At 24.6% G+C, this 67,913-nt stretch overlaps 5 protein-coding genes across 9 annotated transcripts; 2 read left to right on the top strand and 3 right to left on the bottom strand.

Moving 5' to 3' along the window:
• Positions 1-36,515: 36,515 nt before the first annotated feature.
• Positions 36,516-37,599, bottom strand: LOC411380 (60S ribosomal protein L30). The gene is made up of 4 exons (XM_394854.7): positions 37,503-37,599; positions 37,377-37,420; positions 36,979-37,124; positions 36,516-36,729 (listed from the first exon to the last, which is right to left on the bottom strand). The coding sequence occupies exons 2-4, from the start codon at positions 37,395-37,397 to the stop codon at positions 36,552-36,554; spliced, it is 345 nt and encodes a 114-aa protein (XP_394854.2). The 5' UTR covers positions 37,398-37,420; positions 37,503-37,599; the 3' UTR covers positions 36,516-36,551.
• A 777-nt stretch (positions 37,600-38,376) lies between these two features.
• LOC551447 (mannose-6-phosphate isomerase) lies at positions 38,377-40,729 on the top strand. 4 transcript variants are annotated; one of them, XM_006572356.3, is made up of 6 exons: positions 38,377-38,595; positions 38,962-39,295; positions 39,438-39,753; positions 39,864-40,031; positions 40,129-40,331; positions 40,425-40,631. In XM_006572356.3, exons 2-6 carry the CDS (start codon positions 38,978-38,980, stop codon positions 40,629-40,631), a joined length of 1,212 nt encoding a protein of 403 aa, XP_006572419.1. In that variant the 5' UTR covers positions 38,377-38,595; positions 38,962-38,977. The 4 variants fall into 4 exon arrangements, with proteins under 4 accessions (XP_006572419.1, XP_623842.1, XP_006572418.1 ...); XM_623839.6 differs by having other exon boundaries at positions 38,377-38,661; XM_006572355.3 differs by having other exon boundaries at positions 38,377-38,695.
• A 719-nt stretch (positions 40,730-41,448) lies between these two features.
• Positions 41,449-43,362, bottom strand: LOC551470 (general transcription factor IIF subunit 2). Its single transcript, XM_623865.6, has 7 exons — positions 42,941-43,362; positions 42,709-42,860; positions 42,550-42,639; positions 42,313-42,437; positions 42,094-42,237; positions 41,833-41,991; positions 41,449-41,736 (listed from the first exon to the last, which is right to left on the bottom strand). Exons 1-6 carry the CDS (start codon positions 43,087-43,089, stop codon positions 41,836-41,838), a joined length of 816 nt encoding a protein of 271 aa, XP_623868.1. The 5' UTR covers positions 43,090-43,362; the 3' UTR covers positions 41,449-41,736; positions 41,833-41,835.
• A 398-nt stretch (positions 43,363-43,760) lies between these two features.
• Positions 43,761-44,691, top strand: LOC724790 (39S ribosomal protein L41, mitochondrial). Its single transcript, XM_001120690.4, has 2 exons — positions 43,761-44,157; positions 44,263-44,691. Exons 1-2 carry the CDS (start codon positions 43,998-44,000, stop codon positions 44,604-44,606), a joined length of 504 nt encoding a protein of 167 aa, XP_001120690.1. The 5' UTR covers positions 43,761-43,997; the 3' UTR covers positions 44,607-44,691.
• Positions 44,692-46,375: 1,684 nt separating this feature from the next.
• LOC413736 (serine/threonine-protein kinase SIK2) lies at positions 46,376-52,187 on the bottom strand. Of its 2 annotated transcripts, none has more exons than XM_006572354.3 (10): positions 51,933-52,187; positions 51,136-51,343; positions 50,903-51,049; positions 50,500-50,820; positions 50,274-50,397; positions 49,963-50,174; positions 49,670-49,815; positions 48,448-48,992; positions 47,961-48,376; positions 46,376-47,109 (listed from the first exon to the last, which is right to left on the bottom strand). In XM_006572354.3, exons 2-10 carry the CDS (start codon positions 51,259-51,261, stop codon positions 46,975-46,977), a joined length of 2,172 nt encoding a protein of 723 aa, XP_006572417.1. In that variant the 5' UTR covers positions 51,262-51,343; positions 51,933-52,187; the 3' UTR covers positions 46,376-46,974. The 2 variants fall into 2 exon arrangements, with proteins under 2 accessions (XP_006572417.1, XP_397175.1); XM_397175.6 differs by having other exon boundaries at positions 46,376-47,094; positions 51,933-52,186.
• Between the last annotated feature and the right edge of the window lie 15,726 nt (positions 52,188-67,913).

Here is a 67,913-nt window from a genome sequence, read left to right as displayed (position 1 = left end):
ATTAAAGTTTATTAAAGTTAAATATAATTCCTTTTTTTTTACTATTCCAAAATTTAAATAACGAATGTATATTTTTAAGAAAAAAATTACAATATTTCACATTTATTTTTCAGATGCTTATCATCTTTATGAAGATTTTTCTTGGACTTTAATTTTAAAAAATATTTGTGACCACGCGCAATGTGGTTAATAGAATCAGTGTTTTTTCTTCGTAACAGTATTTTGAATATATTTTTAAAGCACAATAGCTTTAATTAAATTTAATTAATTAATTATAATAATTATACGCGAAATTAGAATCAGTGCTTGTTCGCCGATTACAGAATATATACGAACGCGTTATTAGTTTTTTATTTTGTTATTTTTTTATTTTAAATATTTCGTTTTCGGTATAGGGTAGAGTCAGTGCTTCTCTGAAGAGAATAAGGTGATCATCCATCACGCGAAGAGGTAATTATCCTTTTATTTATCTAAATTTTTAATTAGAATTTCAATATGTATCATTATTACATATTGCAAATTTAATAGTTTCGTATTTCAATTCGGTGTTTTAAATTATGATGTTTTGTCACAGATTTCTTCTTCATTTTCCTACGTGATGACAACCTTCTTCTCGATGACTTCTGGGCTACAGTAACGGTGAAGGCGTTCGTCGCATCATATGGTGAGTCGCATGCTTTTTGGTTCCTCCGGTCACTCAACCATGTCGTAGGATGAAAGATCCGAATCGACACGAGTGACTGGTTGTATACGTAGAATTTTGCACGAGCACAATGACCACGGGTATTTATTTATATAATAAATAATACCGTGAGTAGTAACATTATTTTTTGTGTTTTATTTCTTAGTTCAGGCTAGAGTCTTCTTACAGTTCGCGTTTTTGATTAATATAAAATGTTTATATTATGTTTATATTAGTAATTTTCTAATGTCAAAACATATAATAATTATCAGTATAATAATAATTAGTATATAACATAATAATAATAATATAACAATAATTAGTTTGAATTTCTCCAATTCAAAATCCTTCAGAGTAACATTTTATGATATTTGATCAATTTGATTATTGTGATTGTCACATAATAAATTCATATAATTCAATATATATGATTTACAACACTGGTGAATAATAAAGTTCAATTTTATTCGTACAAATGTGAATTAAATTTTCTGTAAGAAGACATTTCGCGACAGGCAGATTGTAGAATCAGAGCAATAAGTTTTGAATATTATTCTTGTGTCTTTAAAATATGCTCTGATGAAGGAATCGCCTGAGGATATTTTTATTAATATTTATTTAAATTAATTAAATTACAATGAATTCTAATTTCTTTTTTTAATTCAATATTGAACATTCAATATGCTAAAATTTAATAATTTATTCAATTAAAAAATAAAGTAGAGTTATTAAAGTTACAAATAATAGTTACAAATAATTTGAAATATAATATGAAGAATATAATGCAAAGTCAAAGAATATTAGCCCGTTAGATACAAAATGGATATATTAATATCTTTTTAGCTCAGGATTTTCAGATTTAACCCTTTCCGTGTTCATTGCCAGGAACTCATTCACGTGCCCAGGTGTTACTTGAATGAGAGAGAGGCAATGGGTATGATGACTTAGTCATAGCTAATACAAATTATTTAGCGACTGACGAAGCGTTAGGTATCGTGCACGACGTATTTCCACATTATGTGTGTATGTTAGGCTGTGGAATTGCGTCGTTTCAATTATTATTTAATCACAATTTACGATCATATTCGCAATTAAATATTGCGAATAATTCATAAATAATAAGATTAATTACTTTAATCTTAAATCTTAGATTAAAATCTTTATTTCTCAAAGTTACAATGATATTTTAATGGTAATTTTGGTTCACAATAATGGTATCATTCACTCTAGTTTTTTAGAAAACGAATTTACGTAATTATTCTAAAAAAAAAAAAAAATTAAAAGTTGCTAATAAATTTTAATAATAATAGAAATATGAAATTCTAATATAAATATAAAAGATTAAAATATAAAAAATGAGAATCTAATGATTCTTCTTACCTCTTCGCGTGGTGGATGATCGCCGTATTCTCTTGAGAGAAGCACTGATTCTACCCTATACCGAAAACGAATATTTATAAAAGAAAAAAAAAAAAAATAAAAATAAGAAACTAATAACGCGTCCGTAATATAAATTATAATCGGCGAACAAACACTGCTTCTACCTTCGCGTTTGATTGTTCTAATTAAATTTAATCAGAGCTATTATGCTCTAAAAAATATTAAAAATACTACTGGACGAAGCAAACACTGACTCTATTAACCGCATTGCGCGCGGTCACAAATATTTTCTGAAATTAACATTAAATTAGTAGAGGGGTAGGGAGAAATATAAGAAGAAGCAATATCTTTTTGATATTTTTCTTCTTCTTTCTATCGAGCATTTGTTCTGAAAATACTGCCTACTTTTATTTTAATTCGTTATGAATTATGTAATAAAAATGTTACCAATTATTTATTAATATCTGAAATTTAATAAAATGTTGGTTATCAGATTTTAAAATTTAATTTCTAATGATAAATCATTAAAATTTCTCAAAAGTTAGTTGAAAAAAAATTTTTCAACTAAAATGTAATTTTATTATATGAATTGCTTAACAACAATCACTAATAAACCAATAAAATGGAATAAAAATTTATACATACGAAATGTAAAATTTTACCACGAAAGAAAGACATGGCGTCCATATTGGAATTTTTCCCGCCTTTTTCCCGAGAGCTACTATGACGTTACCAATTAAATCTGCGCAGAAGAAAAGCATAATTTCTAAATAAAGGAATAAAATGTATGTAAAATTATGATTATATTAAAATATCACGACAATCAAATCAAATAAAAACTCATATAAGCCATCTTGTAATTCGATACTCGATTAATATTATAAATCCAAGAATTATTTAGTTGTCAAAAAATTATCAATTCTAATAATACTGAATAAAACATTGAATAAAAATATATTAATTAAATAAAAACGCACAAATGATAATAAAAATAGTTACAAAAAAATAATTAAAATGCACATCTCGAAAAAATTTCAAACGTTTAATCGTCACGACGAATCAAGTCGAACGATGTCACTTTGCGCTTCTACTTCGCGCATCGAATAACAAGATGGAGAAGGGGGGGATACGCTCGACAATTCGACAAGCCGAAACATGTTTGAACACGAATGTAATTTCTTGGAAATACAATATCTCATAAGGAATGTTTCTAGCCTCGAGCAAAATATAAACGATAGACTAAAAAAAGTAAACAATAAACACACACCCGAGACGTTATACACAATATATATGGAAAAAATGTACCTTGCTTGAATATTTCGATCTCACGGAATGAATATGTAACAATCGTGAAAAATTTCTATGCTTTAACACGAATAAAATTAGAAAAATAAAATAAAAATAAAAAAACGTAATATAATTAAAATTATATTAAAGAAAAAACCAATAAACGATTTCAAATTCTGTCTCGAAATATTTCGATACGAGATTCTAATGACACAGTAGATGTAAAATGAACAATCGAAGGAAAAGACACAAAGAAACGCAGAAAACCGATGAATTTCGTTTTCACTACACTGAAGGATATTTAGAAAATAAAATTAACAATAATTTAAATAAATTTGACAATAATAAGAATAAAATAACTTACTGCGTAATCCGAATTCGCGACGATACGTCCCACTTCACACAATTTTCAACTGTAGACTGACGCCATGCGCAGTATGATGCGCAGTATGATGCGCAGTGTGATGCGCACTAATTCGATTCGCGTCTCGAATTAAGCGACGTTTCTGATTGGCTGACTCATAATGCTTATTTTTTTCATTTAAAAATCGCGCGAAAAAATGAAATATAAAATATATTAATTGTTGTAAGATTGGAATCATATATTTATTGGAAAAGTTAAAAATTTATTATTAATAAAATTATTAATTTAATGGAAATAGTAAAATAATTATAATACAAGGAAAGAACATTCAACAATAAAAATATTAAAAGATTAATTAAATTTAAATAAAAGTAAAACAAGAAAACGAAATTTAACAAACGAAAATTGAAAAAATAAAAAAAAAAAATAATATAAAAGTAATTAAATTTAAGATAATTGAAACACAAGAGTTAAATTTAACTTAAAAATAAATAATTTTAAGAGATTAAATTAAGACATAAAAGTAAGATACCAATACCAACATAAAAATCAATAAAAGAAATACAAAAGAAAAAACAAAAAAGAATATTTAACATAACAATTGATTAAATCTGAAAAAAAACTTATTTAACATAAGATTCAACAAGATATTAAGAAAGATTGAAAAAAAAATTGAAATAAATAAGATATTTTATATTGAGACAAACAGAATTAAAAGAGAAAAACATTAAATTAAAATAAATTTAAAAAATTTAAAGAATATAAATTTGATAGATATATGGATTAATTGGAATTGGAAACAGAAATATATAAAAAAAATAAATTAACATTATAGTACATAAATAATGAAAACATAAAAAGAGAATATAACACAAAACTACTATAAAATAACTAAATTTCTAACTAACTACTACAAAATAAAAAAAAAAATGAAAGAAAATAAGAAAATAATTTAAAACATCAAAAAAGAATTTAATCTAAGTGTTAATTAACATAAATGAATTGGAAAAAACATACATAAGAAAGAAAATTTTGCTTAATTTCCTGTTTAAATTCTTGTTTTTTTGATTTAGATAATCATATAATAATTAAATCCTACTTTTATATTCTAATTCTTTTAGATTCATTTCTAACTTTGATATTAAATTCTTCTCCAATGTTTCAATTTTTCTTCATTTTAGAATAGTTTGCCTTTATATTATATTATCATTTCATGTTTTATTAATCATTTATATATTACAATGTAAAATTCCTTTCTTATATATGCTGCAGCATAGTGAGATTTAATTGATTGTTTTGTTGCAACAGATAAAAGAATTTAATGTTACATTATATAAATAATGAATAAATATAAAAACATAAAAAAAGAATATAACACAAAAGCTAACTACTATAAAATAAAAAAAGATATGAAAGTGAATAGGAGAATTTAATATAAGTTAATAAAAGAATTTAATATCAAATCTAAAAATTTAAAATATCAAAAAAGAATTTAACCTAAATGTTAATTAATATAAATGAATTGGAAAAAACATACACAGGGAAGAAAATTTTGCTTAATTTCCTGTTTAAATTCTTGTTTTCTTGATTTAAATAATTATATAATAATTAAATCCTACTTTTATATTCTAATTCTTTTAGATTCATTTCTAACTTTGATATTAAATTCTACTCCAATGTTTCAATTTTTCTTCACTTTATAATAGTTTGCCTTTATATCATATTCTCATTGCATGTTTCATTAATCATTTATATATTACAATGTAAAATTCCTTTCTTATATATGCTGCAGCATTGTTTTGTTGCAACATATAAAAGAATTTAACATTACATTATATAAATAATGAATAAATATAAAAACATGAAAAAAGAATATTACACAAAAGCTCACTATTATAAAATAAAAGAATAAATGAAAGAGAATAGGAGAAGAATTTAATCTCAAATCTAAAAATCTAAAACATCAAAAAAAAATTTAACCTAAATGTTAATTAACATAAATAAGTTGGAAAAAACATACATAAGAAAGAAAATTTTGTTTAATTTCCTGTTTAAATTCTTGTTTTCTTGATTTAGATAATTATATAATAATCAAATCCTACTTTTATGTTCTAATTTTTTTTTTATTCACTTTGATATTAAATTTTTCTCCAATATTTCAATTTTTCTTCACTTTAGAATAGTCTGCCTTTATATTATATTATCATTTCATGTTTTATTAATCATTTATATATTACAATGTAAAATTCCTTTCTTATATATGCTGCAGCATTGTTTTGTTGCAACATATAAAAGAATTTAACATTATATTATATAAATAATGAATAAATATAAAAACATGAAAAAAGAATATTACACAAAAGCTCACTATTAGAAAATAAAAGAATAAATGAAAAAGAATAGGGGAAGAATTTAATCTCAAATCTAAAAATCTAAAACATCAAAAAAAAATTTAATCTAAATGTTAATTAACATAAATAAATTGGAAAAAACATACATAAGAAAGAAAATTTTGTTTAATTTCCTGTTTAAATTCTTGTTTTCTTGATTTAGATAATTATATAATAATCAAATCCTATTTTTATGTTCTAATTTTTTTTTATTCACTTTGATATTAAATTCTTCTCCAATGTTTCAATTTTTCTTCACTTTAGAATAGTTTGCCTTTATATTATATTATTATTTCATGTTTTATTAATCATTTATATATTACAATGTAAAAATTCCTTTCTTATATATGCTGCAGCATAGTGAGATTTAATTGATTGTTTTGTTGCAACAGATAAAAGAATTTAATGTTACATTATATAAATAATGAATAAATATAAAAACAAAAAAAAAAGAATATAACACAAAAGCTAACTACTATAAATTAAAAAAAAATATGAAAGTGAATAGAAAAAGAATTTAATATCAAATCTAAAAATCTAAGACATCAAAAAAGAATTTAATCTAAATGTTAATTGACATAAATGAATTGGAAAAAACATACATAAGAAAGAAAATTTTGTTTAATTTCCTATTTAAATTCTTGTTTTCTTGATTTAGATAATCATATAATAATCAAATCCTACTTTTATGTTCTAATTTTTTATCATTCATTTTGATATTAAATTCTTCTCCAATGTTTCAATTTTTCTTCACTTTAGAATAATTTGCCTTTATATTATATTATCATTTCATATTTTATTAATCATTTATATATTACAATGTAAAATTGTTTTCTTATATGAGTTACACAATAATGAGATTTAATTGATTGTTTTGTTGCAACAGATAAAAGAATTTAATGTTACATTATATAAATAAATATAAAAACATAAAAAAAAATATAACACAAAAGCTAACTACTATAAAATAAAAAAAGATATGAAAGTGAATAGGAAAAGAATTTAATATCAAATCTAAAAATCTAAGACATCAAAAAGAATTTAACCTAAATGTTAATTAACATAAATGAATTGGAAAAAACATACATAAGAAAGAAAATTTTGCTTAATTTCCTGTTTAAATTCTTGTTTTCTTGATTTAGATTATTATATAATAATTAAATCCTACTTTTATATTCTAATTCTTTTAGATTCATTTCTAACTTTGATATTAAATTCTTCTCCAATTCAGTTTCAATTTTTCTTCACTTTATAATAGTTTGCCTTTATATCATATTCTCATTTTATGTTTCATTAATTATTTATGTATTATAATGTAAAATTCTTTTCTTATATGTGTTGCACAATAATGAGATTTAATTGATTGTTATATTGCAATGGATAAAAGAATTTAATGTTACATTATGCAAATAATGAATAAATATAAAAACATAAAAAGGGAATATAACACAAAAGCTAACTACTATAAAGTAAAAAAAGGAATGAAAAAAAATAAGAAAAGAATTTAATCTCAAATCTAAAAGTCTAAAAAACAAAAAAAATTGGAAAAGAATGTAACATAAGATAATTGAATTAGGGGGGGAAAACAGAAAAGAAATTTAATATAACAAAGAAAAGAAGGATTGAAAACATAGAAAAGAAAAATTAAATATCATGATAAACAAACAAAATTGCCAATAAAAAAAAATTGCCGTATAAAATTAATTCAAAAATTAAAGAAATTTAAAGAAAAACATAAAAAAAAGATTTAGCATAAATATCAATTGAATTAGGAGAGACATACATAAAAAAATAATATAACAATTAACTAAATTTAACTGAAGAGAATATAAAAATTTTACATTGTAATAAATAAGTAATAAATAAGTATAAAAACATAAAATGAGAATAAAACGCAACAATATAATAAAAAGATAACAATTATAAACTCAAAGTAATTGAATAAAAAATTTTTCTCCCAAGAGGATAAAGTAGAGTAAGAATTAAGTATTATTGCCATCTCTTAGTGCTTTCAGAAAAATATATCTTGGAAGAGGATTTACAAGAGATGGTGCTTGTGTTCAATTTTTATCTTATCTCTATTCCACCTATATACTTTCTTCTATTCACCTATTTCTTATTATCTAACTATCTTATCTTATCTATCTCCTACGTATGCCGTTTATATAACGTACGTTTCATTTACGAAAGTAAAATATAAGTATATGAACGAAGTACCGACAAGAAATGAATTAACGCGACATCTTACGGAATTTTCTACAATATATTCTGAATTATCAACCATAGAAAGATCAGATCTGTGCCGTCTATCATAGTATGTATATACTCTAATTACGTATACAATATTATCACTCAAAGATAAAGAAAAACACACAAAAAAGGAAAAATTTTATATTTTATAATTTTCACAAATTATTTTATTCACAAATAAATTCTCCTTTCGGTGTACGTTTGCGAAACGTTCAAATTCAAAACGTTTCGATCGTCGTGTGATACGGACAACAAAAGGAGTAAGAAAAGAAAAACCGACGCGGAAGACTAAGACTGAAAATAAAATTTAAATTAAGAGACTCTCTATCAACATTTTACACTTCCAACGTTGTGAAAATGAAAAATGATCGATAGTGAAAAGCGTAAAAAAAAAAGAAAAAAAATAAGCCAAATAAGCTTTCCAAAAAGCACTACATCGTTTTATTATAAACAAACTGCTACAACATCTACTTTTCTACGATACATTACTTTATTTAATACCTTTGATTGTGCATGCACTTAATTCTAAATATATTTTCTTTGATCAATATCATACAATCAATCATACAATCTCTTGTTTATGTAAAAAATCATGAGATGACATAATATTTTACTTATTCCAAATGCTCTTTTCCCTACCTATATAAAAATTAAACATTTTTTTTTTTTTTTTGTAATTTTGCCTATTGAAAATCTAACAAATTCTCTTCAAATCATACAGTCATCTATATTCACACTATTAACGACATACAATTTTCAAAAAATTTGATAGGACATAAACCACATGTGGTGAGAGGAATATGCAAATCAGGAAAAATCAATGATGACTAGTGAACAAAGTCACGTGACTACCAAGTATCACGTATTTGTTTATAACGAGGAAGTTAAGGATGGCAGGATGATCATATTGCCTTGAAAAATAGGAAATATTGGTTTGGAAAACGAAACAGAATGGGAAAGACGAGATTGGCCTTTTTAAGACTAAGAAGAACAAAACATCATTTATAAATCCTATCTGTCAGAAAGCTAAATATTTCTTCTAACAATCATATATCCTACTTAATACAAAATTAGAGTATTTGTCCAATGATGAGATGTAATCCATTTGTTGAAAGGTGAAAATGATTCCTGAAACAGACTATACAACAGAATTAGTGAACACAATGACAAAAATAATTAGTTTTTAACAAATATTAGGACTACACATCATTTTGTATTTATATTTTCTTCTCTTTATTTCTTCTCTTTATTTTCTTTATTCAAACCTGCAACAAACTCAATTACTGGATTAGTAATTAAAAAATATAATTTACAATAATTTAGAAAAGAAATATTAATTCCAAAAAAAGAAAAAAATCAAATTATTAAAATGTTGTTAAGCAATTCATGATTTTAAATAAAAAATATTCATCGATGAAAAGGAAATACATTTTTAATAGTATTTTCAATAACAAATGCTCTTAATAAGGGGGTGCTGAAAAGAGAAAAACGACGAAACGGTAACCAGAAGGGTTACCAAAATAATTATCCACTCAATGAAAACCCGAACAAACCGTGAGTGGAATTTTTTTTTTATTTCGCAACACTAATATACTAATAGATTAAAATCTCAAAAGAAGACGCGAAGAGTGCTTCATTATATTTCAATGCAATTCTTCATCAACAAAAAAACGGTAAAAAAAAGAAAAAAAAGAAAAAAAAAAAGATAAAAGACTCGCGAAAACATATACTAAACTCTAATAAACTAATTTATGCACTCATATTCTATTATACACGCAACACTAATAGCGGAAGATTGCAGCCATAGTCAGAGACTGCCGTCGATCACCCTTTGTACAGCCCTTTTGGCTGTAATAGGTGATTCAGGAGCTGGAACGTACTTCCACAGTCCAAGTGGAAGAAATATGGGCAATTTGGGCAAATAAACGCAACACTACTATAAAAAACGCGATCATTCATCAACGCAACACTAATTTTCAAATGAATTTAATATAAAATTTATTATTATTCTATAATCTAAGAACTATTTTAAATATCACGATATCACAAATCGTAATTACATTAAATAGAATAAATTCAAATTTATCAAAATTTATCAGAAAAAAGAACAAAAAAAAAAAAAATACTGAAAAAAATAATCTAATTCATAATGAAAATAATTAAAAGCAACCGCGATTTTTCCTTTCAACGCAACGCTATAGCAAACGCGATCTTTTCTTTTCGCAACTCTAATTCAACCCGTTATTAATTAATCGCAACACTAATGCAAATTTGCCCGCGATTTGCCCATGATGACTGGATGAACGATGGGCCAACATGCAAATTGGCCAAGACGATACAACATATACTACGTATTACTAAACGAGCACAATGACAAAGTAGTAACAATGATTTCCCATTCTTTGGACCCAGACAAGATCCAAAAGATGAGAAACCATTCGTTGCAGCCCCTCTTCGTGACAGTTTATCGAGGCCTCTTCGGTCTTCCTCCTTCGGGCGCAATGCCCGCTGAAACTTAAATCTAGGCTCGAGATTCACTAATCGCAAATCAAAGAAAAAAAGGAAAAAAAAAAGGGACTAAGTCGCGGAAGCTAAATGCACATGGACGACCAACGATCGCAATGATCATTCTCCGTACATGTACAGAATCTCGAGCGCAACGTTCGTTTCGAAAGCAAATCACGACCGCGACCGCGAAATTCGAAAAATCGATGAGCAAAGCCAGAGACGAATGGCATAATCGTCCATTTATCGCAGCTTTTCCCTCGATTTATCAAATTTTATTTCCTGAAACAGGTTGTCACGCGAAAAACGCGCCTACCCGATCAGAGACTGTGACAACCTGCCCGGCCCTACCTACTTATAATTAACAGACATGCCAGAAGTATACTACCTATCCTACCTAACCCTATATTTAAAAAATGGCAAAACAGGCACACCAACACATTCATTCCACGATTCTCACGCATAATACCCGGGCGCAAAAGCCTACACTAGGGAAAACGTCCCGGGACGCCTCCGACACCCGGGCTTGGCACACTACTCGCACACTCTAACTTTACGTACCATTTTCCTGAAATCGACTGATGATAGCTAATGACCATTGCGTGAAACGCGACAAGAACGCGTTTATCTATATTTAAACTGTGAAAATTTATGAATATGTAATGTTTTCTAAAATACTACTCATCAGACTAAATGTCCATACCATTATTGTCAACCAAAATTGTATCATTATTGTAATTTTAGATTAAAGATTAATAATCTTGCATATTAATTATTTATTAGTTATTCGCAATTAAATATCGCGAATATGATTGTAAATTCTAATTGAATAAAATAATATGATAAATAAAACGACGCAATTCCACAGCCTAACCATACACACACAATGTGGAAAGTACGTCGTGCACGATACACTAACGCATCATCAGTCGCTAAAAAATTTATTAACTTATGAACTAGGTCATCATACCCATTGCCTCTCCTTCACTCAAGTAGCACCTGGGCACGTGAGTGAGTTCCTGGCAGTGAACATGGAAAGGGTTAAATCTGAAAATCCTGAGCTAAAAAGATATTAATATATTCATTTTGTATCTAACGGGCTAATATTCTTTGACTTTGCATTATATTCTTATTATATTTCAAATTATTTGTGACTCTATTTATATTTTATTTTATTAATTGAACAAGTTATTGAAATTTTAATTCTTAATATTGAATTTAAAAAAGAATTAGAATTATTCATTATAATTTAACATAAATATTAATAGAAATATCCTCAGGCGATTCCTTCATCAAGCATATTTTCAAAGCCATAAAAATAGTATTCAAAACTTATTGCTCTGATTCTAAAATCTACCTGTCGCGAAATATCTTCTTGCACAAAATTTAATTCATATTTGTGAATTACGAAACGAAGAAAATTGAACTTTACTATCTACAAATGTTGTAAGTCATATTAAAATTATTGTTATATGAAATTTATATTATATCACAATAATCAAATTATATATAAAATATATAAAATATATAAATATATAAATATAAAATATATTTGATCAAATAACTTAAAATGCTATTCTCAAAGATTCTGAATTATAAAAATTCAAAGTAATTATTGTATTACACTGATAATTATATAATAATAATTATTATATGTTTTGGCATTATTAAAATTACTAAACATTTTATATCAATCAAAAACGCGAAGCGCAAGAAGATCCTAGCCTGAACTAATAAATAAAACACAAAAGAAATAATTGTTACTACTCGCGAGTAATTATTATAAATAAATACCCGCGGTCATTGTGCTCGTGCAAAATTCTACGTATACAACCAGTCATCCGTGTCGATTCGGATCTTTCATCCTACGACATGATTGAATGACTGGAGGAACCAAAAAGCATGCGACTCACCATACGATGCGACGAACGCCTTCACTGTTACTGTAGCTCAGAAGTCATCAGGTAGAAGAAATCTGTGACAAAACGTCATCAATTTAAAACACGATTCTCGTTATTCAAACAAATTGAAATATAAAACTATTAAATTTGCAATATGTAATAATAATATCTATTGAAATTCTGATTAATTTCTGTTTGCAAGAATAAAAAATTTAAATAGAAAAAGAGATAATTACCTCTTCGCGTGATGGATGATCGCCTTATTTTCTTCAACGAAGCACTGATTCTACCCTGTACCGAAAACGAATATTCAAAATAAAAAAATAAAAATAAAACTATTAACGCGTTCGTATATATTCTGTAATCGGCGAACAAGCACTGATTCTAATTTCGCGTTTCATTATTCTAATTAAATTTAATCAGAGCTGTTGTGCTCTAAAAAATATTAAAATACTATGACGAAGCAAACACTGATTCTACTTAACCACATTGCGCGTGGTCACAAATATTTTTTAAACTAAAGTCCAAGAAAAACTTTCATCAGCATCTGCAATAAAATATAAAATATTCTATGTAATTTTTTTCTTAAAAATATAATAATCGTTATTTAAAATCTTGGAATAGTAAAAAATATAACTATATTCTACTTTAAACTTTAATAAAACAAATAGTTTAATATAGTTTAATATAGTTTAATATAAAAAGTTAAGTTTCTAATAAATTTTAATAATAATATAAATATAAAAGATTAAAATCTAAAAAATGAGAATCTAATGATTCTTCTTACCTCTTCGCGTGGTGGATGATCGCTGTATTCTCTTGAGAGAAGCACTGATTCTACCCTATACCGAAAACGAATATGTATAAAAAGAAAAAAAAAAATAAAAATAAGAAACTAATAACGCGTCCGTATATAAATTATAATCGGCGAACAAACACTGCTTCTACCTTCGCGTTTGATTGTTCTAATTAAATTTAATCAGAGCTATTATGCTCTAAAAAATATTAAAAATATTATTGGACGAAGCAAACACTGATTCTATTGATCGCATTGCGCGCGGTCACAAATATTTTCTGAAATTAACATTAAATTAGTAGAGGGGTAGGGAGAAATAAAGAAGAAGCAATATCTTTTGATATTTTTCTTCTTCTTCCTATCGAGCATTTGTTCTGAAAATACTGCCTTTTATTTTAATTGGTTATGAATTATGTAATAAAATTTACCAATTATTATTAATATCTGAAATTAATAAAATGTTGGTTATCAGATTTTAAATTTAATTTCTAATGATAAATCATTAAATTTTCAAAGTGAAAAATTTCTTTTTAACTAAAATGTAATTTTATTATATGAATTGCTTAAAACAATCACTAATAACCAATAAAATGGAATAAATTTATACATACGAAATGAAAAATTTTACTACGAAAAAAGTCACCAAGAAAGACACGGTGTCCATATTGGAATTTTTCCCGCCTTCTCGAGAGTACCATCATACGCCAATTAAACTACGAAAAAAAAAATCAAAACTTCTAAATAATAATAATATAAATAAAATATATATGAAATTAGATTATGTTAAAATACAACACAACAATCAAATCAAATAAAAACTCCAATATAAGCCATCTTGTAATTCGATACTCGAATTATATGATAAACGAGAAACTCAAAATATTTAGTTGTCAAAAATTATCAATTCTAATAATATTGTATAAAACGTTGAATAAAGAGGTATTAATTAACGACAAATAAAACAAAATAGTTATAAAAAAAATAATATTAAATACTGCAATAAATAGAAAACATATCTCGAGAAAATTTCAAATATCTAATCGTCACGACGAATCAACGAATAATGTCACTTTGCGCTTCGATTTCGCGCATCGAATAACAAGATGGAGAGGGGGAGGGATACGCTCGACAATTCGACAAGTCGAAACATGTTTTGAACACAAATCCAATTTCTCGGAAGTGAAATATCATAAGAAATGTTTCTAGCCTCGAGCAAATTATAAGCGATAGACCAAAAAAAGTAAACAATAACATACACGCGAGAAGACACAATATATATACATTCGAAAAGATATGCGATACTTGAATAATACTTCGATTTTACGAAATGAATACGAAATGAATACGTAATAAAATATGTAAAAATGTTCTTTTACTTTAATATGATTAAAATGATAAAAAATAAAAATCAAGAAATTGTAAAATAAACATATACGATTAAAATTATATTTAAGAAAAACCAATATATGATTTCCAATTCTGTCTCGAAATATTTCGATACAAGACGCTAATGACGCAGTAAATTCCAAATGAACGATTGAAGGAAAAGACGCAAAGAAACACAAAAAACTAATTAATTTTGTATTCACTACACTGAATGGATTATTTAAAAACTTAAGTTAATAATGATTGATAAATTTGGTAATAATAAGAGTAAAATAACTTACCGAATAATCCGAATTCGGCGACGACACGTCCACTCCACACAATTTTCAACTGTAGACTGATGCCATGCGCAGAACGATGCGCAGTGTGATGCGCACTGGTTCGTCTCGCGCCAAGAATTAAGCGACATTCTGATTGGCTGAATCATGATGCTCCTTTTTTTCATTCAAAAACCGCGCGAAAAATTGAAATATAAAATAAATTAATTGTTGTTACTTGTAACATTGGAATCCTGTAAAGATCTATTTATTGGAGGAAAAAAAATTATTAGTAGATTTATTAATAATTTTAACAAGATAATAAAATAGTAATAATGCAAAGAAGGAAATCAATAAAAAGATTAATTAAACTTAAATAAAAGTAAAAACAAAAGTAAAAACGAAAAAGAAATTTAACAAAAAATTTAAATAAATTCATAAAAAGTCAAAAAATAGAAAGAGAACATAATATAATAAAATATAAAACTGAATCTGATAACTGATTTAAAATTTAATAACTGAATTTAAAATAATCAAAACGGAAGACTTGTATTTAACTTTAAAATAAATAAATTTAAGAAATTGAATTATATTACATAAAAGAGAGCAATATCGACGTAAAAATCAACAAAAGAACATTTAACATAACTAAAAAAAAAGAGAAAAAAATATTTAATATAAGATTCAAAGAGATTAGAAAAGATTGAAATACAAATAAAATATTTTAAATTGAGATGAACAAAATCTGAACACAATTAAAATATAAAGAAAAAAATATAAAGAAAAATAACATTAAAGTTAAATAAATCTAAAAAAACGTAGAGAATGTAAATAAAATTTGATACATAAATTAATTTAATTGAAAGAATAAATATATATATTATATATATATATATATATAAAATTAACAATAATATAGTACAGAAGTAATGAATAATGAAGAAATTAAAAGAGAATGTAACACAAAAGGTTAACTACTGTAAAATAAAAAATAAAAAAGAAACATAAAAAAAGAATTTTATTTTCAAAGTTAAAAGAAAAATCTAAATCCAAAAATCTAAAACAACAAAGAAAGAATTTAACATGAGTATTAAATTCTTGAATTAGAAAAGATATAGATAAAAAAGAAAGTTTAATTAAGTTTTGTTTAAAGTTTCTTTTGATTTAGATAATATTTCTGTTAAATATTTCTGTTATTTGTTCTTGCTTTTTATTTCAATTCTTTTAGATTTTTTTAACTTTGAGATTAAATTCTTCTCCAATATTTTAATTTTCTCTTACTTCATGATAGTTAACTTTTATATTATAATATCTTTTTGTATTTTATTCATTATTTATGTATTACAATGTAAAATATATTTCTTATATGTTGCAGCATTGTAAAATTTAGTTAATTGTTATGTTGCATTATATAAAAGAATTTATTATTATGATATATATAAATAATGATAAAATATAAAAACATAAGAAGAGAAAAGAAACATAAAAGAGAATATGACATAAAAAAGTTAACTATAATGAAGTAAAAAAAGGATTGAAAACATAACTGAAGAATTTAACCTTAAAGTTAAAAAAAATCTAAATCTAAAAATCTAAAAATTTAAAACATCAAAAAAGAATTTAAAAAAAGTGTTAATTAAATTAGAAAAAACATATATAAAAAAAATTAAACATTATAAATTTCATAATTTTAATTTCGTTTTTTTCTTTTCAAATGTTTTCCTTGATTTAATTTAATTTAATTTTAATAAATAATTTATTAATATTTAATATTATATTAATATTTATTATTATATTAATATTTAATATATTAAATATTTATATTAATATTTGATATGATAATATTTCTGTTAAATCTTTTTTTATGTTTCAATTCTTTTAGATTTTTTAACTTTCAAATTAAATTCTTCTCTTATTTTCAATCTTATTTTACTTTATAACAATTAATTCTTATATTATATTTTCTTTTTATGTTTTATTATTTATGCATCAATATAATTCTTATTTATATATAAATAATGAATAAATAAATATAAACATAATAAAACACATATATAAACACAAGAAAAGAATGTAATATAAAAATTAACTATAATACAGTAAAAAAAAAACTGAAACATAACTAAAGAATTTAATTTCAAATCTCTCTCTTTAATTTTAAATCTAGAATCTAAAATATAAAATTTTTGTTTAAATTTCCTTTAATTTAAATAATATTTCCATTAAATATTTTTTTTATATTTCATTTCTTTTAGACTTTTTTTAACTTTGAGGTTAAATTCCTCTCAAATGTTTCAATTTTTTTTACTTTATGATAATTAACTTTTATATTATATTCTCTTTTTGTGTTTTTTATTCATTATTTATGTACTACAATATTAAATTCTTTTTTTACAGGTTGAAGCATTGCAAGATTTAATTAATTATTACATTGCAATATGTGAAAGAATTTAATATAAATTTATAATATAATTATAATATAAAAATAATGAATAAGTAAATAAATAAATATGCAAACACATAAATATATAAAAAGAAAATGCAACATAAGTATTAACTACTATAAAGTAAAAAAAGATTGAAGCATAGCTAAAGAATTTAATCTCAAAGTTAAATAAATGTAAAAGAATTAAAATATCAAAAAAGAATTTAACAACAATAATGTTAATTGAATAAAGAAAAAAAAAAGAAAACATAAAAAAGAAATTTAACATAACAATTAACTAAATCTAACAAAGCTGCAAGATATAAGAAAAGAATTGAACATTCTAATATACAAGAAGAATAAAAAAAAAAAAATTGCCGTCTGGAAGAATTATTTAATCTAAAACTTAAAGAAATTTAAAGAATATTAAAACATAAACAAAGAATTTAACATAAATATTAATTGAATTAAAAGAGACATATATAAAAAAAAGTAATATAATAATTAACTAAATCTAACTGAACAAGAACAATAAAAATTGTATACTAATTGCAATAAATAAGTATGGATACATAAAAAGGGAATATAACACAAAATATATAATATCAACAATTATAAATTAAAAGTATTTGATTGAATCACAGGATAAGATTTTTCTCCAAAGAGGATAAGGTAGAGTAAGAATGAAATATTATTGCCATCTCTTAGTGCTTTTAGAAAAATATTTCTTTAAAGAGATGTTTCTAGTTTTCAAGAGATGGTGCTCATGTTCAATTCTTATCTTATCTCTATTCACTCTCTCTATTCATTACTTATTTCTCATTCTCCTCTACGTGTTTTATTGAATGAAACGTAGGTAAAATTAACGTATAAACGAAATACTGACAAGAAATAGATTGACGCGACATCTTATAGGACTTTGTAAAATATATTCTGAACCGAAAAAAGATTAGAGCTACGCCGTCTAGCGTACTATACTCTAATTACGTAAACAATTATTATCACTCAAAGAAAAAAAAAATCTTACACTTTATAATTTTCACAAATTATTTTATTCACAAATAAATTCTCCTTTCCCATGTATGTTTGCAAAACGTTCAAACTTTTGATCATTATTAATTTAATAAATCTTAATCACTATAAAATAACCATTGAAATCGCGTGCGCAGCCAATTAGCTCACCTTATTTGCTATAAAATTTATAACTGTATCAAAGATACGATTATGAATAATATAGTAAATAATAATGATTTTCCAGGTCTCACCGCGTGGAGGTTGCTGCGAATTGGAGACCCACCCTATCCACGATCCCATCCACCCTCCTTTACGCAAAAATTTATTTAAAATCAATAATAAATAATTTCCTTTTGATATACGTTTGCAAAACGTTCAAATTGTTTGATCGTTGTGCAAAACAAACAGCAAAAAGAATTCTAAAGAAAACCGGCGCAGAAGACTAAACCTGAAGATAAAATTAAAATTAAAAGATTTTCTATTTTCAATTTTTTACACTTCCATCGATATGAAAATGAAGAATGATTGATAGTAAAAAGCGTGCGCAAAAAAAAAAAAGAAAAAAAATAAGCAAAATAAGCAAAATAAGCATCCCAAAAAGCGTTATACCATTTTATCCATCTATTTATCTACAGTATCTATTTTTTTACAATACACTACATTATTTAATATTCTTGATTATGCATGCACTTAATTTTAAATTTTTTTAATCAATATCATACAATCTTCTGTTTCTGTAACAAGAAATCCTGAAACAAATTTAATAAACAATTTAAGAAACAAATTTAAATAAAAAATATAATATTAACATTTCACTTATTCTAAAAGTCCTTTTTCGTATTTCTTATCTATATAAGTATTTAAACATTTTGTTGTCTAATGAACTCTGCCTATTGAACATCTAACAAATTCTCTTCGTATCAACATTCACACTCATTGAAGACATACAATTTTCAAAAAATATATGATATGATATGATATAAAATTACAAGAGGAGATCAATACATACTAATGATGGCTAATGAACAAAGTCACGTAGCTATCAAGTATCAAGTACTTGTTTATAGTGAGGAAATTGAGGAATTAAGGATGGCAAAATGATCATATTGCCTTGAAAAATAGGAAATATTTGTTTGGAAAACGAATCAGAATGGGAAAAGCGAGGCTGCTTTTTTTAATAATAAGAAGAAGAAGAACAGAATATCGTTTATAAATCCCATTAAACGAAAAGCTAAATGTTTCCTATAATCTATCTTCTCTACCTAATATAAAACGAATTAGAATATTTATTTGATGATGAAGTCATCCATATCATTGAAAGCTGAAGAAAATTCCTGAAACAGATTATAGATCAAAATTAATGAAATAACAACAATAACAACAATAAAAGATAATTAATTTATAGGAAATGAAGATCACACATTATTTCTATTTTTTCTTGTTTATTTTCTTCAATTCGTACCTGTAACAAACTTAATTATTGGATTAGTAATTAAAAAATAATTTACATCTTGGAATAAAAAGAAATATTAAATAAAAAAAAGAAAGGAAAAGAAAAAGAAAAAAAAATCAAATTATCAAAATGTTGTTAAGTAATTCATAATTTTAAATGAAAGATATTCATCGATAAAAAGAGTAAAAACATTTTTTAACAATAAACAAATGCTCTTAATAAGGGGGATGCTGAAAAGAAAAAAACGACAAAAAGGTAACCAGAAGGGTTGCCAAAATAATTGTCCACTCAATGTGAACCCGAACAAACCGTGAATGGAATTCTTTTTATTTCGCAACACTAATATGCTAAAATCTCAAAAGAAAACGCGAAGAGTGCTTTATTATACATACTTTCAATGCATTTCTTCATCAACAAAAAAGAAAAAAAAATAAAAAAAAAAAGATAAAAGATTCGCGAAAACATATATACAAAACTCTAATAAATTAATTAATTTATGCACTCATATTTCATTATAAACGCAACACTAAATGCGGAAGATTGCAGCCGTAGTCAGAGACTGCTGTACAATCACCCTTTGTACAGCCTTTTTGGCTGTAGTAGGTGATTCAGGAACTGGAACGTACTTCCACAATCCAAGTGGAAGAAATATGGGCAATTTGGGCAAATAAACGCAACACTACTATAAAAAACGCGATATTTCATCAACGCAACACTAATTCTTTAAATGAATTTAATATAAAATTTACTATTATTTTATAAATTTAAAAAGCTACTTTCTAAATATCACGATATCATAAATCGTAATTATAAATTATAAAATAAAATCAAATTTATATTAAAAGAAAAAAAAATAATAAAAAAATAGACTAATTCATAATGAAAATAATTAAAAGCAATCGCGATATTCTTTTCAACGCAACACTAATAAACGCGATTATCATTTTATCGCAACTCTAATTCAACCCGTTATTAATTAATCGCAACACTAATGCAAATTTGCCCGCGATTTGCCCATGATGACTGGATGAACGATGGGCCAGCATGCAAATTGGCCAAGACGATACAACATATACTACGTATTACTAAACGAGCACAATGACAAAGTAGTAACAATGACTTCCCATTCTTTGGACCCAGACAAGATCCAAAAGATGAGAAACCATTCGTTGCAGCCCCTCTTCGTGACAGTTTGTCGAGGCCTCTTCGGTCTTCCTCCTTCGGGCGCAATGCCCGCTGAAACTTAAATCTAGGCTCGAGATTCACTAATCGCAAATCAAAGAAAAAAAGAAAAAAAAGGGGACTAAATCGCGGAAGCTAAGTGCACATGGACGACCAACGATCGCAATGATCATTCTCCGTACATGTACAGAATCTCGAGCGCAACGTTCGTTTCGAAAGCAAATCACGACCGCGACCGCGAAATTCGAAAAATCGATGAGCAAAGCCAGAGACGAATGGCATAATCGTCCATTTATCGCAGCTTTTCCCTCGATTTATCAAATTTTATTTCCTGAAACAGGTTGTCACGCGAAAAACGCGCCTACCCGATCAGAGACTGTGACAACCTGCCCGGCCCTACCTACTTATAATTAACAGACATGCCAGAAGTATACTACCTATCCTACCTAACCCTATATTTAAAAAATGGCAAAACAGGCACACCAACACACTCATTCCACGATTCTCACGCATAACACCCGGGCGCAAAAGCCTACACTAGGGAAAACGTCCCGGGACGCCTCCGACACCCGGGCTTGACACACTACTCGCACACTCTAACTTTACGTACCATTTTCCTGAAATCGACTGATGATAGCTAATGACCATTGCGTGAAACGCGACAAGAACGCGTTTATCTACATTTTAATTGTGAAAATTTATGAATATGTAATGATTTCTAAAATACTAGTCATCAGACTAAATGTCCATACCATTATTGTCAACCAAAATTGTATCATTATTGTAATTTTAGATTAAAGATTAATAATCTTTAATTATTTATTAGTTATTCGCAATTAAATATTGCGTATATGATTGTAAATTCTAATTGAATAGTGAATAAAATAATATGATAAATAAAACGACGCAATTCCACAGCCTAACCATACACACACAATGTGGAAACTACGTCGTGCACGATACACTAACGCATCATCAGTCACTAAAAAATTTATTAACTTATGAACTAGGTCATCATACTCATTGCCTCTCCTTCACTCAAGTAGCACCTGGGCACGTGAGTGAGTTCCTGGCAGTGAACATGGAAAGGATTAAATCTGAAAATCCTGAGCTAAAAAGATATTAATATATTCATTTTGTATCTAACGGGCTAATATTCTTTGACTTTGCATTATATTCTTATTATATTTCAAATTATTTGTGACTCTACTTTATATTTTATTTTATTAATTGAACAAGTTATTGAAATTTTAATTCTTAATATTCTTTGACTTTAGCATTATATTCTTATTATATTTCAAATTATTTGTGACTCTACTTTATATTTTATTTTATTAATTGAACAAATTATTGAAATTTTAATTCTTAATATTGAATTTAAAAAAGAATTAGAATTATTCATTATAATTTCATATAAATATTAATAGAAATATCCTCAGGCGATTCCTTCATCAGAGCATATTTTTTATATTTTCATAAAAATACTATTCAAAACTTATTGCTCAGATTCTAAAATCTGCCTGTCACGAAATATCTTCTTGCACAAAATTTAATCCATATTTGTACGAATAAAAATTGAAAAATTTACTATCTATCAGTGTTATAAATCATATTCAAGTTATATGAAATTATTATATGACATCACAATAATCAAATTGATCAAATAACTTAAAATGCTACTCTCAAAGATTCTGAATTATAAAAATTCAAAGTAATTATTGTATTACACTGATAATTATATAATAATAATTATTATATGTTTTGGCATTATTAAAATTACTAAACATTTTATATCAATCAAAAACGCGAAGCGCAAGAAGATCCTAGCCTGAACTAATAAATAAAACACAAAAGAAATAATTGTTACTACTCGCGGGTAATTATTATAAATAAATACCCGCGGTCATTGTGCTCGTGCAAAATTCTACGTATACAACCAATCACTCGTGTCGATTCGGATCTTTCATCCTACGACATGATTGAATGATCGGAGGAACCAAAAAGCATGCGACTCACCATATGATGCGACGAACGCCTTCACCGTTACTGTAGCCCAGAAGTCATCAGGTACAAGAATGGAAGAAATCTGTGACAAATGACATCATAATTAAAAACACGGTTCTGATTACTTGAAAAAATTAAAATAGAAAACTATTAAATGTGCAATATATAATAATGATATTGAAATTCCAGTTAACTTCTATTTAGAAGAATAGAAATTTGGATATATAAAAGCATAATTACCTCTTCGCGTGATGGATGATCGCCCTATTTTCTTGAGAAGAGCACTGATTCTACTCTGTACCGAAAACGAATACTTATAAAAAGAAAAAAATAAAAATAAGAAACTAATAACGCGTTCGTATAAATTATAATCGGCGAACAAACACTGCTTCTACCTTCGCGTTTGATTATTCTAATTAAATTTAATCAGAGCTATTATGCTCTAAAAAATATTAAAAATACTATGACGAAGCAAACACTGATTCTATTAACCGCATTGCGCGCGGTCACAAATATTTTCTGAAATTAACATTAAATTAGTAGAGGGGTGGGGAATGATAGAAGAAAAAGAAATATCTTTTTGACATTTTTCTTCTTCTTATAGAGCATTTGTTCTGAAAATATTGCCTTTTTATTTTAAGTGATCATAAATTATGTATAAAAATATTACCAATTATTTATTAATATCTGAAATTTAATAAAATGTTTGTTATCGGATTTTAAAATTTAATTTCCAACGATAAATCATTAATATTTTTCATAAATTTTTAATTTTTTCACTTTTTTCAACTAGAAATAGTAATTTTATTATGAATTGCTTAAAAACAGTCTAAACTAATAATGCAATAAAACAGAATAAAAATTTATACATACGAAATAGAATAAAATTTTACCACGAAAGAAAGTCACCAAGAAAGACGTCCATGGTGTCCATATTGGAATTTTTCCCGCCTTTTCCCCCCTCGATTAAATCTGCGCAGAAAAAAAAACTTCTAAATAAATGAATAATATATATGAAATTAGATTATATTAAAGTATTAAAACGATCAAATCAAATAAAAACTCACGATATAAGCCATCAATAAATAGAACACACGCCTCGAAAAAATTTCAAACATCTAATTCTCACGACGAATCAACGAATAATGTCACTTTGCGCTTCGATTTCGCGCATCGAATAACAATATGGAGAGGGGATACGCTCGACAATTCGACAAGTCGAAACATGTTTTGAACACAAATCCAATTTCTCGGAAGTGAAATATCATAAGAAATGTTTCTAGCCTCGAGCAAATTATAAGCGATAGATCAAAAAAAGTAAACAATAACATACACGCGAGAAGACGTTGTACACAATATATATACATTCGAAAAGATATGCGATACTTAAATAATACTTCGATTTTACGAAATGAATACGAAATGAATACGTAATAAAATACGTAAAAATGTTCTTTTACTTTAATATGATTAAAATGATAAAAAATAAAAATAAAGAAATTGTAAAATAAACATATACGATTAAAATTATATTTAAAAAAAAAAACCAATATATGATTTCCAATTCTGTCTCGAAATATTTCGATACAAGACGCTAATGACGCAGTAAATTCCAAATGAACGATCGAAGGAAAAGACGCAAAGAAACACAAAAAACTAATTAATTTCGTATTCACTACACTGAATGGATTATTTAAAAACTTAAATTAATAATGATTGATAAATTTGGTAATAATAAGAGTAAAATAACTTACCGAATAATCCGAATTCGGCGACGACACGTCCACTCCACACAATTTTCAACTGTAGACTGACGCCATGCGCAGAACGATGCGCAGTGTGATGCGCACTGGTTCGTCTCGCGCCAAAAATTAAGCAGACGTTCTGATTGGCTGGCGTATAATGCTTATTTTTCCATTCAAAAACGCGCGAAAAATTGAAATATTATGTATGTATATTGTTGGAATCCTGCAAAAATATTAACTTATTAAAAACATAATAATAAGAAAATTATTAATTTAACAAGATAAATTATTAAATTAAATAAAACAGATTATAACATAAAGAAAGATTTTAATATAAATTTACATTAATTTAAATAAAATTATATTTCGTTTAAATGAAATTTAAATAAAAATAAAACACAAAAGAAAAATTTAATAAAAAGATAAATAAATTTATAAAAAGAATTATAGAATAAAAAAAGAAAATAAAAATAATTCAATTTAATATGATTAAAACATATGAATTGAATTTAACTTTAAAATAAATAAATTTAAGAAATTTAATTAAAGAAATATAAGAAAGGAAAATATAAAAATATAAAAATCAACAAAATAGAAAAAAATTAAAACACAAAAGGATATTTAACATAATAATTTGAAAGATTGAAACCTAAGTAAGATATTTTATATTAAGATGAACAAAATTTGAACAGAATTCAAATATAAAGGAGGGATGATATAAAGATAAACAAATTTAAATAACATAAATAATATTTAATTTATTTATATTATTTACTGATTGAATTGGAAAATTAAATATAAAAATAAAAAAATTTAACATTGTCAATTTGCTAAATTTACTTGTTTCGTTTAAATGTTTTCTTTGATTTATATAATATGTTAAATCTGTTAAATCTTTCTCCTATATTTCAATTCTTTTTGAATTTTTTAACTTTGAGATTAAAGATACTTCTTCTATCTTTCAAACTTATGTTATTTTATAAATAATTAATTCTTATATTATATTCACTTTTTATATTTTACTCATTATTTATATATATAACAATGTTAAATTCCTTTTTTCATATGCTACAAATTTATTACATTTAATTAATTATATATTTATATTAATTATGTTGCAACATATAAAAAAGCATAAAATGTTGCAATATATATAACTAATGAACAAATATAAAAACACAATAAGAGAATATAACATAAAGGTTAACTAGTATAAAATAAAAAAGTATTGAAACATAAGATAAAAATTTAATCTCAAAGTTGAAAAAAATCTAAATTTAATAATCTAAAAAAGAACAAAGAAACAATTTAATTTTAGTCAATTGAATTTGAAATATATATATATATATAAAAACAAGAAATTTAACAACATAACACAAATTTATTAAACTTAGTTGTTTTGTTTAAATATCTTTCATGATTTAGTTTTACTAATGTTAGATTTTATATTTTTATTATTTTTTTAAATCCTTTTTTTATATTATATTGATTTCAGATTTTTTTAACTTTGAGATTAAATTCTTCTCGTATCTTTCAATTTCACTTATAGTATATTTTCTTTTTTTTATTAATTTTGTATTATATAAACATGTTGAAAATTCCTGCTTTTATATGTTGCACATTTGTTAGATTCAATTAATTTATTATGCAATTTATATATTGCAACATATAAAAAAGAACAAAATGTTGCAATATATAAGTAATGAACAAATATAAGAATATAAGAAGAAAATGTAACAAAAAGACAATTTACAACTAGATTACAAAAGGTTAAAACTATTACAAAATAAAAATGAATTGAAACTTAAGAAAAGAATTTAATCCCAAAATTAAAAAAAATTTAAATCTAAAAATCTAAATAAACAAAGAAAACCTTAGTATATGTTAAATTTTAAAAAAATTTACATAAAAAAATATTAATATTTTTAATTTGTTAAATATACATGTTTTATTTAAATGTCTTTCTTGATTTATATAATATTTCTGTTAAATTCTTTTTTTATGTTATATTTCTTTCAGATTTTTTTAACTCTGAGATTAAATTCTTCTCCCATCTTTTAATTTTATTTCACTTTTAGTATATTTCCTTTTTATTTCTCATTAATTTTATATGACCATGTTGAAAATTTCTTTTTTTATATGTTGCACATTTGTTAGATTTAATTAATTTATTATGCAATTCATATGTTGCAACATATAAAAAAGAATAAAATGTTACAATATATAAATAATGAACAAACATAAAAATATAAGAGAAGAATTTAAAGAATTAAAATTAAAAAAGGAATGTAACATTAATGTCAATTGAATTTAAAAGAAATATAAAATAAAAAAGAAATTTTATATCATAATTATTAATTAAATTTAACAAAGCTGTAATATATGAGAAAAGAATTTAATATTGTAAATTTTGTTGCTTTGTTTTGAATTTGGTAATATTTCTTATAAATCTTTTTTTTTATATGTTATAATTCTTTTAGACCTTATTTATTTTTAACTTTGAGATTAAATTCTTCTTCTATCTTTCAAAATTATTTTACTTTATAATATAAATATATATATAAATAATTAACTTTTGTATTATCTTCTTTTTTTATGTTTTATTCATTATTTATGTATAACAATGTTAAATTAAATAATCCTTTTTTTATATGCTGCAGTTTTCTAATATTTAATTAATTACATTAGTTATATTATAAAACATATAAAACATATAACATATAACAACATATAAAAAAGAATAAAATGTTGCAATATATAAATAATGAACAAATACAAAAACATAGAAGAGAATATAACAACACAAAGGTTAACTACTACTATAAAATAGAAAAGAATTGAAACATAAGAGAAGAATTTAATTTGAAAATTTAAAAAAAAAATCTAAAAAAAACATCAAAAAAGAGTTTAACATAAGTGCTAAATGAATTAGAAAAAAATATATTTTTAGTGTTATTATATTCTTGTCTTATGTTTTTATATTTGTTCATTGTTATATATTATATATATTATATATATATATATATTGCAAAATTTTATTTTTTTATGTGTTGCAAAATAACAATTGATTAAATCTAACAAAATTTGTTAGATTTAAAGTTGCAATATATAAGAAAAGAATTTAACTTTATAATACATGAATAATGAATAAAATATAAAAGAAATTATACAAAAAATAAATAAATATAATAAACAGATATAAGGAAGTAATGTAACATAAAATTCAATTGCTATTTCTCACAAAAAGAATAAAAATAATTCCAGCATAGAAAAATTATTTAATCTAAAAATTAAGGAAATTTAAAAGAATAAAAAAAAATAACAAAACTTAACTAAATTTAAAAGAACATAAAAATTTTGTATTGTAATAAATAAATAATAAATAAATATAAAAACATAAAAAGAGAATGTAACACAAAAAGTCAACAATTCTAAAGTGAAAATAATTGAATCACAGAAGATTTTTCTTCAAACAGGATAAGAATCAACTACTGCTGCCATCTTTTCAATGCTTTTAGAAAGATATTTCTTTAAAGAGATGTCTTTGGCTTTCAAGAGATGGTACTTACGTTAAATTCTTACCTTATCTCTATTCTTTTCGCACTATTCTTTCTCTTTGCCTAGAATTTCTATCAATACTTTACATTTCCATCGAAATGTAAAATAAAAAATGATTGATAAAAAAAGGGCAGGCAAAAAAAAAAAAAAAAAAAAAAAATAAGCGAAATAAGCATCTCAGAAAGCACTATACCCATCTACTTATCTACAGTATCTACTTTTCTACAATATACTACTTCATTTAATAAAGTAGTATCTTGATTGTACATGTACTTAATTTTAAAAACGTTTTCTTTAATCAATATCATTTTCAACAAATTCTTTTTCTCTTGTAAAAAAATCCTGAAACAAATTTAAATTAAAAGTATAACATTAACATTTTACTTATTCTAAAAAGCTTTTCTCCCTCTCTTTCCTAGTTAAACATTTTGTTTGTAATTCTGTTTATTGAAAATCTAACAAATTCTCTTCATAACCATATCTACATTCACACTGACGACACACAATTTTCAAAAAATTTGAAACGAGATAAACCACATGTGGCAAGAGGAAAATACAAATCAGGATCAATGATAGTTAATGAACAAAGTCACGTAGCTATCAAGTATCAAATATTTGCTTATAACAAGGAAGTTAAGGATAACAGGATGATCATATTGCCTTGAAAAATAGGAAAACTATTGGTTTGGAAAACGAAACAGAGTAGGAAAGGCGAAATTGCCTTTTTTAATAAAAAGAAGAACAAAACACGGTTTACAAATCCTATATTTTTTATAACCTACCCTACCTAATATAAAAATTAGAATATTTATCTGATGATGAGATGTAATCCATTTCGTTGAAAAGTGAGGAGGATACCTGAAACAGACTATACAACAGAATTAGTGAAACTCAAACAACAAAAATAATTAATTTTCAACAAATGAAGAGATCACACGTTATTTCCTATCTATTTTTTCCTGTTTATTTTCTTCAATTCATACCTGTAACAAACTCAATTACCAGATTAGTAATTAAAAAATAATTATTAATTAAAAAAAAAAATCAAATTATCGAAATGTTGTTAAGCAATTCATGATTTTAAATGAAAGATATTTATTGATAAGAAAGAAATGCAATTTTTAACAGTATTTTCAATAACAAACGCACTTAATAAGGGGGCGCTGAAAAGAGAAAAACGACGAAAAGGTAACCAGAAGGGTTACTAAAATAATTATCCATTCAATGTGAACCCGAACAAACCGTGAGTGGAATTTTCTTTTTATTTCGCAACACTATTATACTAAAATCTCAAAAGAAAACGCGAAGAGTGCTTTATTATACTTCAAATGCAATTCTTTATCAAGAAAAGAAAGATAAAAAAAAAAAAAGAAAGAAAGAAAGATAAAAAATTCGCGAAAACATATACGAAACTCTGATAAAATAATTTATGCACTCATTATTTTATTGTAGACGCAACACTAAATGCGGAAGATTGCAGCCATAGTCAGAGACTGCCGTCGTACAATCACCCTTTGTACAGCCTTTTTGACTGTAATAGGTGATTCAGGAACGAGCTGGAACGTACTTCCACAATCCAAGTGGAAGAAATATGGGCAATTTGGACAAATAAACGCAACACTACTATAAAAAACGCGATCATTCATCAACGCAACACTAATTCTTCAAATGAATTTAATTAATAAACAAAATTTAATGAATTTAATATTATTATTCTATAAATCTAAAAAGCTATTTGAAATATCACGATATCATAAATTGATATAATAAGAAAGAATAAATTCAAGTTCAAATATTCAAAAAAATAAATAAATAAATAAATAAATAAAAAATAAACTAATTCATAATGAAAATAATTAAAAGCAATCGCGATAATTTTTTCAACGCAACTCTAATTCAACCCGTTATTAATCAATCGCAACACTAATGCAAATTTGCCCGCGATTTGCCCGCGATTTGCCCATGATGACTGGATGAACGATGGGCCAGCATGCAAATTGGCCAAGACGATACAACATATACTACGTATTACTAAACGAGCACAATGACAAAGTAGTAACAATGACTTCTCATTCTTTGGACCCAGACAAGATCCAAAAAATGAGAAACCATTCGTTGCAGCCCCTCTTCGTGACAGTTTGTCGAGGCCTCTTCGGTCTTCCTCCTTCGGGCGCAATGCCCGCTGAAACTTAAATCTAGGCTCGAGATTCACTAATCGCAAATCAAAGAAAAAAAGGAAAAAAAAAGGGACTAAGTCGCGGAAGCTAAGTGCACATGGACGACCAACGATCGCAATGATCATTCTCCGTACATGCACAGAATCTCGAGCGCAACGTTCGTTTCGAAAGCAAATCACGACCGCGACCGCGAAATTCGAAAAATCGATGAGCAAAGCCAGAAACGAATGGCATAATCGTCCATTTATCGCAGCTTTTCCCTCGATTTATCAAATTTTATTTCCTGAAACAGGTTGTCACGCGAAAAACGCGTCTACTCGATCAGAGACTGTGACAACCTGCCCGGCCCTACCTACTTATAATTAACAGACATGCCAGAAGTATACTACCTATCCTACCTAACCCTATATTTAAAAAATGGCAAAACAGGCACACCAACACACTCATTCCACGATTCTCACGCATAATACCCGGGCGCAAAAGCCTACACTAGGGAAAACGTCCCGGGACGCCTCCGACACCCGGGCTTGGCACACTACTCGCACACTCTAACTTTACGTACCATTTTCCTGAAATCGACTGACGATGGCTAGCGATCATTGCATGAAACGCGACAAAAATGCGTGTAAGAAATCTACATTTTAATTCTGAATATTTATAAATATGTAATATTTTCTACTAAAATATTAGTCACCAGACTAAATGGTATTATTATTGTGAATCAAAATTGTACCATTATTGTAATTTGAGACTGAAGATTAATAATCTTGTTATTTATTAGTTATTCGCAATATTTAATTCATTAATTGCGAATGTGATTCTAAAAAGGGATTGAACAGTGAAAGAAATAATAATTGAAACGACGCAATTCCACAGCCTAACCATACACACACAATGTGGAAATTACGTCGTGCACGATACACTAACGCATTGGCAGTCGCTAAAAAATTTGTATTAACTTATGAACTAGGTCATCATACCCATTGCCTCTCCCTCACTCAAGTAACACCTGGGCACGTGAGTGAGTTCCTGGCAGTGAACACGGAAAGGGTTAAATCTGAAAATCCTGAGCTAAAAAGAAATATTAGTATATCCATTTTGTATCTAACGGACTAATATTCTTTGACTTTGCATTATTCATATATATTTCAAATTATATAATTATATAACTTATATTATATATTTCAAATTATTTTTGACTCTATTTTATATTTTATTTCATTAATTATTGAACAAATTATTGAAATTTTAGCATATTAAACTTTTATTATTGAATTAATTAAAAAGGAATTATAATTCATTGTAATTTAATATAAATATTAATAGAAATACCCTCAGGCGATTCCTTTATCAGAACATGTTCTCAAACTCACAAGAATAATATTCAAAATTTATTGCTCTGATTCTGAAAATCTGCCTGTCGCGAAATGTCTTCTTGCACAAAATTTATCCATTATCCAAATTTAATCCATATTTGTATGAATAAAAATTGAAAAATTTACTATCTATCAGTGTTGTAAATCATATTCAAGTTATATGAAAGTATTATATGATCACAATAATCAAATTGATCAAATAACTTAAAATATTACTCTCAAAGATTTTGAATTATAAAAATTCAAACTAATTATTGTATTAGACTGATAATTATATAATAATAATTATTATATGTTTTGGCATTATTAAAATTACTAAACATTTTATATCAATCAAAAACGCGAAGCGCAAGAAGATCCTAGCCTGAACTAATAAATAAAACACAAAAGAAATAATTGTTACTACTCGCGGGTAATTATTATAAATAAATACCCGCGGTCATTGTGCTCGTGCAAAATTCTACGTATACAACCAATCACTCGTGTCGATTCGGATCTTTCATCCTACGACATGGTTGAATGACCAGAGGAAGCAAAAAGCATGCGACTCACTATACGATGTTACTGTAGCCCAGAAGTCATCAGGTAGAAGAAATCTGTGACAAAACGTCATCAATTTAAAACACGGTTCTTGTTATTCAAACAAATTGAAATATAAAACTATTAAATTTGCAATATGTAATAATGATATTGAAATTATGATTGATTTCTGTTTAAAAGAATAAAAAATTTAAATAGAAAAAGAGATAATTACCTCTTCGCGTGATGGATGATCGCCTTATTTTCTTCAACGAAGCACTGATTCTACCCTGTACCGAAAACGAATATTCAAAATAAAAAAATAAAAATAAGAAACTATTAACGCGTTCGTATATATTCTGTAATCGGCGAACAAGCACTGATTCTAATTTCGCGTTTCATTATTCTAATTAAATTTAATCAGAGCTGTTGTGTTCTAAAAAATATTCAAAATACTATGACAAAGCAAACACTGATTCTACTTAACCACATTGCGCGTGGTCACAAATTTTTATTTTTTAAGACTAAAGTCCAAGAAAAACTTTCATCAGCATCTGCAATAAAATATAAAATATTCTATGTAATTTTTTTCTTAAAAATATAATAATCGTTATTTAAAATCTTGAAATAGTAAAAAATATAACTATATTCTACTTTAAACTTTAATAAAACAAATAGTTTAATATAAAAAGTTAAGTTTCTAATAAATTTTAATAATAATAAAAATATAAAAGATTAAAATCTAAAAAATGAGAATCTAATGATTTCTCTTACCTCTTCGCGTGGTGGATGATCGCCGTATTCTCTTGAGAGAAGCACTGATTCTACCCTATACCGAAAACGAATATTTATAAAAAGAAAAAAAAAATAAAAATAAGAAACTAATAACGCGTCCATAATATAAATTATAATCGGCGAACAAACACTGCTTCTACCTTCGCGTTTGATTATTCTAATTAAATTTAATCAGAGCTATTATGCTCTAAAAAATATTAAAAAATACTATTGGACGAAGCAAACACTGATTCTATTGACCGCATTGCGCGCGGTCACAAATATTTTCTGAAATTAACATTAAATTAGTAAAGGGATAGGGGGAAATATAAGAAGAAGCAATATCTTTTTGATATTTTTCTTCTTCTTCCTATCGAGCATTTGTTCTGAAAATACTGCCTACTTTTATTTTAATTGATTATGAATTATGTAATAAAAATGTTACCAATTATTTATTAATATCTGAAATTTAATAAAATGTTGGTTATCAGATTTTAAAATTTAATTTCTAATGATAAATCATTAAAATTTCTCAAAAGTGAAAAAAAATTTCTTTTTTAACTAAAATGTAATTTTATTATATGAATTGCTTAACAACAATCACTAATAAACCAATAAAATGGAATAAATTTTATACATACGAAATGAAAAAATTTTACTACGAAAGAGTCACCAAGAAAGACACGGTGTCCATATTGGAATTTTTCCCGCCTTCTCGAGAGTACCATCATAACGCCAATTAAACCTACGAAAAAAAAAATCAAAACTTCTAAATAAATGAATAATATATATGAATATAAATAATATATATGAAATTAGATTATGTTAAAATACAACACAACAATCAAATCAAATAAAAACTCACAATATAAGCCATCTTGTAATTCGATACTCGAATTATATGATAAACGAGAAACTCAAAATTATTTAGTTGTCAAAAAATTATCAATTCTAATAATATTGTATAAAACGTTGAATAAAGAGGTATTAATTAACGCACAAATAATAACAAAAATAGTTATAAAAAAAATAATATTAAATACTATGCAATAAATAGAAAACATATCTCGAGAAAATTTCAAATATCTAATCGTCACGACGAATCAACGAACAATGTCACTTTGCGCTTCGATTTCGCGCATCGAATAACAAGATGGAGTGGGGATATGCTTGACAAGTCGAAACATGTTTGAACACGAATCCAATTTCTTAGAAATGAAATATCATAAGAAATGTTTCTAGCCTCGAGCAATATATAAACAATAGACTAAAGAAATAGACAATAAACATTTGCGCGAGATACAGTATATTTATATTCGGAAAAATATGAGATACTTACGAATAATTTGATTTCACGAAACGTAATACGTAATATACCGTGAAAAATTTCTTTATTAATTTTAATACGATTAAAATGATAAAAAATAAAGATCAAGAAATTATAAAATAAATATATGCAATTAAAATTATGTTTAAAAAAACCAATATACGATTTCAAATTCTGTCTCGAAATATTTCGATACGAAATTCTAATGACGCAACAGAAAACGTAAAATGAATCGAAGAAAAAGACAAAAAAAAACACAAAAAACTAATTAATTTTCTTTTCACTACACCTAACGAATTATTTAAAACACTAAATTAACAATAATTGATAAATTTGGTAATAATAAGAGTAAAATAACTTACCGAATAATCCGAATTCGGCAACAACACGTCCACTCCACACAATTTTCAACTATCGACTGACGCCATGCGCAGAACGATGCGCAGTGTGATGCGCACTGGTTCGTCTCGCGCCAAGAATTAAGCAGACGTTCTGATTGGTTGATTCATAACGCTTATTTTTTCATTTAAAAATCGCGCGAAAAATTGAAATATAATATAAAATATATTAATTGTTATTGCTTGTAAAATTGAAATCTTCTAAATATATGGAAGATATATTTATTGGAAAAATAAAAACTTTATTATTAGTAAAATTATTAATTTAACTAATATAATAAAACAATTGTTAGTTACTATAATAGTGAGTTAGAAAAAAACATACATAAAAAAGAAAAATGTTTTGTTCTGTTTAAATAATGTTTTTTTTGATTGAGATAATATTTCTGTTAAATCCTTTCTTTATTCTTTCTTTATGTTCAATTGTTTTAGATTTTTTTTAACTTTGATATTAAATTCTTCTCCAATGTTTCCATTTTTTTTTATTTTATAATAGTTAGTTTTTATATTATATTCTCTTTTTATATTTTATTCATTATTTATGGATTACAATGCTAAATTTTTTTCTTATATATGTTATAGCATTGTAAAATTTAATTAATTGTTATATTGCAACAAATAAAAGAATTTAATGTTACACTATGTAAATAATGAATACATATATAACAAATATAACAAGAGAATCTAATCTAACAAAGTTAATTACTATAAAGTAAGAAAAAATTGAGATTTAGCTGAAGAATATAATCTCAAAATTAAAAAAAATTTAAATTTGAATATCTAAAATTAAAAAAATATTTAACAAAAGTCTTAATTGAATTAGAAAAAACATTCATACAAAAGAAATTTAATTATTGTCAATTTGATAAATTTAGTTTTTTCAAATATTTTTTTTTTATTTAATGAAAATAAAATGAAAATAGATGTTTTTTTTAAATTTTTTTTTTATGTATCAATTGCTTTAATTTTTTTTTAACTTTAAGATTAAATCTTTCTCCAATGTTTCAATTTTTTTTTACTTATGATAGTTAACTTTTATATTATATTCTCTTTTTATATTTTAAAACAGAATATGGATTAAATACACTATTTTTTAATATTAAATCTATTTAATAACTCATCTATGTTTTATTATTTTATTAAAAATAATTTCATTGAAAATAATACATAATATTTAAGAAAAGTATCATCAATAAAAACTTGAATATTATTTAAATTTTCATTAAAAAATATTTATAGTAAATCTTAAAAAATTTTTGAGTTTTATTAATATTAATTTATAATTATATAATTATATATAATTATATAATTATAATTTAAATTAAAAATATAAGTAGGAAAAATTAATAAAACATACAAAATAACTATATTTTTATTAAAATTTTATTAAATAAAAAATATTTATGGTTGTTCACCAGTAGGCATAGATTTTATAATATCTGAATTTCCAGGGTCTGTAATAGAAAGAGTACATACACGGAAATATTTTCCACATGCAGTACCTAATTCTATATTATTTCCAATATAATGATGCACGCCAGTTTTTGCCAACATAGCATAATATTCTATCTCCGATTTCCTGTTAAACAAAAAAACAAACATATTTATAGCTTTTAATTTAGTAATATAAATTTGAAGTGCCTCTGCACTTACAAACAGAGACGTGAGACTACTCCGTAGGACTCCTATTATTAGTGTACAAATCAATATGGAACATATAAAATTTTTTTAATGCATTTATCAACATTCAATATAAAATATTATTTTATATTGCTCATATTGCTTTGTAATTATTTATAATTGAAGGAGTACTACATCTCAGTCTCACCTTAAAGGTGCAGCATTATTAGCAATGATGACTAATTTTGCTTTTCCTTGCCGAAGGGACTTCAATGTCTGCTTATATCCCAGAACATATTTTCCTGATTTCATAACAAGGGCCAATCTGGAGTTGATCCCTTCTTGAGATTTTTTCTGTTAACGAATACATATATTTATGAATACAAACAAATATATGTATATTTGAACTATTAACCTCTAAATTCCTACTATCAAAAAATTATTTAAACATTTAAAAAAAAATTTACTTTAAAAATGATTTAAAAATAAAATAATAAATTTAATTCATATTTATATATTATTATTATTATTTTAAAAATATAAAGAATTATTTTAATATATGCTTTGAAAATTGAATAGCACGTGTAAATTTGAAAAAGAATTTACCTGTTTTTTTTGAGCTACCATTTTTACTATTTAATAGATGAATACTAGAACAAAAATTTTAACGTATTTAATAGTATTTAATTTGTTTATATAATCAATTATTAAAAGATATTAAAAAATATTTACTTTTTCAGTACACACGACGTTACGGAACACGATAGACGTGAAAAAGACTGAATACATCGATATATGTTCGAGTTGAAGATTGCCATGAAATATAAAGTATATAGAATATGTTTCTACTATATTTCTGCTATATATATTTTTATTTATTTATATTTTGCAATGTAATATTTTAATATATAAATTTAATATATAAATTATAGATATATAACTCAAAATAATAAAATTATAAAAATTTTATAATTAGATAAATATTGATTTATAAAATCATAAAAGAATTTAATATCATGTATTATTTATTAATTGAATTAATATTTTTTCATTTTACTATTATTTTTAAATTAATTATTTATAGATTTTTTTAAACAAATTAAAATAATTTGTCAAATAATCTTTATAATCTTTATAATTTTGTAACTAATTATATATTAAATTTATAATTCAATTTTATAATGTTATTTATAAAATACAATAACTTATAAAAATTTGAATTTATTTTATTAATAAAATAAATATAATATAATAAAATAAATGAGAAAATAATAAGAAAATTTAATTATTAATACATTTAATATATTAAATAATGTATTAATTATATAACAAATATGATAACAAATAGGGGTGAAATATTGCATGTATTTATCAAATATTATCAAATAATATCATGGGTTAAGTTTTTTATATGACTTTATTTACTAATTTTACACTATTTAATTTATATTTAATAATATATATATATATATATATATATATATATATATATATATATATATATATATAAAATACGAAAGTAGCTCTCATATCATATATTTATTTTTTTCATATTATATTTAATTAATTTTTTAATCAATTTATGAGTTACGTTTGCTATTTAGCATATTTCATAGAACTAGTTTCAAGCATAATAAAATTTTTCTTTTTTTTTAATTATTTTAAAAATTAATTATATTTGAAATTTCTCAATTTAGAAAGATGGAAATACAAGACCCGCGCTGGAAAAATAAGATTAGCATTTTGGTTTCCCTGACAACGAAAGTAGAGTGGGGAAAACTCGTTTTGCTCGCAAATAAAATTTAGACAACACTTATCAAAAAAAGTGATAATATTCATATTCACGTGTCACTTTTTTATCATATTTATAGTTTGCACAAATGATCAAATAGTTAATATCTTAATATTATTTACATCTTGTAGTTGTATGTAATGTTACAAAGAATTATAAACATATGCTTTCGTTTAAAATACAATAATATTATATATTCTAATAGAAAATATGTATAAAAATATTATTAAAAAATTTAAATTAAAAATAAAAATAAATTTTTATTCTAAAGTGTATTTTAATATATTTTATATATAAAATTTTAATACAATATATAAGAGATATATAAAAATGTTTTTAATAAGTGTTTTTAATTTTTAATATTAAGTGTTTATTGTTATTTCTTATTTTATATTTCAGAAATATTTTTAAAATAATGGAACTTAAATGTAAAGTACAAACATATGATTGGGGAAAATATGGTATTGATAGTACTGTAGCAACATTAATGAAATCTGCTAATTCAGATTTTATATTGGATGAAAAAAAACCATATGCTGAGCTATGGATGGGTACACATCCTAATGGTCCTTCATATATAAAAGATTTAAATATATCTTTAGAAAAATATATAAAACAAAACAGTCATGTATTAGGAAATGATGTTCAAAAAATATTTGGTCATCAGTTACCATTTCTTTTTAAAGTCTTATCTGTGAATAAAGCATTATCAATTCAAGCACATCCAAATAAGGTATATATGTTTTAATGATATATACATAAATCTAAATATATATTATGATTTAGTAAAAGCATTATCTATAAATGCTTTTACTAAATGTTTTTATGTAATATAATATCCAATATAATATCCATACTGATATATTTTAACATAGGAAAAAGCAAAGGAATTGCATCAACAATATCCTACTATTTACAAAGATGCAAATCATAAACCTGAAATTGCAATAGCATTAACACCTTTTGAAGCTCTTTGTGGTTTTCGTCCAATTAGAGAGATACAAGAGTTTCTAAAAATTCTTCCAGAATTACGTGCTGTAATAGGAGTAGATAAAGTACTTAAATTTATGACAACAGATGAAGCAGACAATACCAAAGCTTTGAAAACATGTTTTCATAGTCTAATGACTTGTGATCCTGGATTAATAGCATTACAACTCAGAAAACTACTTGACAGATTATCTAATTTGGGTACTTTTTAATAATTAAATATTATAAATAATTTTTTAATAATTATATAATATTAATAATTAAATATTTATAAATATTTTTTCATTAATAAAAAAGATAACTGTTTTTAGATGAGTCATTAAGGCAAACTTTACATGCTAGTTTAGTAGAAAGACTATATTCAGATTTCCCAGGAGATGTAGGATGTTTTGGTATTTATTTTTTTAATTTCATAATGATGCAGCCTGGAGAGGCTATATATCTTGGACCAAATGTACCACATGCATATCTTTCTGGTGGTCAGTAATTTATATTATATTTTATATTATCATCTTTATATAATATATTAAAATATAATTATATTTTAACATGAAATTTAACATATTAAAATTATAGATTGTATAGAATGCATGGCATGCTCTGATAATGTAGTACGTGCAGGATTGACTTCTAAATTAAAAGATGTACCAACATTAATTGAAATGTTAAGTTACATTTGTGAACCAATTTCTGCAAAAAGATTTCAACCTTCTCGTGAAGATGAATGTACAGAAGTATTTCGTCCTCCTGTAAAAGATTTTGCTGTTGCTAAAATTACAGTAAGTTTCTTTATGAAAAGTTATCAATCAGTTTAATTGTAATAAATTAAATATAAGAAAATTTAAAAAAATTTTTTAAAAATATTTTTTTAGATTCCTCCTGGAAGAGCTTCATATAATATCATTCCCAGAAATACAGCTAGCATTTTAATTATTATAAATGGAAAAGGTGAAATATCACCATCAAAAATTCTTTATCGAGGTTCTGTTATATTTATTCCAGCAAATGATAAAATCGGAATTAAAGTTTTATGTGGATGTCATCCTATGTTGATGTTTCAAGCTTTTGTAAATGTTTAAAAAAATTGAATACTTAAAAAAAAAAAAAAGATTGAGACGATTTGCACGCACAAAGTATTATTGCACTTTTGAAATGCTTAGATTTTAATCTAAAATTGTTGATCTTAAAATTTTATCAATAATTATTAATAATTGAGAGTTTATTATATATTATATTATCAATATCATTCTTTTTAATAGATATATGATTTTCATAGTAAAATTACAATTAATAGAATTATATTAATATCATATCAATAATAGTTAACAGAATTGATATCTGATTATAACGCTTTCATTAAATCACAAATGCATAAATGAGAAACATTCCTTTTAGTTTTATATTGAAAGCATTTATCTTTTACAATTCCTGCCATATTATGTATTATAACATTTTAACATATAAATAATATTTCTTTTAATTAATTATTTTTATGAATTATGAAAATTATTTCAATTTCAACTTCTTTGAATAAAATAGAAATATACTTATGCAATTATGTACTTAAATATTTCTTATTTTAAAATATATTTTTATTACTTATGTCATTTACAATAATATTCATTCCAGAAACAGAAAACTATATATAATCAATTCTAGTCAGTTATGTTAACTATTTTCTTATGCTTATTATAAATATACAGAAAGATTATATACATATATAGACACATTTTATGAAATATAGGTTCTTCATTCTACAATTCATCATTGTACAATTTAAAATATGCATATATATATTTATAAAAAAATATATTTGTTTGTATTTATTATAAATTAAATGTTAACATTGAACCATATTATTTTTTTAATATTTTAATATATGTATACAATATGTTATTTTTTATGTACAATTTTAGAAATATTTATAAATCTTGTAACTATGTATTAAGTAATACAATGCTTGTTTTTTGTATAAAGTATAAATATATGCTTTACAAATTTACAATTTTCTCTTATAATTATATTATAATAAAAAAAAGTATTGTAATATTTATAATTGAAAAGATTGTATATATTCAACTTTTAACCATTTACATTAAAAAAAATAAAGAAACATTTTATTTAGTCTTAAAAGTACTTCTTCTATATTGATATACACAACACAATAAATTTATAAATGTATATCTAAAAAATTTGATTAAACAATATTAATTTTACACAGCCTCAAAAGTGAAACATAAAATTTCACTTTATATAAATAAAAATTAATGAAACAAATACCTTTTAATCATCATCTGATTCATCAATTTTTTTTTGCATATCTTCAAGTTTTTCTTCTTCTTTATAATGCCGATATTCTGGTTTTAACTCCCACATGTTTCTGTGAGGATTTTTCAAATTATAATTACAAACTTCATTTAATATTTCTTTTAGATATACCTATATACAATAAAATGAATGAATAAATAATAATTAATATTATAATATATATAAATAAATAATAATATATATGTATATAATTGTAAATAAAACGTTATTTACAATAGGTTGTCTTGTAATCTTCACAAGATCTCTTATGTTATAATATTGATGTTTTTCAAATGCAGCAAATAACATATCCAATACTGCATCTTTATCATCTCTCATTTTCTTACCCTCTGCCTTTTTCTTTTCTGCATATTCAATCTATAAAAGTATTAAAAATATTTATATAATATATTTTATAAATATTTAAGTAATATAATATTATAATATGCTCACATTATGCTTATGATCAGAAACTGGTTTGAAATTTTGGACTACTCTATCTAATTGCTGAACTTGTCTTTGTGGTACAGAAGCCCTTTTAATGCTTTGTAATTTTAATTTCATATAACAATTATCAGCTAAAAAAATAAATATAAGTTATATACATATATGAATTCTGTAATAATAATTGTAATAATAATAAATAATTCTGTAAATTTAAATATTTTGAGATGTTTTAAATATTTTTACCATATGGACGACATTCTAATTTTTGTACAATTCTTCCTTCCATATAAAGTTTTTCAGTTTCAGGAACTATAGAATCTGAACTACTTGAAGCTAGAAAAAATGAATTTGTTAAAACATATCATAAATATCTTATGTTTAAATATTTTTTCAATAACTTACGGGTAACATGAGAAAATACACCTAACATTTGTTTTGTTACTGTTGTAACATCTAATCTATGTTGTTTTGGAATTTCTTCCTCTCCAGGTTCTTTTAAAGCTAAAACAGCTTCAGATAATCTAAGAGATACTTCTGCTTTTTGACCAGGATTTCTATATATATGTATATATATTAATATATTACTTTTATAAAATTATGACATTAAATTTAATAATTATATTTAAAAACATACTTAGTTATCTTTAATTTACCAACTTCTATATTGCCAGGTGCTTTTTCCCATTTATTTGCTATATATTTAGGTACTTTCACAAGCCATACACCTCTGCCTGCATTACTTAAATCTAATTCTTTTTCTGTATGTGACACATTCGCAGACATGATTTATTTAAAAATAAATTTTATTTCAAAAATCAAATATTATATAATAAAATAAATAAAATTATATTATATGATATTTCTATTTTTCATAGAAGAAAATATATATAAAAAATATATAATAAATTTTAACTATTCTAATTCTACTAATAACAATCTAAATAGTTACTTGATTTAAAAAATATAATGCAATGCCTATCACTTCTTTTATTTATTCAGTTAGGTTACAAAATATATGATATATATTTCAAAATACATGAATAGAAGTAACCATTAATGACAAATATTTTAGATTCACTACACATAAGAAAATATGATTAAGTCATTTTACAGATATAATGATTATATATTAAATAAGATTTTAAATTAAAATATACTTTATTTATATTTTTTATTACATAAAATTATTACATAACAATTTTACATAAATTATAGATTGAATAAAATATAAAATAATTTGTGGTTTAATGTTAATAATTTTTATACTATATATAACTAGTTACATGCGATGTGGATTTAAAAAATAATAAATTTAAAATAATAATAATAAAAATAATTAAGTTTATAAATTCTTTTTTCATTAAATTTAAATAAAACTATTTTTAAAATAATATAATTGATTATATATATTTTATAACAAACAATATTTATAAAAAAGTGTATGATATTTTTAATTTCTTTTTCTTATTCTTTTTTCAATATTTATAAATAAATTAACTTGCTTTTTACAATATTATTGTGAAACATAAATAATTTTAATTGAATAAGAAATATATAAATATCAAATAATCAATACGAAATATAACCTCTTAAAATAATTTTATTGATATAATATAATAGAAATATAAATTCATCTTTCAAATTCTTATAAGAATTTTGTATATAATTCAAATAATATTTTTTATTATAAAATGGCATCTACATTTACTGTTATAACTCGGCAAATTTCAATATCATCAACGTGTTATGGTAAACGAAATTTTCGTATGATTCAATTATACAATAAAAGAGGTAGTCGTATGTTTAAGGAAGAACGAGCTAAAAATCCACACTACGATATTCCTATTGACAGTACGTACATCTTTATTTACAATATATTTCATAATATTTCTCTTACATATTTTTAATAATCATAATAGATAATTATATCTTATAATAATTAATAAATATTTTCAGAAAGAGGTGTAAGGTCGACAGGGATGTGGATGAAAAATAAATGGATTAATATACCAGAAATGATACCAGAACTTGTTGTTCCTTCTTTAAAAGATTTTCATTTAAAACCATATGTTTCTTATAGAGTTACAGATTTTAATAAGCGTGAATTTACAGCTAAAGATTTATTTAATATAGTGTATGCTGATAAAATAAAAAAAGACTTTATTGAAGGTAAATTAGATCCAAATGGTGAATCATTAAATCCTAGCGAAAATGAAAAAATGACACCTGAAGAAGCTAGGAAACGTGCTGAAATGACTGGTACAGATATTTTTTTAATGGATAAAACAGAAATTAAATAATATAAAATATTTTTATTAATTGTAATATCTATTAAATTTTCACTGTAATTGAATAATTATCTTCAAATAAAATAGATTCAATTTATTATACTTTAATGTTTTATTCAATATGCTGATACGCACAATGTATACATTTCTTGACAATTTTGTAATTTATAAACATTAATTATTTACCATCATATATGATCTTTAAAAAATCATATATTAAGTACAAAATATTTAATTCATTGCAAATACAAAAACAGTCTGTTTCAATTATAAATGGAGTGTATTGCATATATTTCATTGATTTTGCATAATTAGATTATTTTGCTATATTTTTTCAATATCACACTAATTGATGGTAAATAATTATTTTACAAAGTACTTATATATATTAATTGGACAATATATCGCCAAATAATAATTTCATATTGTGTCACTTTTGCAAATATTTTTACTGCTAGTAAAGATAATCTTGCAAAATTCAATGATATTTTAGTAAAATAAACTTATTTAATGATAAATTAATATTTATAAATGATATACATTTTATGCATTTTTGAATTTTTATCATTCTAAAAAAGACATGGATGAAAATATGTAACAATACCAAAATTGATTTTTCAATTCCCTTTGAATTTCTCTAAAACAGTTTTCGAAATGTCTTCTCGAGAATAATATCCAGAATAAGATCTCGCATGATTATGCTAACTTAACAGCTATTTTTTTTACTTATCAAAAGATTTTTTGAGCGAAGTTTGATTGTTTTTGTTGGGTAAAAAATGGCGGAAAATTTGAATATTAAAGTCGTTGTCAGTTGTGCGCGGCCGGTATTGCTTCCTACTGACTACTAAAATCTAATACATATTTGCTTTTAAAAAGTGCTGTATTCGTCAAAATTTACATATAAACATATTTAAGTTAATATTAATTTCATTTCTTTCCATTTAATAATAATTGTATAAAAAGTTCATTCAGCAGAACTATTTTGTTTCGAATAAAATGTTTGTACTTACATTTATGCAAAATATAATATTAATAACTTGATGCAATTTGTATTTTCATATAGAAAATAATAAAATATACAAAACATATAATTCAAAATATAAACAATCATATAATTATTTTAAATATTATGTATACAATAATTTTATTTAAACATTTTTACAGAATGCAGCACTTTTTTCTTTATTTTAAACAGCAGCTACTATTTATCACTATTTATTGTTTTATTATTTCTTAATTTTCTATAACAATCATAATGAAGAGTGGAATGATGAAACATCTAATTTTGTACAATATTATTAGAATAGATATTAATAAAAATGTATAACAAAAAATTTTAACTTGGTTTCTTCATTTTATTAACTCCACTCTTCAATAAATAGCATAGAAAAGCATAAGTGGCATAGTTCTTGCATTTAAATTTAAATTAATTTTATTTCGTACATTTTTATAAAATGAAATATATTATATTTTTATTTTACACACATTTTATTATATTTTTTTTATTGAGCATTGATTCTTCTTTCATTTTCTAAATTTTGCTTGGATTATGTATCTTAATTAATTATTTATCAAATATTCAAATGCAAGTTACAAAATTCATAAATTCCGATCGATTTTTATATATTATCTTCTGATTCTGATTGATTCCTTTATAATATCATAAAAAATAATAATATAAATATACATATAAATATATACATATAAATAATACATTGTTATCATTATATGATAATTTACTGAAATGTATTCAAGAAACATATCAAAAGTATTTTTCATTAATTATCATTAAAATATGCATACATATTGTGTTTTCAATTAAATATAGCCATTATAAAACAAGACATATGCCACTTGCTCATGAATATAAACTTGGTTGGTGTTTTCTCTTGTTAATTATCAGTCTATGATATAATTGGATATTTGACTGAGAAAATCAGCCAATTAATAAGGCAGGCGCACATGCTACTATATGACAAAGATTTTTAACAATATTCGTTATATATGCACGAAATATGTCATTATTTTATGAATGAAATATATGAATATATAAATATATGATAAAATATGATGCTCAAAGCACATGGGAAAACCGAATTTGAATAAAAGCAAATCTTTGACATTTAGTATCATGTACCTTCCATTTAATTAAAGATTTTGCGTATGAAAGCTAGAATATTATGGAGGAAACAGTTCTATAATGAAATTTATACAACAGTTTGAATACGTAAAAAATAGATACAATAGAATGCATAATCATAAAAAAAAAATACTGATATGGAAAGTCTAGGAAGGCAATACTGCTTATTGTATTTTGTATATCTAATCTAGTCTTTCAGACTCAAAATCTCCAACATTAAAAATACAACAAGATAGATGTTTATTCCATTGGATCTCCAACGTTTTCGAAGATGGTTGAATGAGGGTTGCTTCCAGTGGGCCATAAGAAACCACCTACACTGCCAGGTGGCAAATATGATGCTCCTCCACTGAGACCCACCTGATATATTTTCTTCTTTAAATTATTTACATTTGTATGTATATTCAAAATTTAATATTTTTTAAAAAACAGGATTATTAAAAATATTAAAAAATAATATCTAGAAAGCCAAATAAGGGAAATACAAATAATATGCTACAAATAATATGCATTTTCCAAGCTTAATGTTTAAATATTTAATATTGTATTGTTTAGGAATTCAATCATAATAATTGTGCTAATATGATAGTTCTTTGTGATTGTTGAATTATGTATTGGTGCAAATGTCGCGTTGTTGTTTATGTATTTAACAGGCAAATAAATAACTATTTAAAATCATATTGTACAGTTAACAAAACAAAATTTTAGTTTTCATATATATATATGTATATGTTAAAAATAAAAATATAATAATTTATATAAATACCCGTTAATCGTTTCTTAAAAAAAAAAAAAAAAAAATTTGTTAACTGTACATTGACTTTAATTGGATTGGTACATGCATGAATTAAGGCAAATTAGAGTGAACAATAAATCGCCAAATTAAAGAAAAATAATTTTTTATTTGCATCTAACACAAATAATTGTGCTTTTGTATCACAAATAACGTCTAATCGCTATTATAAACAATACTAATGGTATTTACATAAATTCATCATTGTGAACATGATACACGTTCACAACAATATTAACATTATGAAAGGAACAAGTAACATAATATTCTATTTTAAGTTCGAATATAGATACGCAATTTTGGCATGATTTAAATTTGCTCCAAAAGAACAATGACGTCATAATCGTTGGACAGATACCAACAAGTTATTTTATTCTTTTCTTTTTTTTATATTTAATCCAAACGATTTTTAAATTTCTATTTATAGAATTACCTGTTGGCTCCACAGCAGTGTCCTTTCTGCTAATTGACAATCTGCTGCAAGTCGAGATGGCAAACTTTTCCATCTTTCTTCATCTCGTTTTCTTTCTCTATCAAAGTCTCTATCAACATGTCCCTGAGATAAAGGTGGTAAAATCTGTGTTCTTTGAGCTAGTTTATAACTGTCTTGTCTTGGTACGTGATCAGTGCGTCTAGTAGTACTCGTTGATACCGGTATTGGAGTTGGACTTCCTCCACCTCTATGTCTATGATATAAGTTTCGTTTTTGTTGCAACATACGTTGTTGCACTAGCAATTGTAACTGTGTACTGGAATCACCACGAATTTTAAATTGTGCTTGATTTTCTGGTGGTGTAGATGGTGGTCTTAAATGAACAAGATCTAAATGACCTCTAGCTTTGCCAGAATCTATAAAAATAATATAAATAAGTTTATGACAAAAAATTTATATGATTGAAACAATGTTTATGTTTTAATACCTTGAATACTTCGCTGCTTGGTCGGTCTGTCTCCTCCACCTTGTTGAAAAAACAATAATCTGGGTCCACCATCTGAAGCTCTACGACCTTGAGAAACTCTTGATATTCTACCAGTAATTGGCGATGGACTCATAGGTGGTGGAGGCGTGCAGGAAGGCAAGCTACTCGTAAATGAATTTGCTCCTGAGTAATCTGGTGGGCAACCAGAATCAAAACTAGATTCAAAAAGCTCGGATGACGAACTACCACTACCACCCGCAATAAACAATGTTGTTCGACTAGGAGGATCAATAGAATCCATAAGAGGGGTATCAAAATGCTGTTGATAATCACTCAATCTTCGATTAACTATTTGACTGTCAATTCGTTGACTAATATCTTGATCTAGGCCTAATCTATGTTCCTCGAGTTTAATTTGAGCTTCTCTCAATTCATCACCACTTGGACCTTCCTCTAAATCACCTTCTGCACTACAGCATCCTTCATCAGTTGAAGAACTAGTTGAACTAAATCTTTTTCCTCCTCGAGTTGCATCTTCCCTTGTTCTAGAAATAAACATGTAAAGCAAATTTATCCAAAATATTCTAATTATTTGATAAAAATGACTGTGATGAATAAATATCAATTACGAATGAAATCTTGTCCTTCCTATTTTTGCTGCATCGTTTTTATTAAAATATATATAAAAATATGTAAAAAGCCACGAAATATAATATAATATAATATAATATAATATAATATAATATAATATAATGTAATGTAATATAATATAATATAATATAATATAATATAATATAATATAATTTAATATATAATATAATATAATATAATATAATAGAAACTATACAACATATGGCAATATAAAAACAAAGTAAATATTTAATATTGGAATAACTCAAAATAAGAGAAAAGCAATGAAATAAAATGAAAGAATTACCAAAAATAAAGTGACAGCAAAGCACTTCCAATCCAACCTGTCCTGAAAATCTTCAATACATGCGTCACCGTCAATAAAGATCAACGTCCCACTAAGCTATCGCTGTAAATAAAAATTGTATAATTAACATTTAATTTTTTACAAATTCTTTTGACGGGCAGGATTGGAAGACAAGTAAACCGTCATTTTGATAAAAATTTTATAAATAAAAATGAAATTTAAACTAATATTAATAATAAATAAATAATACAAATAATTGTATTATTATAGTTTAAATAAATATACCTTGACTTGAATTTGTCTTCTTTTGTTCTTGCAACACTTGGCCAACAAGCATTATTTGTAGTGCTGCTGACACGATGTTGTTTTAATCTTTCCAATAATAAAAAATAAATAGCAGCATGATGATCATAACTACTATTCCTTAATGACTAGAAGAAATATGAAGAAAGAATTGTTTTAATAAACACAATTTATATTTAAGACATATTACTAATAATATAATATTACTATAAATAAAATATTACTATAAGTATATATATATAGTACATAATATAGTTTATAAATAAAAAATATACCTCTCTAGTTCGCGTGATATCTATGCCTAAACTATGCATAAGTCGAAGTATTTGTTCATTTGGTTCTTGAATAGATGATGATGACCTTGTTATAATCATTGAACAAATAGTATCTGCTGATCCAGCCATCCAACGATGTCTCTTTATTTGTGGAATAGTATATCGTTTTGTAGGTTCCAAAACCAACATTTTTCGAATTAAACTTTCACAATCTATAGATAAAAAATAAAAATTTATTATATTAAATACTACAATAAATTTTTTTAAATAAAATTTTAAATTAATGTAAATATATATTTTAAATGTAATACCTGTACTCATGAAATATGGAATTCTAAATCTTCCACTTAAAACACGATCTCTTAAAGATTGAAGGGTAGATCCATCAAAGGGCAGTGCTCCACATACTAATACATATAATACGACACCTAAACTCTATAATAAATAATAAAACAATAATATAATAAATTATTTACATTATATGTTATATATTGTATAAATATAATTATATATTTTATTATAAATATAAATCCTTACCCATACATCAATTTCAGGACCAGCATAATGTTTCCCTCGAAAAACTTCTGGTGCTGCATAAGGAGGGCTTCCACACCATGTACTTAATCTTTCTCCAGGTGAAAATCTATTACTAAAACCAAAATCAGCAATCTTAACATTCATCTGAGCATCTAAGAGTAAATTTTCAGCTTTGAGATCACGATGTGCTACACCCGTTGCATGGCAGTATTCAACCGCAGAAAGTATTTGAGCAAATGTTGCACGAGCTCTGGGTTCTCCCATTCTTCCATATCGTGCAATATAGTCAAATATTTCACCCTTACTTGCATATTCACACACCTAACAGATAATAAAATTATATTGATTTTTAAAATTTTTTAAAATTTAAATAAAAAAAAATCAAAAAATTATTGAAATATACCATATATATCATATTTTTTGTTTCCATTACTTGATATAATTTGACAATATGTGGATGTTCTAATTGCTTCATTATTTCTACCTCTCTATAAACTTTTTCAAGATTAGTAGGATCTAATTGTGTTTTATCAATTATTTTAATAGCCACCTAAAAAAAAATATGAATTTCTTTTAAGAAAAAAAAAATAACATAGAAAATATATATAATAAGCAAATGTAGCAAATCATATCTACCTCTGTCTTAGTAATACGATGTCTAGCTAATTTTACCACTGCAAAGTTTCCTTTGCCAATGGTACCTTCAATATCATAAAATCCTACACGAATTTGTTTTTTTCCTTGTCCCACTCCAGAATCCATTTTAATTAAAAACTGTGTTTATTAACAAATAACTTGAAACGATTATATTTTTTTTATTGTATTGTACAAATAAATTAAATTACTGAAAATAAAAAAAAAATTACTTCAATATTTATCACAAGATAATATTTTAAAATAGTCTTTATTTTCTTGAATAATATATTAATCTGTGAATATATTAATCTTTCATTGCTTCTATCTAATAATAGATAATAAAATTCCATTATATATGTATACAAATTGAAAGTTTTTTGAATTTAGAAGTTTTATTACAATTCTTGATCGAAAAAAACATTTTTAATGAGGATCGTTGCAATTATATGCGTACTATATCAGACATCGTTATTTCAAACAAAAATACTAAAAGCTGAGGAAGGCTTTGCAAAAGAACCTTCTTTATAAAAATGTAAAAGCTTCCTGCAACAAGTACAATAGCTATTCTCACTGACGTCATGGATCGACAACGACCTCTTGCCTATCGACGGGTCCAGGATCGATACTTGTCGATAGTCCTCGATAAGATAAAAGAAAAAAAAATAAAAATAGAAATAGAAAAAAAGGCCAAAAGAAGAATATTGATATTTATAAATTATCCCGAGTAATATGTCGCTTTTCCTCGAATACGATAGAAATACAACTAACATTAAATGACAAATGCTCACTATACTTACATTCGATCCTTGCCCGAATTACCGGATATGACACGTTCCGAACCGGTAGAACCGTTTTTGAAGCAAAAAAATCGCTTTGGCGCTACCGACCTCAATGGGTACGCAAGGTCGGAGAGCTGATGCCATCGGTAAAAAATCGTCCTTTACGTTCACGAGATTCCGAATCTCGTTTTAAAGTGGCGGCGGTCCTAAGACAAGAGTCGTAGGAGCTTCGCGTAATGCGACGGTTCGATACCGACTGACCGACGGCCATGTTGCTACCCCCCTGCTATGCTAGAGTCGCCGGCCTCGTCTCTCTCTCACTCTTTCTCTCTCTCTTCCCTCATCACCCTCCTTATCCCCTTGTCTACTTCCACCATTCTTAGCGAACACTACCATTACTACCAACACCACCCTCGCGTCGTTTTTCCCCACCAGATTCCTACACTACTACTGTCATGGAACGCGTGCACGCGCGCATACACGTTATCTTCGACAATTGACGTCAACGTACCTACGTGCTACTATCGGCTCATCGTTAATTGTTCCTGGGTGTAATTGCAAGGCAAATAGCTCATATGCTACCACGTGGTGGACAAACTTCTTTTTTATCTTTGCTAAAAATGATTTCTTTCGTTGATAATTATTATACACTGATCGGTTAATTACGTGCATGCTGCCAATACAATTCGATCCGTCATTTCAATGAGATTCATGTAGTTCACGATAAAGAGAAAGTGGAATATGTATACAAATATTTAATTATTTTAATATAAGTGATATATTGTTATTAATACATGATTTTTTGTATACTTCAAAGATATTTTATGCACGATATTCAAACTCGTCGATTATAATATAATAGTTCTATTATAGTTGTATTTGAATTAAAAATATTTTATGGTTTGATAGATAATTATATAAAAATATATATATAAACATTACTTTTAGTTTACGTTATCTATATGGATAATTTCTTTTCTGACAGTCGTCAGTGATTTTACGATCATTCGTCATCGACAATTGCAGATAATTAATCCGGTAAATACTGGTAATTTTTTTAAAGGATTGACGTCAAAGTTAAGTTTTCTATCGTAAATATTTTTTAATAATCCACATGTTACATATTTTATGATCTACATTAAGATTAAATATTTTTTACGTGATACGAAGAACAGAAATTATTTTGAAACGAAAAACTAATTGTGCTTAAATCGTCAATATTTCATTTATTGTGGTAGGTTAAAGGACTTCGTACGATTATTATTTTACTATTCGTTATTAAAATAGTTGAAACATCAAAAACTAATAAGAATTTTGTCATTAGATATTATCGATTAGATATTATTTTATTTTTATTATTTAATATTTTTCTTGTATAAAATCCTTATTTTGATTATTCCAAAATCTTTATGCGTATAATACAATTTTTACGTATAAGAGGAAAAAACACTTTTTATGTGTTCATATATTTACAAATGGATAATTTTTTATTTGCAAAAATATTCATTAATAGTAAATTTATACATACCACAAAATGAAATAGTAAACTACTTTAGCCTTGAATAGGAATTAACACAAATTATCATAAGCATATGTTTATTAATTTGAAATTCATAGATTAAGTTTTTATCAATTTTTTCAAGTTTCTTGATTATAAAAAATACACGCATAAAATTGTAATTATAAAAAATTTTGCTAAGATAAAATAACGAAAATAAGTACTATTATATATTGTTATTTCTATAATTAATCTATTTATTAAATCTTTAATTTCATTAAGAATTTCAATATTCATATATTTCTTTACATTACTAACACATAAAGAGAAATTTATACGAAATTAATACAGCCGTGAATAATTACATATTATATTATATCATTATTATATCATTTGCTTATCAGGATGCATATGATTTGTATTTTTTTTTTCAAAAGTTTATCGATTTTTTTTAGCAATCCGCCAACTTCTATATAATATTACAATTCTTTTCCACGTATATATTCCACATATATATATATATATATAGTAATCGGTAGTGCCATGCTGTAAAATGAAATATTCATGAATGACGATATAACGTATTTATCGCGTGTTAGGTAAAGGTTACACAAGAGACTTCACGCATAGGGATGTAATAACATTATGCCTATAAAATTATATGTGCGGTAACGTTTGTTTATGTCAAAACATGCTACATTTACGTTTGTAATAATTTAAACTCATCGACTCTGTGCATAATATCAACCGGTTACGCCTACGATTGCAATGGGGCAAAAATCTTAGTTAAATGATGGATAACGATAGATAATGATAGTTAATAGGGCGGAAATGACGAGCAACCATTTACGATGTCACTAATGTATATGTTTTTATGTAATAGAATCTTTGTTCAAATCAATTTTTTTTTTTTTTTTTTTTTTTAGTCAAGTAATCGTTTTGCCCAAGGATACCGATATTATCTATTTCTTTCTGCGGATAAAAATAAATCCGAATAAATTCCATTCCGTTTCAGAATCTCAAGACGTATTAGCCCAGAAGAAAAATCTGAAGCGTTGATAGTTTGTTTTAATTGGGATTTATTTAATTTAATTTTCTCATTTACAAATAAATGAGGAAATTAAACAATTTTTAATTTATATGAGTAATTTATTGGATGTTTAATGATAATTATTATTTAAATAATTTTTTTTTTTGCTAATATAATATACTTAATTATGTATAATTTAATAATTACTCTATAATTTAATTATTACACGATTAATAATTTTATTACGTTCTTATTTAAAAAATTGAAAACAATTTAAAGAATTAATAATTTTTCACGAAAAATAATTGCGAATAATTTCATTTAATTATAAATAAATATATAATTTCTTATTATATATAGTCTACTCTATAATAATAATATTATATATTATATATATTAAAAAATGGAAAAAAAAGAATATGATATAACAGAAAATACATTAAATATATATATGTCAATCAATCATGTAGTTTAATGTAGTGAATACATTTATTTTCTGAAATGTTTAATTCATAGATATAATATAAAATGAAACAAAAATTCAAAATAAAAAAAAAATAAGGGTGAAAAAATCGCATCCATATTGTTCGATGTTGCTTTTTCATAGAAATTGAATTTATTCGTGCACGACTGCATTGATATGAATCTACATATTGATAATATTTGGAAAAATATGCGACATAACTCTTTTTCTTTTCTCCCTTTTCTTTTTTCCACGAATTGCAATCTTATGTTTGCAATTAACGATCAAATCGTCGTAAATCGATTCAAGATCGAACGCAACACAAACATCCGCGCGATTATTCGGGTTAGACGAGACGTAATCCCGGTTCAGGCCGACCTGGCTTTCGAGCGTCATCGCGCGTCTTTCATCGACGTATTTTCGGCATCATGCCACGGACAGGCTGGTGTAATATGCTCGAAGTGCGTCATAATTAAAACAGTTGAATACTGTGCCATGATGCACTCGTCAAATGGTTATGACGATCACGGAAGGAAGTTGTAACAACGTGGTTGAATTTTCGCATCGCATGAACTCGTGGAAGCTTCCGTTGTTTCTAATCTTTCTTATGCGCACACGTACGTCTCGTGGCCTTTTCCGTTTTTCTCAATTTTTATTCTTCTTCTTTAGATATTTCTGTCACATTTTTTTCTTTGTTCCTGAGGTGTTTTCCCTTGTTTTCCCTTTTCTTATCTTCTTTCTATAAGTATATCTCTTGTTCTTTTCTTTCTTTTCATATTTTCTATCTTTTTTAAATGTTACTGTCATATTTTTCCTGAAATATATCTCTGCTTATGTTTGTTTTCTTTCTTTTGGGGTATTTTTTATTTCTTTTTTATTTTTTTTTTTTTGCATGTCCTGTTTCCTGCATGTTTGTTATTTTTTTTGTATTTTCTTTTGATTCTTAAAACTGTCTGTTTTCACCTAATTTTTTTTTTTATTAGAGATATTTTATACATTTATTAGCATTTTGTACTTTTATTATATCTTTTCTTTTTCTGTCTGAGATTTCTTTCTTTGAAAAAATCTAATTCCTCCGTCTAATTTCTTTATCTTAAATATTTCTTCTTTTTTTTCTATTATATTTCTATTATTATTTTTCTTTTCTTTTCTTTTTTTTTTTAATTTTAACAGATTACATCGTCAACATCATATTTCGCAATATAATTCAAAGTTATCAAGGTTTCTTTTGATAGATAATTTTTTGAAACGATAATTATTATATGTTTCGTTCATCACGCTAAAATTATGATTCATTATTCATTTCTTTTAGTATTGTAATCGATATCTAATTTCGAATACAGTATAAATTAAAAATTTGATCGATTTTTTACAAGCAAAAATACATGTTAACAATTTATTAAATTCGTATTAAATCTATATGAATTAACGACAAAATTAATGTAATATAAATTGAGAATTGTTATGTGTGAAATAGATGTGATAATTTATTAATTTAATATTTATCAAGAAATAATAGAAATATAATAATATAATATAAATATAATAATAGAAATATTATTTAAAGTAGTCATGAATATCTGAAATGAAAATGAGCGTCTACTTTTATATGCTAATGATAATCGAAAGAATAGTAACATACTGAACTATAAAAAACGTAAAACTACCGCATAAGCTGTTAGCATTATTAGAAAATCTAGTAATAGGATCAGAATAATAGGATTACGAAGATTGGTCTTAAACTGACGCTCGCGCGAAATAATGTAGCGTTAAGAATAAATTTAAGGTAAGAAAATTCTTTGGCCTCATTGATTTTTAAAATTTATTTATTCTCTTTGTTGACAATTTTAATCAGTTAATCAACTTATTCCCCATGTAGAAATTCTAGATTATAAATAGATTTATGTAAATTTATAAATATTCTTTCATAATTATTCTGAAACTATTAGAATTTTTTGACTCTTTGAAAATTAAAGAATAAATTCTATTAAAATATATGGATGTAAAAACTTCTTGTTGTGACAGAAACAAGAAAAATCCATTAAGCAAGAAAATTATTGAATAATAATGATCACTGAGAAATTCTAATCTTTATTTTATTTAAATTTTAATAACCGTTAGAAGTTACTATTATGTGTCAAAATCTTGGCTTTTTGTATTTCTGTCTTTTCTTATAATTATAAAATATCTACAATCCATTGATTTTTAAATAGAAAAACTCTTTTTATATATATGTTTTTACATAAAATATTAATCATAAGCATTTAAATAAAGCATTTAATTGATTTATATTCAGATAGCAAAAGAACATATATTTTATAAATCTTGAAAAATATCCTAAAAAAATTTTAAAGATGTTTTCTAAAGATTTCCATCTTATAGCAGAAATTATCTCAGTAATGAATCTTAGTAAAATTTTAAATGAATTAATTTACAATGTACAGAAAAGATAATAAATTTGGCAGAAGTATATTTTAGAAGTATATTTCAATTTAAAAAAAAGTCTACAAAATTATGTAAAAGTAATATGAGAAAAAAAAGGAGTCAGCCAATGGATTAATTGAAAAAACAACCCGGACCTGGGGTCAGTCTGCGTGCCTCCAGACTTTTGCGCGTCGTGAGTTTAAAATAGCGGATCATATGCGTGTTTCCTACGGCTCACAAATGATTTCTTAAAATAAGTAGTCCTATAGTTTTGCCTTTTCTCTCCAAGTTCGTTTATTTTATCCACATCGAGATACAGGGATCTATACGTGAATTTATGAGATCTTAAAATTGGAAGACATTGAGGATTATCATGACAGAGCTCATCATATCCAGACATTGCAAATGTTCTCATAAATATGAGAGAACAAAGAAAAAATAAAAATTGAACGATTATTTTTTTAATCTTCTTCAATGAAAAAAATATATAATTACAAAATAAGAAATTTTTTCTTGGTTTATTCTTGTAGAATAAAATTTTATTCAATGAGTTAACTCGGATATCTGGTTTTGTGTAAAAATAAATGTTGAGACAAATTTTGTTTGGATAATAGATAACGAATAATAGGTTGCTGTTTGATAAAAGGATTCTCGAAGTGTTGATCGAAATATCAATTTGTTTTAACACTATAATCGAATAAAATAGCGTTATCATCGATTTATATGAAGATTAAACGAGAGTTTAATCTTCGAGAATTTGTGTGAGATCTACGAACAACATTTTAGTCAAATGTAAATTCGTAAATGTTGCAGAAATGGAAAATATTTTTTGAGGCTAAATAGAATCAATAATAACTCTTTAATTTGTATATTTTAAAAAAATTCCTATAAAATTCAAAATTTTATATTTTACGTATAATTAAAATGTTTTAAAAATTTAAAATATGGAAATACTGAAAAAAAAATTATTATTTACCATTTTTCTTTTTGTCTACGATTTTAACATTTAATCCTTAAAACTACTTTGATCAAGTTACGGTAAACAAATGTTTCATAATAAGATGTTTCGCTTTCTCTTCAACTTTAACCAATTAACTTTCCAGCTTTTTACTTCTGTTGGTTAGCTATTACGATTCCACTTTCCATTTCTTCTTACAAAACTGTACTTTATCCATTTATGTCATAATAAATTCGAAATCGTTACGGATTTGTTGGGATCAATTGTCCAATAGTGCTGATGAAATAATTGACGATTTCTATGTTTCTTTTTTAGTTTTTTCTTATAGTTTGCAATTACTTTAACCAAGATAAATAAGACTTTTTTTTTTGACGATAAAAATAAAGTTGTATGTGTGATATTTTAGAATAATTTGAAATCTATTATAAAAAATTTCATTAAAAAAATTAAGAAATATTTTTTATTACTGGTTATGATTATGAAAATCTATTGTTAGAAACTATATGTGACAAAAGTTGACAGGAAATCTTCTAAAAAAATATAATAATTTTTAAATTTTATAATTTTTATACTTTATAAATATCATTCATTTAATAAAGACATTGTTAAGCATCTTAAAAATGTTTTTGTATTCAGTTTTGAATGGCAAACAATTGTCGAATATTATAAAAAATTGTTAGATTTATTGAAATTTCATTTTGATAATATATTTTTGCTTTGAAATTGAAATAAGAAGATGAAACAAGATGAACAATTTTATCGATAACGAGCTTTTGTTTGATCTATCAAAGTCTGGACATTATCTTCATCTGGTACACATATACGTACATACACACACACACACACACACATATATATACATGGTATATAAATGTTGACAATTGTGCCGAAGTTGCATAATGAAATTCAAGGCAATTTCTGACGTCTTCAGTTCGAAGTTCGAAATTTAAAAACTTTTGAAGTATCTTCAAAGATTTTTACTTCTGATCTTTGATTACAAATCATGTTGAAAATTTTAGGCAATTTTTGATTGCATTTATAAATGTGAAGTTAAGTTAAGATCGCATCATATCATCATCGATTATGATTTCAAAACAATACGATGTAATAAAACAAATAGGAAATAAATAACTCATTAATAATGAATTATTATTTTTTATTTTATTTGTTTAAATATTATTAACGCATGCAATATGTTTATACGAATCAAATACATTAATGTGATATTTATTTATGAGATTAATATCTTTTTTTCTTCATTATTAAATGTTTTTCTTTTCTTACATTATCATAGAATTGAAAAATTATGAAATGATGATACGTTTTTTATGAATCTAAGATCTAGGACTGTAATTACAATAATGATAAATCTTGATTATGATGAAAGATTAAAGACAGATCTAAAGGTAGAAGATTAAATGTGAATTTAAAAGATAGCTAAGTTGAAATAATAATAAATTACAAAAAATATCACAATATATTATTATTTCAAATAAATAAAATTTCATCTTAAATCTTAAATAATTTTGAAACGAATAGCACACTCAACAAGTTTGAAAAATACTGATCTAATTTATAAATCTAAATCTAAATTAATCTATAAATCCAAATCTATAATTTTACATACAAAGACTTTATTAATATTAGAAAATTTATTTTACTTGCAATCTAATTTATAGTTTAATTCATAGATCTAAATCTAACATATGTAAAAAACTTTAATATTACATGTAAACTTTAGAAAACAAAATTATACAGAATCCAATATATGTTATACATAATTTAATTTATACATCTAAATTTAATCTCAAATATATACAAAAAACCCTCTAATATTACAAATACAAGTTATATCCTATATTATAAAAATTTTATAATATAATAATTACACGACACCAAAAGATAATCTCCAAAAAAAGAACAATATATGTACAGAGCACTTTTAATATTACCTCCATCACAATTTCAAGGAAGAAAAAAACATAGTTACTCAAAACACTCTTCAATCTTAATCCACGTTATTCAAGACATCCCTCAAGGAACCAAGATTTCCACTTCCTCCCCCAATCTAGTCTCCACGAATTACACTCGATTCGTTGGAAAAAAAATGGTCGAAAAAGCGTATTACAAAACTTGGTTTTGCGGAGTGAACAGCTGCACTAGGTCACGTAGCCAGGATATTCGGGTGTGCACATGGTTCCTGGGCGGTTTCGACACGGTCCTGGTTGACGTCATCGAATGACGTCAATCCAGGGCCCCTCCGGATCCCCCTAACCCCCATTCAACCGCGCTTTATCGCGTCAACGTAAGAAGACGCAGCCACCACCGCCGCCTCCGTCACCTCTCGGCCCTCGAAAAGCCGACCGATACGGTTTAAACAGGCGAGATTTACGAAATGCCACCACGCTCGTTTCTCGGTGACGGTCATCTGCAAATAGAACGCTCGAATCAAAGCTGAAATAGCAGGGTGTGGACGAGAGTGAAGATTCCTGCGGGAGAGAAAAAAATAATGCCGGATCCGTGGAATGTAGTGGCGTGATGAAAAAAAGAAATGGAAAAGAATATATCCAGGGTGAGGAAAGTAAGGTCGTTGTCTTCGGCGGATGGGTGGAGGTTGTGGCGTGTGGGGTGGTTGCACGATGAGAGATTGATATTTCTCCAGGTCGAAGATGTAAAGGTTGTGTATGTTGAGCTTGAATTCTGGATATTGTGATAGGGTGGATATAATGGGAAATGGAGTGTGTTTGATGATACACATGTATTGGGAGAAGATTTGGAGGAAATTTATTTTGATATTGATTTAAAAATAATTTGAATATATATTGTTGATTATTGATTTGATGAATAATATATTTTAAATGTAAGAGAGATGATTGTGATAGGATGTAAAAAGAGAAAAATAATAAATTGAGGAATCGATTATTCGGGAGGAATATTTCTTTCTGAAATAACAGTCGGGGCAAATATTGAGCGATAATTCTAGTAGTAGATATAAACATTTGATGCTGCATATTTAAAAACTAATTATTTTCAATTTAGTAAATAAATAATAAATAATTAGTTTCGTGAAGTGATAAATTTATTATCTCAAAAATAGATTATTTCTTAAATTATTTCAAAATGTAATTTTAAAATACTATAAAAGAAATTCCTGAAAGCGTTAAAGTCTGATTAAAGAGAGAATTTAATCTGGTAATTATTAGTTTTCTTTTTTGAATAAAAAGAAAACTAATAATGGTTCTGTAGATTCTTTTCAGATTTTTACTGTGTTTAAAATTAGAAATTACAATTGATAATACGAAATTTGTAATAATTTGTAATTTGTTTATTCCAAGTTAAAGAATTAAAGTGTATATACCAAGAGGATATACAATTCAATAATAAGTGAAATTTGAATTTATATTTTAAAATGATTGATTTTAAATTTTATATTCGTTAAACATTTTTTAATCCTCTCAACGTATTATGAATTTTAAAAATTTTAAATTCTTATATCTTAATATCTTATTACTTCATTTTATTATGTTCTCTTGTGGTCTAATCAATATTCTCTACTGAAAGAAATAAAACATCGTTTAATCGCTTAAAATTTAAATATTTTAAATACATCTTTTAAATAAAATTTTAATTATTTTTTGTTGAAATAAAATTGTTTATTTCAAAATATTAAAATAAATTGAACAATGCATAGAGAAGTAATCCTTTATGTAAGTAATTAATAATATCAAGAATTAGTGCTATGATAGAAAAATATTTGAAATTAATATTTTTCATTCAAATTTTTTTTCCACAAAATTTGAAAATAATTTCATTCATGTGTTTCATTCTGTACATCTTCATTCTTTATATATTCGAGATAATACGTATATACAATTTCAGAAGGTTGATTCTCGTGATCAAGAATAGTCTGGTTTGTACGTTGGCATGTCGACTTCTGAATACGTAACAGATACACACACACACATATATATATATAAATGTAACAATGGAGCATGTATTAGAAATTCGATAGCATGATACATTTATATGTAATTATATAATTAATATTAGAAATACCAAATTGCAATACAAATATATAAATATAAAAAAATATATTTATATAAAAATCCATATTCTAATTATTATATTTTAATGTTAATTTTAAAAAAAATTTATATATATTTTATAATTGAAAAAATAGGAATATTATTTCGACGAGTATTTGATGATTCTAGTGTTAAATTAAAAGTTAATTAGATTACATATATTATCGATTATCTGAAAGGAAGTCTTTTACTCTGTGAATTCGGTGTATTGGAATATTGGGTGTATTGGAAATAAATGATCTGTAACCACAGTTGGGATAACTGCAATGGAGCGATAGGGGATGAAAGTTAATCTGATTATTGATTTTTTTTACATAAAAATGCGAAAAAAATTGTTTCGTTTTTGGATAGAACATGTATAATTTACAATTTTTCAAAAATCACTGATGTTATTAGTTCTTAAAATATTGTGCAATTATATTAAATTATTATTTAAATAATATTTTTACTATTATTGTTTTAAAATTATTTTTAATTCAAAGATAAAAATTAAGATCAGATAAGAAAGAATATGAAAAATTATTTACAGTTATTTAATAAAGTAAAGCGTAGTTTATAAAGTTATCGAAAAAAGTTCTCCCTTTAATAACTTTGTTCAAGAACTTTGAATCTTTGTCGCGATATATTGATCGATTGTTGTGCATAAATTACAATAATTGGAAGTTAATTTTTCAAAAGTTGCTAGACTCAATTTTAATAATGATTTGTCGAAACGTATGATAGATTAATGAAAGAATATAATTTTATAAATATAATTTTATTTCTCGTGTTATTTTTTTCTTTCGATATTGAATAGATTATAAAAGATTGCAAAATCAGAAGATGATGGAAATAATTGCGATAATGATCGAAATTATAGTGAGATCCTCTATTTTATAAATTTTTCAATTTTTTTTGAAACATGAGATTTTTTATCGTATCTTCATTTATAATAATGATGAAAGTCAATAAGGAAAAAAGCGGTTCGTTAAAAAAAATAAACGTTGTATGCAATTATTCTATCGACGTGACGTGGAATATTTTCCAGAATTGTTTTCTTAAATCGATATATCCTCTTTATAAATTTGCGATTGCAAAACTAAGAGGAAAACCAGGACAATATTGCAATGTAAGCATTATTTATTGGTTTCTGTAATTCTGATTAAATTATTATTCTTTCTTCTTTTAGATTAGAGAGAAGTATCTAAGTAGTTAGTAAGAAAAACATAATAAAGGATAAATTAAAAAATTGTTAAATCATGATGGATAAAATTAAACATGAAATAAATAATGTCAAATAAAATAAATTTTTGTTGATGTAATTTATTATTTTTTCCTTATTATTCCTTGTTATTTTTTAAATTAAATATTTATTTGTATATTTAGAAATAGTTATATAAAATAACTAAAAAAAAAATATAGCCACGAATAAACTAAACATTATTAATTAATAAATATTATAAATTAAAAATATAATGGGATAAAAACTTTTAATTTTTTTTATGTAACAATATTTATAATAATTTAGATATCTTTTTAATTTTTTTATATACTTTGAAATTTTTATTTTAATACTTATTTAAAATTAATTATTAATTTAAAGAGAAAAGGATATTGTATATAGGATATTGTAAAAGGATATAAATATTGTATTATAAGAAAAGATGAAAAAATACAGTTTATCTAATCACTTAGAATCTTCCTTATTTGTAATTTTCAATTTAGATAATTCAAGTGTAGTATATAATCGAAAACGAAAAACTTTGGACCATGCAAACGTTTACAATTCTACTGGACACAAATGCTTCAGAGAATTCGGATAGTTCGTGCGAAATTTCTTGCGAAATTTCCTAGATACTGCAAGATCTTGAGCATCCTGATTCAAATTCGATATCCCAAATATTCGCACGTGCTCGGTTCTCACGCCTACTATCTCCCTGTATTGTATACAAGTATCTCTCTTCTCTTGTCAGAACTTGGGATTTATTTCGGTCGCCACTTTATCCAAACTTATGTCACAATCGCGCCTCGACGGATATTTCGGATAAAATCCAGGCGCCTGGGGAGAAATTAGAACTGCCGGATCAAAATTTAGCTGTTTGGCGACGATATTGGTCTCGCCTATTTGTGTCGAAAAATTTTGATATTGAATTTAACAGATTGAAAAATTATCCCCTATATATTTAATAGTTAATCTGTGCATAAAAATATAGATACAAAGTGTTACAATATCTTTTTATTCGTTCATTATTTAGTGAATATTGTATCTTTTTTTTACAAATACAAATTTCCATCTCATTGTTCGATAAACTAATTGGATTTTTATTTTAATTATTATAGATATTTTTATTTATATATTTTTATATAGTATATAATGAAAAAAACATAAATAAAAGTTATAATATTTTATTTGATATTGTAAGACATAAATATGGCGATAAATTTAACGAGAATATTGCTAGTATTCTTGGATATTGCGAGTGAAAAAATATTTATATTTTACGACTTCCTGAGTGACCCTGGTTGTAGTAGGAATGATTAAAACCAGAAGATTCTTGTAGTGAACAAAATGTAAATGTATATTATTTCGATTATAATTCGTAAATATTTATAATAAAGAGAAAAAACGTTGATAATGAATTAAAGATTATTACGTACTCTGTTCTCTTATATGCATATTATAATTTAAGAAAAAATTGTCTTGTTTGTTTTTTATTGATTAAGCAAATATTGTATTTTCCTTGATATTATTTTATAATTACTAAAAAGTAGTAAAATATTATAGTAGAAATAAAAGGAATATTTAAAAATTAAAAAGAATGGTATAATAATAGCTTAAATATTATCAATCTTAGCTATATGATTGTATAAAAAATCCATACTAGATATGTATATTAACAATTGATGATTAATCGCTATTTATAGATTATCAATATCTTTTTGATATATGTATTGCTTATTGATTGACAATATTTTTATTTAATATTTTTATAATATTATTAAATATTGGTACGATTATTTAAACAGAAATATAAAATGAGCAGGAAATTGTGAAAAAAAATTAAACGTATATTTTATTGCATACAAAATTACAATTATTCATAGATCAACAATTTTAATATTTCATCTAAGTTGATCAATGTTATATATTCTTTTACGTCATGCTAATATTGTTAAAAGAATGATAAAATATCCATTAATTGTATAAATTACCCTAATTAAACATAAAATTTAAAATAAATTAAAATTTATAGATGTAATTATTGTGTAAAAAAAAATTGTGATGATAATGACTTAAAAGTTCAAAGTTTGAAAAATAATAAAATATAGAAACGATATGCATTTTCATTCATAAGTAAAAAATATTTTCAAGAGGTATTAAAAAGAGACAATATCACGAATTCATTGTATTATCAGATTATGTGAAAACTCTTTAACGTGATAATATTTTGATATATACGATCACGATAGTAGGAAAGTAGTTTTCCAATTATAGAATAATGGTTTGAATAATGAATTGGAAATAATCAGCCTTGATCTAAATTTTTATGAAGATAGTGTATGTTAATTTGGTTAATTTTTAAGGGTTTCTGGTATTAAAAATAAATTTAACAAATCTTTGCATAAATTATTTTATAAAAATGGAATTATTCTTGAAAAGGGGAACAAGTTTGCATATTATTATTTTATAATTCGAAATCATATATATTGTTACACAATTTTTTTTTAAACAAATTATTATTTGTATTACAAACTTTTAATTTTAATTAATACTTTTGACAATGAATAATATCATAATATTAAATTATATTTAATAATATTATGCGTTTTAATGTCAACATTATACAATTATATAATTTATAATAATGAATATAATTTAAAATTCATTTGTAGGAAAATATAATTAAAAAATTTTCCATTAAAAATATTTTTATTAAAAAATGATTATAAAAATTGTTAAATGAATAGAGAAAATTTAATAAAATGGTTGTCACGGGAAAAGGAATAGTTAAAAAAAATGAAATCGTACAGATTCGTATGAATATTCATGATCAATGAAATACTATTTTTCTGCAGCCTCAAAAATGGCGAAATATTTAGAAATATAAGCGCACCTTGATGGACGATAGTATAAAAAATATATTTAATTTCATTCGTAAAATAACATTTCATTCGTTTGTAACATAAAAACAAAATTGCTATAATTCGTGTTCAGAGTATCCACAAATATTTTCTCTCCTTGTAAAAGATGTTTCGCAGGACAGATTTTTGGCATCATTTAATTTCGTTATTTTTCAAGAATAATTGATGACTAATACACACTTTCGGAATATTGAGATTAAATTCTTGAATTTCTTAAAAAAACCTTGTACCAATAATAAATCTGTATGCTATAGAATAAAATTTTTTTAAAAAAGGACGATATCTTTTCTGATATAAAATAAATATATATATTTTTAAGAGAAACAAGATTTATTTTAATTTTATTATCAACAAAATGATCCATGATGATTTTAATTTTTATAATTAATAATTATATTCAAAGAAAGAATATTATAATAATGATGTTGTGTATAAAATTGATTTTTAATATTAACTATCTAATTTTTCTAATAAAAATTTTTCTTTAATAATAAAAAAATACGTCAGAATAGCAGAAGAAATTAATTCATAGTTTCTTTATAAAAGATAATATAGAAATTTTAAGTAATATATTTAATAGTTTAAATAATATATTACAGTAATAAATAATATACAAAATTATTTCGAAATTTTTTAAAAAGAAATTATATACGAATGCTAGAAATGAACAAAGAAAGATCAGGAAACCAAATCTTTTTTCATCGAACTGTATATTCGTAACAAAATTAGCACAATTGCTAAAATTATATTCATCTTTCACGTTTTTTTCTTTTCATGTAAATTGTATATCTTTTTTATTAAAAGATCAAAGGGAAGCAAAAAATAAATTAGATTCGTTGAATGAAAAATCGTCATCAAAACGATCGAAATTCAACTTATTATGACGATAATGATGTTTCTCGAGATAACAGAAGTAGTTTGTTTTTCAATTATTGGATTGACGTGTACAATTAGTAATTTGATTTCTTGAACTTTTGAGTCATTCTTTGTGGATCAATTCCAATATGGGGAGTTTAAAGAGAAATTTGCGTCATTTGATTTGCGTAATTAGCAAAAATTCTGAAACTTGATACTATTTACGTATAATACGACGAAACAGAATAACTGTAAAAGTTTTTTTTATTTTTAAAACTTATTTGATGAATTATCATATTTTAATAATTATTTTCCGGGAATGAAAATTTTTTACTAAATAATTAGAATATATTATAATCAATTTTTATTAAATATTTACTTAGAGAGAAGTTTTTCGATTTTTTTTTTAATTTCTTGTGTTAAAAATAGAAAATGCAAGAAAAGAAATTTTTATTCATTAAAATAGCTATCCTTACTTGGCTTAATACAAGAAAAGATTATAAATAATTATCGATTTTTGCTGGATATAATTTTTTTCCTTTAATGTAATAATTTGATAAATTT

This window comes from Apis mellifera (genome assembly GCF_003254395.2).
Source record: "Apis mellifera strain DH4 linkage group LG10 unlocalized genomic scaffold, Amel_HAv3.1 GroupUN_53_associated_to_Group10, whole genome shotgun sequence".
Classification (NCBI taxonomy): Eukaryota; Metazoa; Arthropoda; class Insecta; order Hymenoptera; family Apidae; genus Apis; species Apis mellifera.
The sequence above is the reverse complement of the archived record's forward strand: the minus strand, read 5'-3'. Positions and strand labels throughout refer to the sequence as shown.

Excerpts from the sequence above, each read along its gene's own strand:
- LOC724790 (XM_001120690.4), top strand. The coding sequence starts at position 43,998 with ATGGCATCTACATTTACTGTTATAACTCGGCAAATTTCAATATCATCA. Across the intron at positions 44,158-44,262 it reads CTACGATATTCCTATTGACA|AAAGAGGTGTAAGGTCGACA; the intron begins GTACGTACATCT and ends AAATATTTTCAG.
- LOC551470 (XM_623865.6), bottom strand. The coding sequence starts at position 43,089 with ATGTCTGCGAATGTGTCACATACAGAAAAAGAATTAGATTTAAGTAAT. Across the intron at positions 42,438-42,549 it reads ATTAGAATGTCGTCCATATG|CTGATAATTGTTATATGAAA; the intron begins GTAAAAATATTT and ends TTATTTTTTTAG. Across the intron at positions 42,238-42,312 it reads TTTCTGATCATAAGCATAAT|ATTGAATATGCAGAAAAGAA; the intron begins GTGAGCATATTA and ends ATACTTTTATAG.
- LOC411380 (XM_394854.7), bottom strand. The coding sequence starts at position 37,397 with ATGGTAGCTCAAAAAAAACAG. Across the intron at positions 37,125-37,376 it reads TGGTAGCTCAAAAAAAACAG|AAAAAATCTCAAGAAGGGAT; the intron begins GTAAATTCTTTT and ends ATTCGTTAACAG. Across the intron at positions 36,730-36,978 it reads AATAATGCTGCACCTTTAAG|GAAATCGGAGATAGAATATT; the intron begins GTGAGACTGAGA and ends TTTGTTTAACAG.
- LOC413736 (XM_006572354.3), bottom strand. The coding sequence starts at position 51,261 with ATGGATTCTGGAGTGGGACAAGGAAAAAAACAAATTCGTGTAGGATTT. Across the intron at positions 48,993-49,669 it reads GAAGACAAATTCAAGTCAAG|AACAAGGGAAGATGCAACTC; the intron begins GTATATTTATTT and ends GTTTATTTCTAG. Across the intron at positions 48,377-48,447 it reads CAAGCAGCGAAGTATTCAAG|ATTCTGGCAAAGCTAGAGGT; the intron begins GTATTAAAACAT and ends TTATTTTTATAG.
- LOC551447 (XM_026445946.1), top strand. The coding sequence starts at position 38,978 with ATGGAACTTAAATGTAAAGTACAAACATATGATTGGGGAAAATATGGT. Across the intron at positions 39,754-39,863 it reads TGACAGATTATCTAATTTGG|ATGAGTCATTAAGGCAAACT; the intron begins GTACTTTTTAAT and ends AACTGTTTTTAG. Across the intron at positions 40,332-40,424 it reads TTGCTGTTGCTAAAATTACA|ATTCCTCCTGGAAGAGCTTC; the intron begins GTAAGTTTCTTT and ends ATATTTTTTTAG.